This window comes from Heterodontus francisci, chromosome 2 (assembly GCF_036365525.1).
Source record: "Heterodontus francisci isolate sHetFra1 chromosome 2, sHetFra1.hap1, whole genome shotgun sequence".
NCBI lineage: Eukaryota > Metazoa > Chordata > Chondrichthyes > Heterodontiformes > Heterodontidae > Heterodontus > Heterodontus francisci.
The window spans coordinates 226893719-226965531 of record NC_090372.1 but is presented as its reverse complement, the minus strand read 5'-3'; the positions used below and the strand labels follow the sequence as shown (position 1 = coordinate 226965531).

Here is a 71813-nt window from a genome sequence, read left to right as displayed (position 1 = left end):
CCTTCCCTGCACAAAACCATGTTGCCTATCACTGATAAGCCCATTTTCTTCCAAATGGGAATAGATCCTATCCCTCAGTATCTTCTCCAGCAGCTTCCCTACCACTGACGTCAGGCTCACCGGTCTATAATTACCTGGATTATCCCTGCAACCCTTCTTAAACAAGGGGACAACATTAGCAATTCTCCAGTCCTCCGGGACCTCACCCGTGTTTAAGGATGCTGCAAAGATATCTGTTAAGGCCCCAGCTATTTCCTCTCTCGCTTCCCTCAGAAACCTGGGATAGATCCCATCCGGACCTGGGGACTTGTCCACCTTAATGCCCTTTAGAATACCCAACACTTCCTCCCTCCTTATGCCGACTTGACCTAGAGTAATCAAACATCTGTTCCTAACCTCAACATCCGTCATGTCCCTCTCCTCGGTGAATACCGATGCAAAGTACTAGTTTAGAATCTCACCCATTTTCTCTGAGTCCAAGCATAACATTCCTCCTTTGTCCTTGAGTGGGCCAATCCTTTCTCTAGTTACCGTCTTTTTCCTTATATATGAATAAAAGGCTTTGGGATTTTCCTTAACCCTGTTTGCTAAAGATATTTCATGACCCCTTTTAGCCCTCTTAATTCCTCGTTTCAGATTGGTCCTACATTCCCGATATTCTTTCAAAGCTTCGTCTTTCATCAGCCGCCAAGACCTTATGTATGCTTCCTTTTTCCTCTTAGCTAGTCTCACAATTTCACCTGTCATCCATGGTTCCCTAATCTTGCCATTTCTATCCCTCATTTTCACAGGAACATGTCTCTCCTGCACGCTAATCAACCTCTCTTTAAAAGCCTCCCACATATCACATGTGGATTTACCTTCAAACAGCTGCTCCCAATCTACATTTCCCAGCTCCTGCCGAATTTTGGTATAGTTGGCCTTCCCCCAGTGACAGGAAACAAAGAGAAGTAATCTGTGGCCGTTCCGCTCAATAATAAGTATACCGTGTTGGATACGGTTGGGGGGGACGACCGACCGGGGAAAGCCACAGTGGCCTGGTCTCTGGCACTGAGCCTGGCTCTGTGACTCAGAAGGGAAGGGGGGAGAATGGGAGAGCGATAGTGATAGGAGATTCAATGGTTAGAGGAACAGACAGGAGATTCTGTGGACGCGAACGAGACTCCCGGGTGGTATGTTGCCTCCCGGGTGCCAGGGTCAGGGATGTCTTGGATCGAGTCTATGGGATTCTTAAGGGGGAGGGGGAGCAGCCAGAAGTCGTGGTACACATCGGTACCAATGACATAGCTAGGAAAAGGGATGAGGACCTGAAAAGCGAATATAGGGAGTTAGGTTGGAAGCTAAAAGGCAGGACGAACAGGATAGTAATCTCAGGATTGATACCGGTGCCACGTGCTAGTGAGGCAAGAAACAGAGAGCGAGTGCAGTTGAACACGTGGCTACAGAGCTGGTGTAGGAGGGAGGACTTCAGATATGTGGATCATTGGGATACCTTCTGGGGAAGGTGGGACCTGTACAAGAAGGACGGATTGCATCTGAACTGGAGGGGCACAAATATCCTGGGCGGGAGGTTTGCTAGAGCTCTTCGGGAGGGTTTAAATTAGTTTGGCAGGGGGATGGGAACTGGAGCTACGGATAGTGGATGGGGTAGCTGTTGAACAGGCAGATACAGAGTGCAGAGAGTCTGTGAGGAAGGTTAGACAGTTGACAGGGCAATGTTGCAGCCAGTATGATGGGTTGAAGTGTTTCTATTTTAATGTAAGAAGTGTCAGGAATAAGGGTGATGAACTTAGAGCATGGATCAGTACTTGGAGCTACGATGTTGTGGCCATTACAGAGACGTAGATATCACAGGGACAGGAATGGATGTTGGATGTTCCGGGATTTAGATGTTTCAAAAAGAATAGGGAGGGAGGTAAAAGAGGTGGGGGAGTGGCATTGCTAATCAGGGATAGTATCACAGCTGCAGAAAGGGAGGTCGCCGAGGAGGGTTTGTCTATTGAGTCATTATGGGTGGAAGTCAGAAACAGGAAAGGAGCAGTCACTTTGTTGGGAGTTTTCTATAGACCCCCCAATAGCAACAGAGACACGGAAGAACAGATTGGGAGGCAGATTTTGGAAAGGTGCAGAAGTAACAGGGTTGTTGTCATGGGTGACTTCAACTTCCCTAATATTGATTGGAACCTCCTTAGTGCAAATAGTTTGGATGGAGCAGTTTTTGTCAGGTGTGACCAGGAAGGTTTCCTGACTCAATATGTAGATAGGCTGCCTAGAGGGGAGGCTATGTTGGACTTGGTGCTTGGCAACGAACCAGGCCAGGTGGCAGATCTCTCAGTGGGAGAGCATTTCGGTGATAGTGATCACAACTCCCTGACCTTTACTATAGTCATGGAGAGGGATCGGAGCAGACGGGATGGGAAAATATTTAATTGGGGGAGGGGGAATTACAATGCTATTAGGCAGGAACTGGGGAGCATAAATTGGGAACAGATGTTCTCAGGGAAATGCACGACAGAAATGTGGAGGTTGTTTCGGGAGCACTTGCTGCGACTGCTGGATAGGTTTGTCCCGATGAGGCAAGGAAGGGATGGTAGGGTGAAGGAACCTTGGATGACAAGAGATGTGGAACAGCTAGTCAAGAGGAAGAAGGAAGCTTACTTAAGGTTGAGGAAGCAAGGATCAGACAGGGCTCTAGAGGGTTACAAGGTAGCCAGGAAGGAACTGAAGAATGGACTTAGGAGAGCTAGAAGGGGACATGAAAAAGTCTTGGCGGGTAGGATTAAGGAAAATCCCAAGGCATTCTACACTTATGTGAGGAACAAGAGGATGGCCAGAGTGAGGGTAGGGCCGATCAGGGATAGTGGAGGGAACTTGTGCCTGGAGTCGGAGGAGGTAGGGGAGGTCCTAAATGAATACTTTGCTTCAGTATTCACTAGTGAGAGGGACCTGGTCGTTTGTGAGGACAACGTGGAACAGGCTGATATGCTCGAACAGGTTGATGTTAAGAGGGAGGATGTGCTGGAAATTTTGAATGATATGAGGACAGATAAGTCCCCGGGGCCAGACGGGATATACCCAAGGATATTACGGGAAGCGAGGGAAGAGATTGCTGCGCCTTTGGCGATGATCTTTGCGTCTTCACTGTCCACTGGAGTAGTACCGGATGATTGGAGGGTGGCAGATGTTATTCCCTTGTTCAAGAAAGGGAATAGGGATAACCCTGGGAATTATAGACCAGTCAGTCTGACGTCGGTAGTGGGCAAATTATTGGAGAGGATTCTGAGAGACAGGATTTATGGTTATTTGGAAAAGCATAGTTTGATTAGAGACAGTCAGCATGGCTTTGTGAGGGGCAGGTCATGCCTCACAAGCCTTATTGAATTGTCTGAAGATGTGACAAAACACATTGATGAAGGAAGAGCAGTGGATGTGGTGTATATGGATTTTAGCAAGGCGTTTGATAAGGTTCCCCATGGTAGGCTCATTCAGAAAGTAAGGAGGCATGGGATTCTGGGAAAGTTGGCTGTCTGGATACAGAATTGGCTGGCCCATAGGAGACAGAGGGTGGTAGTAGATGGAAAGTATTCAGCCTGGAGCTCGGTGACCAGTGGTGTTCCGCAGGGATCTGTTCTGGGACCTCTGCTCTTTGTGATTTTTATAAATGACTTGGATGAGGAAGTGGAAGGCTGGGTTAGCAAGTTTGCCGATGACACGAAGGTTGCTGGAGTTGTGGATAGTGTGGAAGGCTGTTGTAGGTTGCAACGGGACATTGACAAGATGCAGAGCTGGGCTGAGAAATGGCAGATGGAGTTCAACCTGGAAAAGCGTGAAGTGATTCATTTTGGAAGGTCGAATTTGAATGCAGAATACAGGCTTAAAGACAGGATTCTTGGTAGTTTCGAGTTTCGAGTTTCGAGATACAGCACTGAAACAGGCCCTTCGGCCAACCGAGTCTGTGCTGACCATCAACCACCCATTTAGTGTGGAGGAACAGAGGGATCTTGGGGTCCATGTCCATAGATCGCTCAAAGTTGGCACCCAAGTTGATAGGGTTGTTAAGAAGGCGTATGGTGTGTTGGCTTTCATTAACAGGGGGATTGAGTTTAAGAGCCGTGAGGTTATGCTGCAGCTCTATAAAGCCCTGGTTAGACCACACTTGGAATATTGTGTTCAGTTCTGGTCGCCTCATTATAGGAAGGATTTGGAAGCTTTAGAGAGGGTGCAGAGGAGATTTACCAGGATGCTGCCTGGACTGGAGGGCATGTCCTACGAAGAAAGATTGAGGGAGCTAGGGCTTCTCTCATTGGAACGAAGAAGGATGAGAAGTGACTTGATAGAGGGGTACAAGATGATGAGAGGCATAGATAGAGTAGATAGCCAGAGACTTTTTCCCAGGGTGGAAAGGGCTATCACCAGGGGGCATAATTTTAAGGTGATTGGAGGAAGGTTTCGGGGAGATGTCAGAGGTAGGTTCTTTACACAGAGAGTGGTGGGTGCGTGGAATGCGCTGCCAGCGGTGGTAGTAGAAGCAGATACATTAGGGACATTTAAGCGACTCTTGGATAGGTACATGGATGATAGTAGAATGAAGGGTAGGTAGTTAGTTTGATCTTAGAGTAGGTTAAAGGGTCGGCACAACATCGTGGGCCGAAGGGCCTGTACTGTGCTGTACTGTTCTATGTTCTATGTTAATTGACGGATGGTTTTATGAATGGAAAGCTGTTTCCAGTGGTGTTCCACAGGGCTCCGTGTTGGGTCCCTTGCTTTTTGTAGTGTATATTAATGATCTGGGCTTAAATGTGGGAGGCATGATTGGGAAATTTGCTGATGACACAAAAATTGACCGTGTAGTTGATAGTGAAGAGGATAGCTGTAGACTCCAGAATGATATCAATGGTTTGGTTGAGTGGGCAGAAAAGTGGCAAATGGAATTCAGTCCAGAGAACTGTGAGGTAATGCATTTGGGGAGGGCAAATAAAGCAAGGGAATACACAATAAACGGGAGGATATTGAGAGGGATAGAAGAAGTGAGAGACCTTGGATTGTATGTCCACAGGTCCCTGAAGGTGGCAGGACAGGTAGAGTAGTAAAGAAGGTAACATAGAAACATGGAAAATAGGAGCAGCTGTAGGCCATTTGGCTCTTCGAACCTGCTCCGTCGTTCAAAAAAGATCATGGCTAATCGTCTAATTCAGTACCCTGTTCCTGCTTTCTCCCCATATCCCTTTATCCCTTTGGCATTAATAAATATATCTATCTCCCTCTTGAATGAGTGAGACGAGCGGTGTTTAAAAAGAGCAGCGACAGCGGGAAAGAAGGAGACTGAGTGAGACCGGCGGTGTTTAAAAAGAGCTGCGACAGCGGGAAAGAAGGAGACTGAGTGAGACCGGAGGTGTTTAATAAGAGCAGCGACAGCAGGAAAGAGGGAGACTGACTGAGACCGGCGGTGTTTAAAAAGAGCGGCAACAGTGACAAAGAAGGAGACTGAGTGAGACCAGCGGTGTTTAAAAAGAGCAGGGACGGCAGGAAAGGAGGAGACAGAGTGAGACCGGTGGTGTTTAAAAAGTGCTACTTTAAAAAGGGAAACAGTGACGTCAGAGGAGAGCTGCAAGGTGATTGGTTAATGAGTTGCAGCTGTTCGAATACCTTTAAAAAATAAGGGGCAAGTTTTTTTTAGTTGGAAAAAAATCTCTGGTGATAAGGTGGGTACTACTAAAGTGTTTTTTTTAAGGACTTTGGATTGAAGTGGGTCGAACAAGGCCCCTAGTGTAATTAGTATTTTTTAATTAAGGGAGTAACTAATTAACCTAAGGGTAGGTCATGGCAGGAGAGCTCAGCCCTGTGATATACTCCTCCTGCGCTATGTGGGAAATCAGGGATGCTTCCAGTGTCCCTGACGACCATGTGTGCAGGAAGTGTATCCATCTGCAGCTACTGACTACCCACATTACAGAGCTGGAGCTGTGGGTGGATTCACTGTGGAGCATCAGTGATGCTGAGGATGTCGTGGATAGCATGTTTAGTGAGGTGGTCACACCACAGGTAATGGCTGCACAGACAGAAAAGAGATGGGTGACCACCAGATGGAGTAGTAGGCGCAGGCAGGTAGTACAGGAGTCCCCTGTGACCATCCCCCTTTCAAACAGATATATCACTTTGGATACTGTTGTGGGGGGGGGTGGGTGGGGGGGGCGGTGGCGGTGAAGAATGACATCCCAGGGGAAAGCAGCAACAGCCAAGTTCGTGGCACCGCTGAGGGCTCTGCTGCACAGCAGGGGAGGAAAAGGGGTGGAAGAGCTATAGTGATTGGGGATTCTATCGTAAGGGGTGCAGATAGGTGTTTCTGTGGCCACAAACAAGACTCCAGGACGGTATGTTGCCTCCCTGGTGCTAGGGTCAAGGATGTCTTGGAGCGGCTGCAGGACATTCTGAAAGGGGAGGGTGAGCAGCCAGAGGGCGTGGTCCATATTGGTACTAACGACATAGGCAGGAAGAGAGATGAGGTCCTGCAAAGTTCTTTGTTCTTTGAATATAGGGAGTTAGGCAGAAGGTTAAAAAGCAGGACCTCTGGGGTTGTAATCTCAGGATTACGTGCTAGTGAGGGTAGGAATAGGAGGATAAGGCAAATGAATGCGTGGCTGAAGAGCTGGTGTAGGCGGGAGGGCTTCAGCTACTTGGATCATTGGGATCTCTTCTGGTGCAGAGGTGACCTGTACAAGAAGGATGGGTTGCATCTAAACTGGAAGGGAACCAATATCCTTGTGGGGAGGTTTGCTAGTACTACTCGGGAGGGTTTAAACTAGTCTTGCAGGGGTGATGGGACCCAAAGTAGTAGTCTCTCCGATGAGATAGTTGAGGCAAATGTAGAGGTTAAAGCAAGCAAGTCCAGTTGGCAGGCCGTGCAGGGGCAGGACAGGGAGCGTGGAAGGTCTGGTAGGCTAAACTGCATTTCTTTAATGCAAGAAGCCGTACAGGTAAGGCAGATGAACTCAGAGCATGGATCGGTCCATGGGATTGTGATATTATAGTTATTACGGAAACGTGGTTGAGGGATGGGCAGGACTGGCAGCTCAATGTTCTGGGGTACCAATCCTTCCGGCATGACAGAGGTGGAGGTAAGAGAGGAGGGGGAGTTGCACTATTGATTAGGGAGGACATCATGGCAGTACTTAGAGAGGATATCCCGGGGGGGAATGTCCAGCGAGGCCATATGGGTAGAACTTAGAAATAAGAAAGGGGTGATCACTTTGATGGGATTATACTATAGGCCCCCCAATAGTCAGAGAGAAGTGGAGGAGCATATATGTAGGGAAATCACAGATAGGTGTATGAATTATAGGGTTGTAATAGTAGGTGATTTTAACTTCCCTAATATTGACTGGGACTGCTTTAGTGCTAAGGGATCAGATGGGGAAGAATTTGTTAAGTGTGTCCAGGATAGTTTTCTGAAGCAGTATGCGGATGGCCCTACTAGAAAAGGGGCTACACTCGACCTCCTCTTAGGAAATGAGGCTGGGCAGGTGGTTGATGTGTCAGTGGGGGAGCACTTTGGGACCAGTAACCATAACTCTATTAGCTTCAAGATAGTTATGGAAAAGGATAAGACTGGTTCTCAGGTTGAAGTCCTAAATTGGGGGAAGGCTAATTTCGATGGCATCAGACAGGAACTTTCAAAAGTTGAATGGGAGAGGCTGTTTACAGGTAAAGGGACGTCTGGCAAGTGGGAGGCTTTTAAAAGTGAGATAGGAAGAGTTCAGGGCCGGCATGTTCCTGTTAGATGGAAGGGCAAGGCTGGCAAGTTTAGGGAGCCTTGGTTGACGAGGGATATTGAGGGTCTGGTCAGGACAAAGAAGGAGGCATATGTCAGGTATAGGCAGCTGGGATCGAGCGAGTCCCTCGAGGAGTAAAGGGGATGTAGGAGTACACTTAAGAAGGAAATCAGGAGGGTGAAAAGGGGCCATGAGATTGCCCTGGCAGATAAGATAAAGGAGAATCCTAAAAGATTCTATAAGTATATTAAGAGTAAAAGGGTAGCTAGGGAGAGAGTAGGTCCCCTTAAGGATCAGTGTGGTAATCTATGTGTGGAGCCACGGGAAATGGGCGAAGTCTTAAATGAATATTTCTCGTCCGTATTTACCGTGGAGAAGGTCATGGAAGCAAGTGAGTTCAAGGGAGGGAACAGCAATATCCTGGAGCATATCAACATTACAAAGGAGGAGGTGTTGGACGTTTTGAAGCACATTAAGGTGGATAAATCTCCAGGGCCTGACCAGGTGTATCCTAGGATGTTATGGGAAGCAAGGGAGGTACAAATATGTAAACAGATTATGGAAAGATGTAGGAGCAACAGGGTGGTGGTGATAGGAAATTTTAATTTTCCCAACATTGACTGGAATTCACTTAGTGTTAGAGGTCTAAATGGAGCAGAATTTGTAAGGAGCATCCAGGAGGGTTTTCTAGAGCAGTATGTAAATAGTCCAACTCGGGAAGGGGCCATACTGGACCTGGTGTTGGGGAATGAGCCCGGCCAGGTGGTTGAAGTTTCAGTAGGGGACTACTTTGGGAATAGTGATCACAATTCCGTAAGCTTTAAAATACTCATGGACAAAGACGAGAGTGGTCCTCAAGGAAGAGTGCTAAATTGGGGGAAGGCCAACTGTACCAAAATTCGGCAGGAGCTGGGGAATGTAGATTGGGAGCAGCTGTTTGAAGGTAAATCCACATTTGATATGTGGGAGGCTTTTAAAGAGAGGTTGATTAGCGTGCAGGAAAGACATGTTCCTGTGAAAATGAGGGATAGAAATGGCAAGATTAGGGAACCATGGATGACAAGTGAAATTGTGAGACTAGCTAAGAGGAAAAAGGAAGCATACATAAGGTCTAGGCGGCTGATGAAAGACGAAGCTTTGAAAGAATATCGGGAATGTAGGACCAATCTGAAACGAGGAATTAAGAGGGCTAAAAGGGGTCATGAAATATCTTTAGCAAACAGGGTTAAAGAAAATCCCAAAGCCTTTTATTCATATATAAGGAGAAAGAGGGTAACTAGAGAAAGGATTGGCCCACTAAAGGACAAAGGAGGAATGTTATGCTTGGAGTCAGAGAAAATGGGTGAGATTCTAAACGAGTACTTTGCATCTGTATTCACCGAGGAGAGGGACATGACGGATGTTGAGGTTAGGAACAGATGTTTGATTACACTAGGTCAAGTCGGCATAAGGAGGGAGGAAGTGTTGGGTATTCTAAAAGGCATTAAGGTGGACAAGTCCCCAGGTCCGGATGGGATCTATCCCAGGTTACTGAGGGAAGCGAGAGAGGAAATAGCTGGGGCCTTAACAGATATCTTTGCAGCATCCTTAAACACGGGTGAGGTCCCGAAGGACTGGAGAATTGCTAATGTTGTCCCCTTGTTTAAGAAGGGTAGCAGGGATAATCCAGGTAATTATAGACCGGTGAGCCTGACGTCAGTGGTAGGGAAGCTGCTGGAGAAGGTACTGAGGGATAGGATCTATTCCCATTTGGAAGAAAATGGGCTTATCAGTGATAGGCAACATGGTTTTGTGCAGGGAAGGTCATGTCTTACCAACTTAATAGAATTCTTTGAGGAAGTGACAAAGTTGATTGATGAGGGAAGGGCTGTAGCTGTCATATACATGGACTTCAGTAAGGCGTTTGATAAGGTTCCCCATGGCAGGCTGATGGAGAAAGTGAAGGCGCATGGGGTCCAAGGTGTACTAGCTAGATGGATAAAGAACTGGCTGGGCAACAGGAGACAGAGAGTAGCAGTAGAAGGGAGTTTCTCAAAATGGAGACGTGTGACCAGTGGTGTTCCACAGGGATCCGTGCTGGGACCACTGTTGTTTGTGATATACATTAATGATTTGGAGGAAAGTATAGGTGGACTGATTAGCAAGTTTGCAGACGACACTAAGATTGGTGGAGTAGCAGATAGTGAAGGGGACTGTCAGAGAATACAGCAGAATATAGATAGATTGGAGAGTTGGGCAGAGAAATGGCAGATGGAGTTCAATCAGGGCAAATGCGAGGTGATGCATTTTGGAAGATCCAATTCAAGAGTGAACTATACAGTAAATGGAAAAGTCCTGGGGAAAATTGATGTCCAGAGAGATTTGGGTGTTCAAGTCCACTGTTCCCTGAAGGTGGCAACGCAGGTAAATAGAGTGGTCAAGAAGGCATACGGCATGCTTTCCTTCATCGGACGGGGTATTGAGTACAAGAGTTGGCAGGTCATGTTACAGTTGTATAGGACTTTGGTTCGGCCACATTTGGAATACTGCGTGCAGTTCTGGTCGCCACATTACCAAAAGGATGTGGATGCTTTGGAGAGGGTGCAGAGGAGGTTCACCAGGATGTTGCCTGGTATGGAGGGTGAGTAGATTAGGATTATTTTCATTAGAAAGACGGAGGTTGAGGGGGGACCTGATTGAGGTGTACAAAATCATGAGAGGTATAGACAGGGTGGATAGCAAGAGGCTTTTTCCCAGGGTGGGGGATTCAATTACTAGAGGACACGAGTTCAAAGTGAAAGGGGAAAAGTTTATGGGGGATATGCGTGGAAAGTTCTTTACGCAGAGGGTGGTGGGTGCCTGGAACGCGTTGCCAGCGGAGGTGGTAGATGCGGGCACGATGGCGTCTTTTAAGATGTATCTAGACAGATACATGAATGGGCAGGAAGAAAAGAGATACAGACCCTTAGAAAATAGGCGACATGTTTAGAGAGAGGATCTGGATCGGCGCAGGCTTGGAGGGCCGAAGGGCCTGTTCCTGTGCTGTAATTATCTTTGTTCTTTGTTCTTTGTTCTTTGTTCTTTGTTCTTTGAGATTGCTGGGGCCCTGGCAGAGATTTTTGTATCATCGTCAGCCACGGGTGAGGTACCGGAAGACTGGAGGATAGCTAATGTTGTGCCTTTATTTAAGAAGGGCAGCAGGGATAAGCCAGGGAACTACAGGCCTGTGAGCCTTACATCAGTGGTGGGAAAGTTATTGGAAGGGATTCTGAGAGACAGGATTTATATGCATCTGGGAAGGCAAGGTCTGATTAGAGATAGTCTGCATGGCTTTGTGCGTGGGAAATCATGTCTCACGAATTTGATTGAGTTTTTCGAGGAGGTGACCAAGAGGATTGATGAGGGCAGGGCGATGGACGTTGTCTGCATGGACTTTAGCAAGGCCTTTGACAAGGTCCCGCATGGTAGGCTAGTCCAGAAGGTTCAAACACACGGGATCCAGGGTGAGCTGGCAAATTGGATACACAATTGGCTTTGTGATCGGAGGCAGAGGGTGGTAGTGGAGGGTTGTTTTTCAGATTGGAGGCTGGTGACCAGTGGTGAGCCACAGGGATCGGTGCTGGGCCCTCTGTTGTTTGTCATATATATTAATGACTTGGATGTGAATGTAGGGGGCATGATTAGTAAGTTTGCAGATGACAGAAAAATTGGTGGTATAGTGGACAGTGAAGAAGGTTGTCTAAGGTTACAACAGGATATAGATCAACTGGGAAAGTGGGCAAGGGATTGGCAAATGGAATTTAACGCAGACAAGTGTGAAGTGATGCATTTTGGGAAGTTAAACCAGGGCAGGACATATACAGTGAATGGCAGGACCCTGGGGAGTGTTGTTGAGCAGAGAGACCTTGGGGTGCAAGTACAGAGTTCCCTGAAAGTGGCAACACAGGTAGACAGGGTGGTGAAGAAGGTGTATGGCATGCTTGCCTTCATCGGCCGAGGCATTGAGTACAAGAGTTGGGAAGTCATGTTACAGTTGTACATAACGTTGGTTAGGCCGCACTTGGAGTACTGTGTGCAGTTCTGGTCGCCGCACTGCAGGAACGTTGTGATAAAGCTAGAGAGGGTGCTGAAAAGATTCACAAGGATGTTGAATGAAAACAAGAAATGCTGGAGATTCTCAGCAGGTCTGGCAGCATCTGTGGAAAGAGAAGCAGAGTTAACGTTTCGTGTCAGTGACCGTTCTTCGGAACTGACCCAAAACGTTAACTCTGCTTCTCTTTCCACAGATGCTGCCAGACCTGCTGAGTATTTCCAGCATTTCTTGTTTTTATTTCAGATTTCCAGCATCCGCAGTATTTTGCTTTTATTCACAAGGATGTTGCCTGGTTTGGAGGACTTGATTTATAGAGAGATTGGATAGGCTGGGTCTGTTTTCCCTGGAGCGAAGGAGGCTGAGAGGGGACATGATAGAGGTATATAAAATTATGAGAGGCATAGATAGGGTAGATAGCCAGAGTCTGTTTCCCATGGTAGGGGTGACTAAAACTAGAGGGCATAGATTTAAGATGAGAGGGAGGAGGTTGAAAGGGGATCAAAGGGGTAAATGTTTCACACAAAGAATAGTGGGTATCTGGAATGAGCTGCCAGAGGAGGTGGTGGAGGGAGGAACAGTAACAACATTTAAGAGGCATCTGGACAGGTATTTGAATGAGCAAGGCATAGAGGGATATGGAATTAATGCAGGCAGGTGGGATTAGTATAGATAGGCATTATGGTCGGCATGGATGCAGTGGGCCGAAGGGCCTGTTTCTATGCTGTACGACTCTATGACTCTATCTTTAATGACTTGGCCTCCACTGCCTCCTGCGGTAGAGAATTCCACAGGTTCACCACCCTATGAGTGAAGAAATTTCTCCTCATCTCGGTTCTAAATGGCATACCCCGTATCCTTAGACTGTGGCCCCTGGTTCTGGACTCCCCAGACATCGGGAACATCTTCCCTGCATCTAGCCTGTCTAGTCCTCATAGAGTCATAGAGTTATACAGCACAGAAACAGGCCCTTTGGCCCATCGTGTCTGTGCCGGCCATACAGCACCCAACTATTCTAATCCCATATTCCTGCATTTGGCCCGTAGCCTTGTATGCTATGATGTTTAAAGTGCTCATCTAAATACTTCTTAAATGTTGTGAGGGTTCCTGCCTCTACCACCCCTTCAGGCAGTGCGTTCCAGATTCCAACAACCCTCTGGGTGAAAAAATGTTTCCTCAAATCTCCTCTAAACCTCCTGCCTCTTACCCGCAATCTATGCCCCCTGGTCTTGACCCCTCTGCTCAGGGAAAAAGTTTCTTCCTATCTAACCTATCAATGCCCCTCATAATTTTGTATACCTCAATCATGTCCCCCCTCATCCTTCTCTGCTCCAAAACAACCCTAGCCTATCCAATCTCTCTTCATAGCTGAAATGCTCCAGCCCAGGCAACATCCTGGTGAATCTCCTCTGCATCCTCTCCAGTGCAATCACATCCTTCCTATAGTGTGGTGCCCAGAACTGTACACAGTACTCCAGCTGTGACCTAACTAGTGTTTTATACAGCTCCATCATAACCTCCCTGCTCTTATATTCTATGCCTCGGCTAATGAAGGCAAGTATCCCATATGCCTCCCTAACCAACTTATCTACCTGCGCTGCTGCCTTCAGTGATCTATGGACAAGTACACCAAGGTCCCTCTGACCCTCTGTACTTCCTGATGTCCTACCATCTATTGTATATTCCCTTACCTTGTTAGTTCTCCCAAAATGCATTACCTCACACTTTTCAGGATTAAATTCCATTTGCCACTGCTCTGCCCATCTTACCAGCCCATCTATATCATCCTGTAATCTAAGGATTTCCTCCTCACTATTCACACCACCAATTTTTTGTGTCTACTGTGAACTTACTGATCATACCTCCTGAATCAAATCCTGTTAGAATTTTATAGGTTTCTATGAGATCCCCTCTCATTCTTCTAAACTCTAGTGAATATAGGCCTAGTCGATCCAATCTCTCCTCATACGTCAATCCTGCCATCCCAGGAATCAGCCTAGTAAATCTTCTTTGCATTCTCTCCATGGCAAGAACATCCTTCCTCAGATAAGGAGACCAAAACAGCGCACAATACTCCAGATGTGGTCTCACCAAGGCCCTGTATAACTGCAGTAAGACATCCTTGCTCCTGTACTCAAATCCTCTTGCAATGAAGGCCAACATACCATTCGCCTTCCTAATTGCTTGCTGCACCTGACTGCTTGCTTTCAGTGACTGGTGTACCAGGACACCCAGGTCTCGTTGCACCTCCCCCTTTCCCAATCTATCACCATTCAGATAATCTGCCTTTCTGTTTTTACAACCAAAGTGGATAACCTCACATTTATCCATGTTATACTGCATCTGCCATGCATTTGCCCACTCACCCAACTTGTCCAAATCACATTGGAGCCTCTTTGCATCTTCCTCACAGCTCACAGTCCCCCCAGCTTTGTGTTGTCTGCAAACTTGGAAATGTTACATTTAGTTCCCTCACTCAAGTCATTAATGTATATTGTGAATAACTGGGGTCCAAGCACTGCTCCCTGTGATACACCACTAGTCACTGCCTGCCACCCGGAAAAAGATCCGTTTATTCCTACTCTCTGGTTTCTGTCTGTCAACTAATTCTCAATCCATGCCAGTATATTACCCCCAATCCCATGTGCTTTAATTTTGCACACTAACCTCTAATGTGGGACCTTATCAAAAGCTTTCTGAAAATCCAAATACACCACATCCACTGGTTCTCCCTTATCTATTCTACTAGTTACATCCTCAAAAACTCCAGTAGATTTGTTAAGCATGATTTCCCTTTCGTAAACCCATACTGACTTTGTCCAGTCCCATTTATGCTTTCCAGGTGTTCTGCTATCACATCCTTTATAATAGACTCTAGCATTTTCCCCACTACTGATGTAAGGCTCACTGGTCTGTAATTCCCTGTTTTTTCTCTCCCTCCTTTTTTAAATAGTGGGGTTACATTTGCTACCCTCCAATCTGTAGGAACTGCTCCAGAGTCTATAGAATTTTGGAAGATGATCCACTATTTCCAGGGCCACTTCCTTTAGTACTCTGGGATGTAGATTATCAGGCCCTGGGGATTTGTCAGCTTTTAACCCCATTAATTTCCCTCACACTTTTTTTTTACTAATACTGATTTCCTTCAGTTCCTCCCTTTCATTAGACCCTTGGTTCCCTAACATTTCTGGGAGGTAATTTGTGTCCTCGTTTGTGAAGACAGAACAAAAGTATGTGTTTAATTGTTCTGTCATTTCTTTGTTCCCCATTATAATTCCCCCGCTTCTGACTGTAAGGGACCTACATTTGTCTTCACTAATCTTTTTCTCTTCACATATCAGTTGTATGTTCCCCGCAAGTTTACTCTTTTACTCTATTTTCCCCTGCTTAATCAACCGTTTTGTCCTCCTTTGCTGAATTCTAAACTGCTCCCAATCATCAGACTTGCTACTTTTTCTGGCAATTTTATATGCCTCCTCTTTGGATCTAATACTATCCCTAATTTCTTTTGTAAGCCATGGTTGAGCCACCTTTTTGGTTTTATTTTTGTGCCAGACAGGAATGAATAATTGTTGTAATTCATGCACACGTTCTTGAAATATTATCCATTGCCTATCCACCGTCAACCCTTTTAGTAAAGTTCCTCAATCTACCATAGCCAAATCGCGCCCCATACCTTCGTAGTTTCCTTTATTTAGATTCAGGTCCCTAGTTTCGGATTCAACTACTTCACTCTCCATCTTAATGAAGAATTTTATCATGTTATGGTCGCTTCTCCCCAAAGGACCCGCACAAGACAATTGTTAATTAATCCTTTCTCATTGCACAGTACCCAGTCTTGGATAGCCCGTTCTCTAGTTGGTTCCTCAACATATTGGTCTAAAAAACTGTCACGTACAAACTCCAGGAAATCCCCTTCCACAGTATTATTGCTAATTTGGTTTGACCAATCTATATGTAGATTAGAGTCACCCATGATTACAGTTGTACCCTTATTGCATGTGTCTCTAATTTCCGGTTTAATGCCATCCCTTACATCTCCACTACTGTTTGGGGGCCTATAGACAACCCCCACCGACATTTTCTGCCCCTTGGTGTTCCTCAACTCCACCCATATAGATTCCACATCATGAATTTCTGAGCCAAAATCCTTCCTCACTATTGCTTTGATTTCCTCCTTTACTAACAACACTACTCCACCTCCTTTCCCTTTTTGCCTGTCCTTCCTAAATACTGAATACCCCTGGATGTTCAGTTCCCATCCTTGGTCACCCTGCAGCCATGTCTCCGTAATCGCAACTATATCATAACCGTTTAGATCTATTTGCGCTGTTAATTCCTCTACCTTATTGTGAATGCTCCGCGCAATAAGACACAATGCCTTTCGACTTGTCTTTTTAACACAGTTAGTCATCTTGGCTTTATTTTGCACTATGGCCCCATTTGTTTCTCACCCTTGTTTTCTCTGCCTTCCACTTTTCTTTCTTACCTTTTCTGTCTTCATTTCTATCCTTGTTTCCCCCTCCACTGTCTTGCTGCTCAGATTCCAATCCCCCTGCCATTCTAGTTTAAACCCTCCCCGACAGCTCTAGCAAACATTCCCCCCACCCCCCACAGAGGAAATTGGAATGCTTTCCTTTATTGGCTGAGGTATAGAATACAAAAGCAGGGATGTGATGCTGGAACTGTATAAAACTCTGGTTAGGCCACAGCTGGAGTATTGTGTACAGTTCTGGTCACCACATTACAGGAAGGACATAGTTGCTCTGGAGAGAGTACAGAGGAGATTTACAAGAATGTTGCCAGGGCTTGAAAATTGCAGCTATGAGGAAAGATTGGATAGGCCAGTGTTGTTTTCCTTATAACAGAGGAGGCTGAGGGGTGACTTAATTGAGGTGTACAAAATTATGAGGGACATAGAGTAGACAGGAAGGACCTGTTTCCCCCAGTGGAGAGGTCACTTACCAGGGGGCACAGATTTAAGGTGATTGGTAGAAGGATTAGAGGGGACATGAGGAAAAACTTTTTCACCCAGAGGGTGGTGTGTGTCTGGAATTCACTGCCAGGATCGGTGGTGGAGGCAGAAACCCTCAATTCTTTTAAAAGGTACCTGGACATGCACCTGAAGTGCTGTAACCGGCAAGGCTGTGGGCTAGGTGCTGGAAGATGGGATTAGATTAGATAACTCGTTTATTTTTCGGCAAGCATGGATATGATGGGCTGAATGGCCTCCATCTGCAGCATACTTTTATTATGGTTCTATCGATCGTTGACCTAGGCCTTGGTGTACAGGGCACAATTTCAAAATTTGCTGATGATACGAAACCTGGAAGCATTGTGAACTGTGAGGAGGATAGTGTAGAACTTCAAAAGGACATAGACAAGTTGGTGGAATGGGCAGACAGGTGGCAGATGAAGTTCAATGCAGAGAAATGTGAAGTGATTCATTTTGTTTGGAAAAACATAGAGATACAATAAACAATAAATGGTACAATTCTAAAGTGGGTGCAGGAGCAGAGGGTCCTGGCTGTATCTGTGTCTAAGTCATTGATGGTTGCAGGACAGGTTGAGAGAGTGGTTGATAAAGCATACAGTATCCTGGGCTTTATTAATAGAGTACAAGAGCAAGGAAGTTACGTTAAACTTGTCCAGAACAATGGCTTGGCCTCAACTGGAATATTGTGTCCAGTTCTGGGTGCCACACTTTAGGAAAGATATGAAGGCATTAGACAGAGTGCAGGAAAGATTCACGAAAATGACTCCAGGGATGAGGAACTTCGGATAAGTAGATAGATTGGAGAAGTTGGAATCGTTTTCCTTGAAAAGAATGTTGAACAGAGAGGTCCGGACAGAACGGATGAAGGAAAACTACTCCCATTGGTGGAATGATCGAAAGCAAGAGGTCACAGATTTAAACTAATTGGCAAAAGAAATGGTAACATGAGTAAAAACATTTTCACACAGTGAGTGTTTAGGATCTGGAATGCACTGCCTGAGAGTGTGGTGGAGGCAGGTTCAGTGAGTGTTTAGGATCTGGAATGCACTGTCTGAGAGTGTGGTGGAGGCAGGTTCAGTGTGTGTTTAGGATCTGGAATGCACTGCCTGAGTGTGCGGTGGAGGCAGGTTCAGTGAGTGTTTAGGATCTGGAATGCACTGTCTGAGAGTGTGGTGGAGGCAGGTTCAGTGAGTGTTTAGGATCTGGAATGCACTGCCTGAGAGTGTGGTGGAGGCAGGTTCAGTGAGTGTTTAGGATCTGGAATGCACTGTCTGAGAGTGTGGTGGAGGCAGGTTCAGTGAGTGTTTAGGATCTGGAATGCACTGTCTGAGAGTGTGGTGGAGGCAGGTTCAGTGAGTGTTTAGGATCTGGAATGCACTGTCTGAGAGTGTGGTGGAGGCAGGTTCAGTGAGTGTTTAGGATCTGGAATGCACTGTCTGAGAGTGTGGTGGAGGCAGGTTCAGTGAGTGTTTAGGATCTGGAATGCACTGTCTGAGAGTGTGGTGGAGGCAGGTTCAGTGAGTGTTTAGGATCTGGAATGCACTGTCTGAGAGTGTGGTGGAGGCAGGTTCAGTGAGTGTTTAGGATCTGGAATGCACTGTCTGAGAGTGTGGTGGAGGCAGGTTCAGTGAGTGTTTAGGATCTGGAATGCACTGTCTGAGAGTGTGGCGGAGGCAGGTTCAGTGAGCGTTTAGGATCTGGAATGCACTGTCTGAGAGTGTGGTGGAGGCAGGTTCAGTGAGTGTTTAGGATCTGGAATGCACTGTCTGAGAGTGTGGTGGAGGCAGGTTCAGTGAGTGTTTATATCTGGAATGCACTGTCTGAGAGTGTGGTGGAGGCAGGTTCAGTGAGTGTTTAGGATCTGGAATGCACTGTCTGAGAGTGCAGAGGAGGCAGTTTCAGTGAGTGTTTAGGATCTGGAATGCACTGTCTGAGAGTGTGGTGGAGGCAGGTTCAGTGAGTGTTTATATCTGGAATGCACTGTCTGAGAGTGTGGTGGAGGCAGGTTCAGTGAGTGTTTAGGATCTGGAATGCACTGTCTGAGAGTGCAGAGGAGGCAGTTTCAGTGAGTGTTTAGGATCTGGAATGCACTGTCTGAGAGTGTGGTAGAGGTAGGTTCAGTGAGTGTTTAGGATCTGGAATGCACTGTCTGAGAGTGTGGTAGAGGCAGGTTCAGTGAGTGTTTAGGATCTGGAATGCACTGTCTGAGAGTGTGGTGGAGGCAGGTTCAGTGAGTGTTTAGGATCTGGAATGCACTGCCTGAGAGTGTGGTAGAGGCAGGTTCAGTGAGTGTTTAGGATCTGGAATGCACTGTCTGAGAGTGTGGTAGAGGCAGGTTCAGTGTGTGTTTAGGATCTGGAATGCACTGTCTGAGAGTGTGGTGGAGGCAGGTTCAGTGAGTGTTTAGGATCTGGAATGCACTGCCTGAGAGTGTGGTGCAGGCAGGTTCAGTGAGTGTTTAGGATCTGGAATGCACTGTCAGAGAGTGTGGTGGAGGCAGGTTCACTGAGTGTTTAGGATCTGGAATGCTCTGTCTGAGAGTGTGGTGGAGGCAGGTTCAGTGAGTGTTTAGGATCTGGAATGCACTGTCGGAGAGTGTGGTGGAGGCAGGTTCAGTGAGCGTTTAGAATCTGGAATGCACTGTCTGAGAGTGTGGTGGAGGCTGGTTCAGTGAGTGTTTAGGATCTGGAATGCACTGTCTGAGAGTGTGATGGAGGCAGGTTCAGTGAGTGTTTAGGATCTGGAATGCACTGTCTGAGAGTGTGGTGGAGGCAGGTTCAGTGAGTGTTTAGGATCTGGAATGCTCTGTGTGAGAGTGTGGTGGAGGCAGGTTCAGTGAGTGTTTAGGATCTGGAATGCACTGTCTGAGAGTGTGGTAGAGGCAGGTTCAGTGAGTGTTTAGGATCTGGAATGCACTGACTGACAGTGTGGTGGAGGCAGTTTCAGTGAGTGTTTAGGATCTGGAATGCACTGTCTGAGAGTGTGATGGAGGCAGGTTCAGTGAGTGTTTAGGATCTGGAATGCACTGTCTGAGAGTGTGGTGGAGGCAGGTTCCGTGAGTGTTTAGGATCTGGAATGCACTGTCTGAGAGTGTGGTGGAGGCAGGTTCAGTGAGTGTTTAGGATCTGGAATGCACTGTCTGAGAGTGTGGTGGAGGCAGGTTCAGTGAGTGTTTAGGATCTGGAATGCACTGTCTGAGAGTGTGGTGGAGGCAGGTTCAGTGAGTGTTTAGGATCTGGAATGCACTGTCTGAGAGTGTGGTGGAGGCAGGTTCAGTGAGTGTTTAGGATCTGGAATGCACTGTCTGAGAGTGTGGTGGAGGCAGGTTCAGTGAGTGTTTAGGATCTGGAATGCACTGTCTGAGAGTGTGGTAGAGGCAGGTTCAGTGAGTGTTTAGGATCTGGAATGCACTGTCTGAGAGTGTGGTGGAGGCAGGTTCAGTGAGTGTTTAGGATCTGGAATGCACTGCCTGAGAGTGTGGTGGAGGCAGGTTCAGTGAGTGTTTAGGATCTGGAATGCACTGTCTGAGAGTGTGGTGGAGGCAGGTTCAGTGAGTGTTTAGGATCTGGAATGCACTGTCTGAGAGTGTGGTAGAGGCAGGTTCAGTGAGTGTTTAGGATCTGGAATGCACTGTCTGAGAGTGCGGTGGAGGCAGGTTCAGTGAGTGTTTAGGATCTGGAATGCACTGTCTGTGAGTGTGGTGGAGGCAGGTTCAGTGAGTGTTTAGGATCTGGAATGCACTGTCTGAGAGTGTGGTGGAGGCAGGTTCAGTGAGTGTTTAGGATCTGGAATGCACTGTCTGAGAGTGTGGTGGAGGCAGGTTCAGTGAGTGTTTAGGATCTGGAATGCACTGTCTGAGAGTGTGGTAGAGGCAGGTTCAGTGAGTGTTTAGGATCTGGAATGCACTGTCTGAGAGTGTGGTGGAGGCAGGTTCAGTGAGTGTTTAGGATCTGGAATGCACTGCCTGAGAGTGTGGTGGAGATAGGTTCAGTGAGTGTTTAGGATCTGGAATGCACTGTCTGAGAGTGTGATGGAGGCAGGTTCACTGAGTGTTTAGGATCTGGAATGCTCTGTCTGAGAGTGTGGTGGAGGCAGGTTCAGTGAGTGTTTAGGATCTGGAATGCTCTGTCTGAGAGTGTGGTAGAGGCAGGTTCAGTGAGTGTTTAGGATCTGGAATGCACTGACTGACAGTGTGGTGGAGGCAGTTTCAGTGAGTGTTTAGGATCTGGAATGCACTGTCTGAGAGTGTGGTGGAGGCAGTTTCAGTGAGTGTTTAGGATCTGGAATGCACTGACTGACAGTGTGGTGGAGGCAGTTTCAGTGAGTGTTTAGGATCTGGAATGCACTGTCTGAGAGTGTGATGGAGGCAGGTTCAGTGAGTGTTTAGGATCTGGAATGCACTGTCTGAGAGTGTGATGGAGGCAGGTTCACTGAGTGTTTAGGATCTGGAATGCTCTGTCTGAGAGTGTGGTAGAGGCAGGTTCAGTGAGTGTTTAGGATCTGGAATGCACTGACTGACAGTGTGGTGGAGGCAGTTTCAGTGAGTGTTTAGGATCTGGAATGCACTGTCTGAGAGTGTGATGGAGGCAGGTTCAGTGAGTGTTTAGGATCTGGAATGCACTGTCTGAGAGTGTGGTGGAGGCAGGTTCAGTGAGTGTTTAGGATCTGGAATGCACTGTCTGAGAGTGTGGTGGAGGCAGGTTCAGTGAGTGTTTAGGATCTGGAATGCACTGTCTGAGAGTGTGGTGGAGGCAGGTTCAGTGAGTGTTTAGGATCTGGAATGCACTGTCTGAGAGTGTGGTAGAGGCAGGTTCAGTGAGTGTTTAGGATCTGGAATGCACTGTCTGAGAGTGTGGTGGAGGCAGGTTCAGTGAGTGTTTAGGATCTGGAATGCACTGCCTGAGAGTGTGGTGGAGGCAGGTTCAGTGAGTGTTTAGGATCTGGAATGCACTGTCTGAGAGTGTGGTGGAGGCAGGTTCAGTGAGTGTTTAGGATCTAGAATGCACTGTCTGAGAGTGTGGTGGAGGCAGGTTCAGTGAGTGTTTAGGATCTGGAATGCACTGTCTGAGAGTGTGGTGGAGGCAGGTTCAGTGAGTGTTTAGGATCTGGAATGCACTGTCTGAGAGTGTGGTGGAGGCAGGTTCAGTGATTGTTTAGGATCTGGAATGCACTGTCTGAGAGTGTGGTGGAGATAGGTTCAGTGAGTGTTTAGGATCTGGAATGCTCTGTCTGAGAGTGTGGTGGAGGCAGGTTCAGTGAGTGTTTAGGATCTGGAATGCACTGTCGGAGAGTGTGGTGGAGGCAGGTTCAGTGAGCGTTTAGAATCTGGAATGCACTGTCTGAGAGTGTGTTGGAGGCTGGTTCAGTGAGTGTTTAGGATCTGGAATGCACTGTCTGAGAGTGTGGTGGAGGCAGGTTCAGTGAGTGTTTAGGATCTGGAATGCTCTGTCTGAGAGTGTGGTGGAGGCAGGTACAGTGAGTGTTTAGGATCTGGAATGCACTGTCTGAGAGTGTGGTAGAGGCAGGTTCAGTGAGTGTTTAGGATCTGGAATGCACTGACTGACAGTGTGGTGGAGGCAGTTTCAGTGAGTGTTTAGGATCTGGAATGCACTGTCTGAGAGTGTGATGGAGGCAGGTTCAGTGAGTGTTTAGGATCTGGAATGCACTGTCTGAGAGTGTGGTGGAGGCAGGTTCAGTGAGTGTTTAGGATCTGGAATGCACTGTCTGAGAGTGTGGTGGAGGCAGGTTCAGTGAGTGTTTAGGATCTGGAATGCACTGTCTGAGAGTGTGGTGGAGGCAGGTTCAGTGAGTGTTTAGGATCTGGAATGCACTGTCTGAGAGTGTGGTAGAGGCAGGTTCAGTGAGTGTTTAGGATCTGGAATGCACTGTCTGAGAGTGTGGTGGAGGCAGGTTCAGTGAGTGTTTAGGATCTGGAATGCACTGTCTGAGAGTGTGGTGGAGGCAGGTTCAGTGAGGGTTTAGGATCTGGAATGCACTGCCTGAGAGTGTGGTGGAGGCAGGTTCAGTGAGTGTTTAGGATCTGGAATGCACTGTCTGAGAGTGTGGTGGAGGCAGGTTCAGTGAGTGTTTAGGATCTAGAATGCACTGTCTGAGAGTGTGGTGGAGGCAGGTTCAGTGAGTGTTTAGGATCTGGAATGCACTGTCTGAGAGTGTGGTGGAGGCAGGTTCAGTGATTGTTTAGGATCTGGAATGCACTGTCTGAGAGTGTGGTGGAGGCAGGTTCAGTGAGTGTTTAGGATCTGGAATGCACTGTCTGAGAGTGTGGTGGAGGCAGGTTCAGTGAGTGTTTAGGATCTGGAATGCACTGTCTGAGAGTGTGGTGGAGGCAGGTTCAGTGAGTGTTTAGGATCTAGAATGCACTGTCTGAGAGTGTGGTGGAGGCAGGTTCAGTGAGTGTTTAGGATCTGGAATGCACTGCCTGAGAGTGTGGTGGAGGCAGGTTCAGTGAGTGTTTAGGATCTGGAAAGCACTGTCTGAGAGTGTGGTGGGGGCAGGTTCAGTGAGTGTTTAGGATCTGGAATGCACTGCCTGAGAGTGTGGTGGAGGCAGGTTCAGTGAGTGTTTAGGATCTGGAATGCACTGTCTGAGAGTGTGGTGGAGGCAGGTTCAGTGAGTGTTTAGGATCTGGAATGCACTGTCTGAGAGTGTGGTGGAGGCAGGTTCAGTGAGTGTTTAGGATCTGGAATGCACTGTCTGAGAGTGTGGTGGAGGCAGGTTCAGTGAGTGTTTAGGATCTGGAATGCACTGTCTGAGAGTGTGGTGGAGGCAGTTTCAGTGAGTGTTTAGGATCTGGAATGCACTGTCTGAGAGTGCGGAGGAGGCAGATTCAGTGAGTGTTTAGGATCTGGAATGCACTGTCTGAGAGTGTGGTGGAGGCAGGTTCAGTGAGTGTTTAGGATCTGGAATGCACTGTCTGAGAGTGTGGTGGAGGCAGGTTCAGTGAGTGTTTAGGATCTGGAATGCACTGTCTGAGAGTGTGGTGGAGGCAGGTTCAGTGAGTGTTTAGGATCTGGAATGCACTGTCTGAGAGTGTGGTGGAGGCAGGTTCAGTGAGTGTTTAGGATCTGGAATGCACTGTCTGAGAGTGTGGTGGAGGCAGGTTCAGTGAGTGTTTAGGATCTGGAATGCACTGTCTGAGAGTGCGGAGGAGGCAGTTTCAGTGAGTGTTTAGGATCTGGAATGCACTGTCTGAGAGTGTGGTGGAGGCAGGTTCAGTGAGTGTTTAGGATCTGGAATGCACTGTCTGAGAGTGTGGTGGAGGCAGGTTCAGTGAGTGTTTAGGATCTGGAATGCACTGCCTGAGAGTGTGGTGGAGGCAGGTTCAGTGAGTGTTTAGGATCTGGAATGCACTGTCTGAGAGTGTGGTGGAGGCAGGTTCAGTGAGTGTTTCGGATCTGGAATGCACTGCCTGAGAGTGTGGTGGAGGCAGGTTCAGTGAGTGTTTAGGATCTGGAATGCACTGTCTGAGAGTGTGGTGGAGGCAGGTTCAGTGAGTGTTTAGGATCTGGAATGCACTGTCTGAGAGTGTGGTGGAGGCAGGTTCAGTGAGTGTTTAGGATCTGGAATGCACTGTCTGAGAGTGTGGTGGAGGCAGGTTCAGTGAGTGTTTAGGATCTGGAATGCACTGTCTGAGAGTGTGGTGGAGGCAGGTTCAGTGAGTGTTTAGGATCTGGAATGCACTGTCTGAGAGTGTGGTGGAGGCAGGTTCAGTGTGTGTTTAGGATCTGGAATGCACTGTCTGAGAGTGTGGTGGAGGCAGGTTCAGTGTGTGTTTAGGATCTGGAATGCACTGTCTGAGAGTGTGGTGGAGGCAGGTTCAGTGAGTGTTTAGGATCTGGAATGCACTGTCGGAGAGTGTGGTGGAGGCTGGTTCAGTGAGTGTTTAGGATCTGGAATGCACTGTCTGAGAGTGTGGTAAAGGCCATATTCAGTGAGTGTTCAGGATCTGGAATGCACTGTCTGAGAGTGTGGTGGAGGCAGGTTCAGTGAGTGTTTAGGATCTGGAATGCACTGTCTGAGAGTGTGGTAGAGGCCATATTCAGTGAGTGTTCAGGATCTGGAATGCATTGTCTGAGAGTGTGGTGGAGGCAGGTTCAGTGAGTGTTCAGGATCTGGAATGCACTGTCTGAGAGTGTGGTGGAGGCAGGTTCAGTGAGTGTTTAGGATCTGGAATGCATTGTCTGAGAGTGTGGTGGAGGCAGGTTCAGTGAGTGTTCAGGATCTGGAATGCACTGTCTGAGAGTGCGGAGGAGGCAGTTTCAGTGAGTGTTTAGGATCTGGAATGCACTGTCTGAGAGTGTGGTGGAGGCAGGTTCAGTGAGTGTTGAGGATCTGGAATGCACTGTCTGAGAGTGCGGTGGAGGCAGGTTCAGTGAGTGTTTAGGATCTGGAATGCACTGTCTGAGAGTGTGGTGGAGGCAGGTTCAGTGAGTGTTTAGGATCTGGAATGCACTGCCTGAGAGTGTGGTGGAGGCAGATTCAGTGAGTGTTTAGCATCTGGAATGCACTGTCTGAGAGTGTGGTGGAGGCAGGTTCAGTGAGTGTTTAGGATCTGGAATGCACTGTCTGAGAGTGTGGTGGAGGCAGGTTCAGTGAGTGTTTAGGATCTGGAATGCACTGCCTGAGAGTGTGGTGGAGGCAGATTCAGTGAGTGTTTAGGATCTGGAATGCACTGTCTGAGAGTGTGGTGGAGGCAGGTTCAGTGAGTGTTTAGGATCTGGAATGCAAAGTCTGAGAGTGTGGTGGGGGCAGGTTCAGTGAGTGTTTAGGATCTGGAATGCACTGCCTGAGAGTGTGGTGGAGGCAGGTTCAGTGAGTGTTTAGGATCTGGAATGCACTGTCTGAGAGTGTGGTGGAGGCCATATTCAGTGAGTGTTTAGGATCTGGAATGCACTGTCTGAGAGTGTGGTGGAGGCAGGTTCAGTGAGTGTTTAGGATCTGGAATGCACTGTCTGAGACTGTGGTGGGGGCAGGTTCAGTGAGTGTTTAGGATCTGGAATGCACTGCCTGAGAGTGTGGTGGAGGCAGGTTCAGTGAGTGTTTAGGATCTGGAATGCACTGTCTGAGAGTGTGGTGGAGGCAGGTTCAGTGAGTGTTTAGGATCTGGAATGCACTGTCTGAGAGTGTGGTGGAGGCAGGTTCAGTGAGTGTTTAGGATCTGGAATGCACTGTCTGAGAGTGCGGAGGAGGCAGTTTCAGTGAGTGTTTAGGATCTGGAATGCACTGTCTGAGAGTGTGGTGGAGGCAGGTTCAGTGAGTGTTTAGGATCTGGAATGCACTGTCTGAGAGTGTGGTGGAGGCAGGTTCAGTGAGTGTTTAGGATCTGGAATGCACTGCCTGAGAGTGTGGTGGAGGCAGGTTCAGTGAGTGTTTAGGATCTGGAATGCACTGTCTGAGAGTGTGGTGGAGGCAGGTTCAGTGAGTGTTTCGGATCTGGAATGCACTGCCTGAGAGTGTGGTGGAGGCAGGTTCAGTGAGTGTTTAGGATCTGGAATGCACTGTCTGAGAGTGTGGTGGAGGCAGGTTCAGTGAGTGTTTAGGATCTGGAATGCACTGTCTGAGAGTGTGGTGGAGGCAGGTTCAGTGAGTGTTTAGGATCTGGAATGCACTGTCTGAGAGTGTGGTGGTGGCAGGTTCAGTGATTGTTTAGGATCTGGAATGCACTGTCTGAGAGTGTGGTGGAGGCAGGTTCAGTGAGTGTTTAGGATCTGGAATGCACTGTCTGAGAGTGTGGTGGAGGCAGGTTCAGTGTGTGTTTAGGATCTGGAATGCACTGTCTGAGAGTGTGGTGGAGGCAGGTTCAGTGTGTGTTTAGGATCTGGAATGCACTGTCTGAGAGTGTGGTGGAGGCAGGTTCAGTGAGTGTTTAGGATCTGGAATGCACTGTCGGAGAGTGTGGTGGAGGCTGGTTCAGTGAGTGTTTAGGATCTGGAATGCACTGTCTGAGAGTGTGGTAAAGGCCATATTCAGTGAGTGTTCAGGATCTGGAATGCACTGTCTGAGAGTGTGGTGGAGGCAGGTTCAGTGAGTGTTTAGGATCTGGAATGCACTGTCTGAGAGTGTGGTAGAGGCCATATTCAGTGAGTGTTCAGGATCTGGAATGCATTGTCTGAGAGTGTGGTGGAGGCAGGTTCAGTGAGTGTTCAGGATCTGGAATGCACTGTCTGAGAGTGTGGTGGAGGCAGGTTCAGTGAGTGTTTAGGATCTGGAATGCATTGTCTGAGAGTGTGGTGGAGGCAGGTTCAGTGAGTGTTCAGGATCTGGAATGCACTGTCTGAGAGTGCGGAGGAGGCAGTTTCAGTGAGTGTTTAGGATCTGGAATGCACTGTCTGAGAGTGTGGTGGAGGCAGGTTCAGTGAGTGTTGAGGATCTGGAATGCACTGTCTGAGAGTGCGGTGGAGGCAGGTTCAGTGAGTGTTTAGGATCTGGAATGCACTGTCTGAGAGTGTGGTGGAGGCAGGTTCAGTGAGTGTTTAGGATCTGGAATGCACTGCCTGAGAGTGTGGTGGAGGCAGATTCAGTGAGTGTTTAGCATCTGGAATGCACTGTCTGAGAGTGTGGTGGAGGCAGGTTCAGTGAGTGTTTAGGATCTGGAATGCACTGTCTGAGAGTGTGGTGGAGGCAGGTTCAGTGAGTGTTTAGGATCTGGAATGCACTGCCTGAGAGTGTGGTGGAGGCAGATTCAGTGAGTGTTTAGGATCTGGAATGCACTGTCTGAGAGTGTGGTGGAGGCAGGTTCAGTGAGTGTTTAGGATCTGGAATGCAAAGTCTGAGAGTGTGGTGGGGGCAGGTTCAGTGAGTGTTTAGGATCTGGAATGCACTGCCTGAGAGTTTGGTGGAGGCAGGTTCAGTGAGTGTTTAGGATCTGGAATGCACTGTCTGAGAGTGTGGTGGAGGCCATATTCAGTGAGTGTTTAGGATCTGGAATGCACTGTCTGAGAGTGTGGTGGAGGCAGGTTCAGTGAGTGTTTAGGATCTGGAATGCACTGTCTTAGACTGTGGTGGGGGCAGGTTCAGTGAGTGTTTAGGATCTGGAATGCACTGCCTGAGAGTGTGGTGGAGGCAGGTTCAGTGAGTGTTTAGGATCTGGAATGCACTGTCTGAGAGTGTGGTGGAGGCAGGTTCAGTGAGTGTTTAGGATCTGGAATGCACTGTCTGAGACTGTGGTGGGGGCAGTTTCAGTGAGTGTTTAGGATCTGGAATGCACTGCCTGAGAGTGTGGTGGAGGCAGGTTCAGTGAGTGTTTAGGATCTGGAATGCACTGCCTGAGAGTGTGGTGGAGGCAGGTTCAGTGAGTGTTTAGGATCTGGAATGCACTGTCTGAGAGTGTGGTGGAGGCAGGATCAGTGAGTGTTTAGGATCTGGAATGCACTGTCTGAGAGTGTGGTGGAGGCAGGTTCAGTGAGTGTTTAGGATCTGGAATGCACTGTCTGAGAGTGTGGAGGAGGCAGGTTCAGTGTGTGTTTAGGATCTGGAATGCACTGTCTGAGAGTGTGATAGAGGCAGGTTCAGTGAGTGTTTAGGATCTGGAATGCACTGTCTGAGAGTGTGGAGGAGGCAGGTTCAGTGTGTGCTTAGGATCTGGAATGCATTGTCCGAGAATATGGTGGAGGCAGGTTCAGTGAGTGTTCAGGATCTGGAATGCACTGTCTGAGAGTGTGGTGGAGGCAGGTTCAGTGAGTGTTTAGGATCTGGAATGCATTGTCTGAGAGTGTGGTGGAGGCAGGTTCAGTGAGTGTTTAGGATCTGGAATGCATTGTCTTAGAGTGTGGTGGAGGCAGGTTCAGTGAGTGTTTAGGATCTGGAATGCACTGTCTGAGAGTGTGGAGGAGGCAGGTTCAGTGTGTGTTTAGGATCTGGAATGCACTGTCTGAGAGTGTGATGGAGGCAGGTTCAGTGAGTGTTTAGGATCTGGAATGCACTGTCTGAGAGTGTGGAGGAGGCAGGTTCAGTGTGTGTTTAGGATCTGGAATGCACTGTCTGAGAGTGTGGTGGAGGCAGGTTCAGTGAGTGTTTTGGATCTGGAATGCACTGTCTGAGAGTGTGGTGGAGGCAGGTTCAGTGAGTGTTGAGGATCTGGAATGTACTGTCTGAGAGTGTGGTGGAGGCAGGTTCAGTGAGTGTTTAGGATCTGGAATGCATTGTCTGAGAGTGTGGTGGAGGCATATTCAATTGAGCCATTCAAGAGAACATTTGATTGTTATCAAAAAAGGGAGATTGTGCAGGGCTACAGAGAGAATGTGGGGGAGTGGCACTAGGTAATTTGCTCTTTTGGAGAGACAGCGTAGTAATGATGGGTTAAATGGCCTCCTTCTGTGCTGCATCAATTCTGTGATTTGTTCTGTACCTTCTTGATCTCCTCCTTGAATGTTTCTGATTGATCTGACACTGATTTACCTTCAAGTAGCTGTTTTCAGTCCAAATCACATCTCAACTTAGTAAGATTAGCCTTTCCCAAATGTAGAACCTTTACTCTTTTTCTTTCTTTAGCCTTTTCCATAACTACTCAAAATTTTACTGAAGTATTATCACTTTACTAAAACGCTCTCCCAGTGATTGAAATGGGGAGTTGATTCCAATAATGCATCCAAGTCTTCCAGGGAATGAGGGAATTTGATAGATTAAAAGGGGACAATTGTTGCCTTCATTTCTGTCACCAATTAAAATGAGATTAATTTAGAGGATGACACATGGGATAAGAATCCCACACCACCTCGTCTCCGTCCCATGGCACCTTCCCCTGCAATCGCAGGAGGTGTAATACCTGCCCATTTACCTCCTCTCTCCTCACTATCCCAGGCCCCAAACACTCCTTTCAGGTGAAGCAGCGATTTACTTGTACTTCTTTCAATGTAGTATACTGTATTCGCTGCTCACAGTGTGGTCTCCTCTACACTGGGGAGACCAAGCGCAGACTGGGTGACCGCTTTGCGGAACATCTCCGCTCAGTCCGCAAGCAGGACCCTGAGCTTCCGGTTGCTTGCCATTTCAACACTCCCCCCTGCTCTCATGCTCACATCTCTGTCCTGGGATTGCTGCAGTGTTCCAGTGAACATCAACGCAAGCTCGAGAAACAGCATCTCATCTACCGATTAGGCACACTACAGCCTGCCGGACTGAACATTGAGTTCAATCATTTCAGAGCATGACAGCCCCCCATTTTACTTTCATTTTTAGTTATTTTTTTCTTCCTTTTTTTTTTACATTCTTTTTCATATTTTTTACAATCTTTTTTTTTGCATTTATTTCATTTCATCTTAGTTTGTTCAGTTTGCTTACCCATTGTTTTTTTTCAGGTTTGCACTTGCTGCTGTTCAATATTCAGTGTATTAACACCTAATCTGTACTAATGCTTTGTCTTTCAACACACCATTAACATATTGTTTGCCTTTGCTCCATGACCTTTTGGTCAGCTATGTGGCCTGGTCCAATCGAGACCTCCTTTGTTATCTCTTGCCCAACCCCCACCTCACTTGTTTATAATCTGTGACTTTTCTAATATTTGTCAGTTCCGATGAAGGGTCACTGACCCGAAACGTTAACTCTGCTTCTCTTTCCACAGATGCTGCCAGACCTGCTGAGTGATTCCAGCATTTCTTGTTTTTATTTCAGATTTCCAGCATCCGCAGTATTTTGCTTTTATTTTAGTGTTTAATTCACTGCCACTTCTCTTCCAGGAATGCCTACCTTGAAGAAGTTCTGCTCTTCTCTCCGACGGGATTTTCGTTTGTCTCTTTTACCTTGTTCACCTTCATTGCTTTCTATTTCCCTCCTGGTGTTTGATACGGTATCTACCAAAACACGTTTCCACAGCCACATCTCCTTCTTCAGTGACTGTCTCCGGCTCCGACTTATTCCACGTGGATTCCAACTGCAGTTTCACCCATCATGCTTTGAAACCACCCAGGATCACAGGTATCTCCGAGAAATACAACGTTCCTCGGACTGCTACTCTCGCCGCATCCTGAGATCCACACTCAGTGCTATGCGCCGCCATATGCACACACTGGACCTCTCTCTCCAGCAGCACCGTCTCACCTTATCTCAAAGCTGTTCTACTCCGCAGTTTCATCTCATCTTTCGTCTCATCCGACGCATTAACAAAAAACTGTTTTTCTTCCTTTCAGGTGTTAAGGAACGCAAGCTCCAGCAGCTGATGGGGTCTAATGCCCCTCCAGATCCTCCTTCCGCTTCACTTCCCTCTGACCCCACCCCTTCTGATCTGACCCCTTGCCGTGTATTCACTATACCCTCTGACCTCCCCCTCTCTGACGCTGAGCGTTCTGTACTCAGCAAAGGTCTCAGTTTTATCCCCTTACGCCCCCACCTCAATGAATTTCGCGCTCGGCATGACGTTGAGCTCTTCTTCCGTCGCCTCCGCCTCCGGGCTCACTTCTTTGACCAGGAGTCCTCCCCCCGACCAGCAGACCCATTCACCCGCCTCCAGCAGTCTCCCTCTACCTGGACCTCTCCCCCTGGCCCCTTACCCGCTCTTGATCTCTTCATTGAAAACTGTCGGCGAGACATTGGTCATCTCAATTTCTCTGCCCCCCTCACTCACTCTAACCTGTCCCCCTCTGAACTTGAGGCACTCCGTTCTCTCAGGTCTAACCCCAACATGGTCATCAAACCTGCAGACAAGGGTGGTGCTGTTGTCGTATGGCGTACCGACCTCTACCTTGCAGAAGCTCAACGCCAACTCTCAGACACTTCTTCCTAACTCCCTCTGGACCATGACCCCACCACCGAACATCAAGCCACCGTCCAAAGGACTGTCACTGACCTCATCTCTTCTGGAGATCTTCCCTCTACAGCTTCCAACCTCATAGTCCCACAACACCAGACAGCCTGCTTCTACATCCTTCCCAAAATCCACAAACAGGACTGTCCCGGCAGACCTATTGTGTCAGCCTGCTCCTGCCCCTGCCCCACTGAACTTATTTCTTCCTTTCGTGACTCTATCTTTTCTCCGCTGGTCCAGTCTCTTCCCACCTACATCCGTGACTCTTCTGATGCCCTACGTCATTTTGACAATTTCCAGTTTCCTGGTCCCAACCGCCTCCTCTTCACTATGGACGTCCAATCTCTCTACTCCTCCATCCCCCACCAGGACGGTTTGAGGGCTCTCCACTTCTTCCTGGAATAGAGGCCCAACCAGTCCCCATCCACCACCACCCTTCTCTGCCTGGCTGAACTTGTTCTTACATTGAACAACTTCTCCTTCAACTCCACGCACTTCCTTCAAGTAAAAGGTGTTGCTATGGGTACCCACATGGGTCCCAGTTATGCCTGACTTTTTGTGGGATATGTCGAACATTCCTTGTTCCAGTCCTACTCAGGCCCCCTCCCCCAACTCTTTTTCCAGTACATTGATGACTGTATCGATGCCGTTTCCTGCTCCCGCCCCGAACTGGAAAACTTTATCAACTTTGCTTCCAATTTCCACCCTTCTCTCACCTTTACATGGTCCATCTCTGACACTTCCCTTCCCTTCCTCGACTTCTCTGTCTCCATCTCTGGGGATAGGTTGTCTACTAATATCCATTATAAACCCACCGACTCCCACAGCTACCTTGACTACACTTCTTCACACCCTACCTCCTGTAAGGACTCCATTCCATTCTCCCAGTTTCTCCATCTCCGACGCATCTGCTCTGATGATGCTACCTTCCATGACGGTGCTTCTGATATGACCTTTTTCCTCAACCGAGGATTTCCCCCCACTGTGGTTGACAGGGCCCTCAACCGTGTCCGGCCCATTTCCCGCACCTCTACCCTCACCCCTTCCCCTCCCTCCCAGAACCGTGACAGGGTTCCCCTTGTCCTCACTTTTCACCCCACCAGCCTCCAAATCCAAAGGATCATCCTCCGCCATTTCCGCCACCTCCAGCGTGATGCCACTACCAGTCGCATCTTCCCCTCCCTTCCCCTGTCAGCATTCCGAAGAGATCGTTCCCTCCGCGATACCCTGATCCACTCCTCCATTACCCCCACCACCTCGTCCCCGTCCCATGGCACCTTCCCCTGCAATCGCAGGAGGTGTAATACCTGCCCATTTACCTCCTCTCTCCTCACTATCCAAGGTCCCAAACACTCCTTTCAGGTGAAGCAGTGATTTACTTGTACTTCTTTCAATGTAGTATACTGTATTTGCTGCTCACAGTGTGGTCTCCTCTACATTGGGGAGACCAAGCGCAGACTGGGTGACCGCTTTGCGGAACATCTCCGCTCAGTCCGCAAGCAGGACCCTGAGCTTCCGGTTGCTTGCCATTTCAACACTCCCCCCTGCTCTCATGCTCACATCTCTGTCCTGGGATTGCTGCAGTGTTCCAGTGAACATCAACGCAAGCTCGAGGAACAGTATCTCATTTACCGATTAGGCACACTACAGCCTGCCGGACTGAACATTGAGTTCAATCATTTCAGAGCATGACAGCCCGCCATTTTACTTTCATTTTTAGTTATTTTTTTCTTCCTTTTTTTTTTACATTCTTTTTCACAGTTTTTACAATCTTTTTTTTTTTTGCATTTAGTTCTCTGTTTGTTCAGTTTGCTTACCCACTGTTTTTTTTCAGGTTTGCACTTGCTGCTGTTCAATATTCAGTCCGTTAACACCTTGTCTGTACTAATGCTTTGTCTTTCAACACACCATTAACATATTGTTTGCCTTTGCTCCGTGACCTTTTGGTCAGCTATGTGGCCTGGTCCAATCTAGACCTCCTTTGTTATCTCTTGCCCCACCCCCACCTCACTTGCTTATAACCTGTGACTTTTCTAATATTTGTCAGTTCCAAAGAAGGGTCACTGACCCGAAACGTTAACTCTGCTTCTCTTTCCACAGATGCTGCCAGACCTGCTGAGTGGTTCCAGCATTTCTTGTTTTTATTTCAGATTTCCAGCATCCGCAGTATTTTGCTTTTATTATATAAGAATCTCTCTGCCCTGCTATTCTACTACAAGAGGCTAAATCTGAGATCTCAAAATTATCCCTTTGTGTGTGATGCTAACATACTGGATGTTCAGGAGCACAAATCAAAACAGTAAAAACAAATAACAGTTTATAGAAATTTAATCTTTATTCAATCCATTTACTTTTTCAGTAACAGGACACAGAGCCCAGTCACATGATCTTTAACACATCGCTCTTTCAGCTGCAGGTAGGTCAGATTCTCTTTGGTATTGGGGTCAAAGAACCCCTTGGTGTCATCACCAGCATCTGAGAGAATCTTGTTCATCTCTTCATCAAACATTCCTCGCTTGTAGGCCACATTAACCGGCAGACGATGACTGTGCACAGGGTCAATGATGCCTCCTGTGGCAATCTGTGCCTCCAGGAGACGGATCCCATGGTCCTTGACAATCAGATCCTTCTTCAGGGCCTGGAACAAGGAGATCTTATTACCTGTGTAGGGGTCTTTGTAACCAGTTACTGCTCTTTCTGCAGACAGCAGCTTCTGATGAACATCTGGACCAATGAGTTTTGCTTTAACTGCCTCATCGACAGTGACCCTCACATTCTTCACTGGGTCAATGAGAAACCCTGTCGCTGCCTGAGCCTCCAATAGAATCAAGGCTGTTCCTTGCATCAGTAGATTCTTCTTCATTGCCTGGTAGATACTCATCTTCTCATTGGTTGACTCCACAAGGACCCCAGCAATGCTGTCTGATCCTTTGAGATAGATCTTCACTGATTCCAACTCACTGACATCTTGCACAGTCTTCTTACCCTCCTGCAGATCTTGCGATGTTTTTTGGTCAATGATCTCAGAATCGACCAATTCTTGGAGTGAGATTTCAGATCGGAAACCTGAAAAGGTGATTGAAGTATTTTCCAGTGTTTGAGTTTGTTCGATGATTGTGGTGATGGTTGTGATGATTGTCTTTATGTCAATCTCCTTCCTTCTGTATTTCTCTATCAACTCGTTCCTCTTCTCTTCAGTGAAGAGTTTGGAATTAATGAAACACCAGATGGAGAAACAGACAATTTCCTTTCTAAATGCTTCTTCCACCTCTTCAGCAGAATACACCTGAGGTGCCGGAGAACAGGTAATAGTGGAAGAGCTTGAAGTGATTGTTATTGTTTGAGTTTGTTCGATGATTGTGGTGATGGTTGTGATGATGGTCTTTATGTCAATCTCCTTCCTTCTGTATTTCTCTATTAGCTCCTTCCTCTTCTCTTCAGTGAAATATTCCGAGTGAATGAGTTCCCAAACTGAGATAACCTTCCCCTTGAATTTGCCACATGTGACTGATATTGTCTCCCCTCTAAAAGCGCTCTCAGTTTCTACAATGCTGTAACTCCACTGATTCTTCACTTTCTTGTCAGTCATCACTAACAAATACAGCCCAGTCTCTGGGTCAGTCACACATCGTTCTTTCAGCTGCAGGTAGGTCAGATTCTCTTTGGTATTGGGGTCAAAGAACCCCTTGGTGTCATCACCAGCATCTGAGAGAATCTTGTTCATCTCTTCATCAAACATTCCTCGCTTGTAGGCCACATTAACCGGCAGACGATGACTGTGCACAGGGTCAATGATGCCTCCTGTGGCAATCTGTGCCTCCAGGAGACGGATCCCATGGTCCTTGACAATCAGATCCTTCTTCAGGGCCTGGAACAAGGAGATGATATCACCTGTGTAGGGGTCTTTGTAACCAGTTACTGCTCTTTCTGCAGACAGCAGCTTCTTTTGGAGCTCTGAGCCAATGAGATTTGCCTTAACTGCCTCATCGACAGTGAACTTCACATTCTTCACTGGGTCAATGAGAAACCCAGTCGCTGCCTGAGCCTCCAATAGAATCAAGGCTGTTCCTTGCATCAGTAGATTCTTCTTCATTGCCTGGTAGATACTCATCTTCTCATTGGAACATTCTCGAAGGACTCCAGCAATGCTGCTGTCCCCATGTAGAAATTTATTCATTGAGCCGATCTCTTCAACTGTCTTCTTGCCTTGCTGTATTTCTTCGAATGTGTTTCTGTCAATCACCTCAGCTTCCAGCAACTCCTGAAGAGAAACCTTCTTTCGAAAGCCCTCGACAGTAATATCTGTCTGAGTCTTGCATTCTTTCTCTTCAATGATAGAGGTGAAGACATTAATGACCTGTTGAATTGTTATTATTTTTGAAATGAACTCTCGTACAATATCTCTTCTCTTTGCATCTGTGACATAATCCGAGTTGAGAAATTCCCACGTTGAGATGCTCCTCCCTTGGAATTTTCCCTTTGAAATGGAGAATGTGGCCTGTTTGAATGCAACTGTTGTTTGGCGATCTAGATAACGCAGGTCCCTCAGACACAACAGGCAGAGCCCAGTTTCTGCCTCAGTCTTGCATCGTTCCATCAGCTGCAGGTAAGTCAAGTTCTCTTTCGTGTTGGGGTCAAAGAACCCCTTGGTGTCATCACTGGAGTCACAGAGAATCTTGTTCATCTCTTCATCAAACAGCTTCCTCTGAAAAGCCACATCGACCGGCAGACGAATACTGTACACAGGGTCAATGATGCCTCCTGTGGCAATCTGTGCCTCCAGGAGACGGATCCCATGGTCCTTGACAATCAGATCCTTCTTCAGGGCCTGGAACAAGGAGATGATATCACCTGTGTAGGGGTCTTTGTAACCAGTTACTGCTCTTTCTGCAGACAGCAGCTTCTTTTGGAGCTCTGAGCCAACGAGATTTGCCTTAACTGCCTCATCGACAGTGAACTTCACATTCTTCACTGGGTCAATGAGAAACCCAGTCGCTGCCTGAGCCTCCAATAGAATCAAGGCTGTTCCTTGCATCAGCAGATTCTTCTTCATTGCCTGGTAGATACTCATCTTCTCATTGGTTGACTCTACAACGACCCCAGCAATGCTACACGTGCCTGTCAGATACTGATCTACAGACTGAAGCTGTGAAACCTCTTTACTCGTGGTGAGACCTTTTTCTAGCTTGTGGTAAATTGTCTCGTCAATAATTTTGGAGTCCAATAACTGCAGTGCAGACACTTTGCGTCTCAGGCCCTGAAAAGTTGCTTCCTTTTTCTTTCTCTCTGATTGTTCAATGATTGTAGTGACATTGGTGACAATTATCTCAATCGTAATTTTCCCTGATTTGAAATCTTTGATAAACTCCCTGATTTGATCTTCGCTGAAGTATTCAGAATTCATGATTTCCCATACTGTCACTTTCCGGCCTGTGAACCTGCCACATTTTACTGTAACCAAAGTATTTTTAAAGATCTTCTTGAATTGTTCATCTACATGAATCTGGACTCCTTTCATCACCTTGTCTGTCAAAAGTAACAGGCAGAGACCTGTACTAGTATCAGTCACACATCGCTGCTTCAGTTCCAAGTAACTAAGGTTTTCCTGGGTGTTGGGATCAAAGAATGCTCTAGTGTCATCACTGGGGTCAGACAACATCCTGTTCATCTCCTCATCAAAGATGCCTTGCTGATAGGCAATTTCTATGGGAATGCGTTGACCAGAGAATGGGTCAATGATGCCACCGGTTGCCACCTGAGCTTCCAGGAGACGGATTCCGTGAGAATTTACAACCAGGTCTTTTTTCATAGCTTGGAAGAGGGAGAGCGTGTCTCCTGTGTAGGGGTCCTTATAGCCCAAAATTGCCTTTTCTGCAGACACCAGTTTATCATACACATCAGGCCCAATGATTCCTGTCTGCAAAGCCTCATCAACAGACAGCCTTTGGTCTGTCACAGGGTCAATGAGGAAGCCAGTGGCTGCTTGTGCCTCCAATAGCATCAGAGCTGTTCCTTGAGTCAGTAGCGCCTTCCTCATAGCTTGGTAGATGCTCATCTTCTCATTGGTTGAATAAACCAGGAGACCAGCTATGCTACCTTGACCCCTTTGGTACATTCTGCAGTCCTGTTGTTGGGGAAGCTTTTCCTTGGTGTCACCATCTGTGGGAGGCTTCTCCAGGGTTTGCTTGCTGACATTGTCATCTGTGGTCGCGAAGGAACAAACTTCTGTGGTGGTCCTCGCAAGCATACAACTCTGCACATCGTTTGAGCTCTCCATTGTTTCTGTGAGTCTGGATCTTGGTTTGGTGATCGGACTGTCACAGGTTGTTTTGTTGCTGTCTGTGATTCACCGATTCCACACGAGTATCAGGAACTGTTATTCAAAGACAGAAAAACATCGTTATTGGACACAGTTGAACTGTTGTTCCATCGCCTGAGCTGGGTTTATATGGAATTCTAAATAATGTGCAGCCAATTAACTGTTCTAGAGCAGTGGAACACCACATTTTATAATAGGACAGTTCTAGAGATGTGCAACACCACACATTATACAATAGTTAACATCACACATTATACAATAGTTAACATCACACATTATAATGGGGTTGCTCTAGATTAGAGCATTTCTAAATCATTATAGTATGATGGAAGTATTGTTGAGTAGAGGAATAACTTGCAATATGATGGGATATTTCGAGACTGGCACAGATATTAATCCGGGTAATTTCTGGGTACATTCCCTGCACCTGAATGTTGAGGTCCAAGTCTCTGCAGATACTGGGGTTTGAGCCTTGTTATAATAGTGTTGGTGCGGCCTCAAAGCTCCCAGCGAACAGTGCTGCAAGATTGGGCTACATCACATGGTGCAGCAGCTCTCAGCTAGCATGGGTGCAGAGGTCATATCGGAGCTCGGGATTAGGTTGGTGTTGGACTGGGAGGGTCAAATTAGGAAATGAAGCAGGGTAGGTGTAAGGAGTGGCAGTGGGAGAGCATTTTGGTAGTAGTGATCATAATTCAGTCAGTTTTAACATAATTATGTAAAAGGACAGAGATAGAACAGGAGTTAGAGTTCTCAATTGGGGAAAGGCCAATTTTACTAAACTGAGGAGTGATTTAGTGAAAGTGGACTGAAAACAGCTACTTGAAGGTAAATCAGTGTCAGAGCAGTGGGAGGTATTCAAAGGGGAGATTCAAGGGGTTCAGAGTAAACATGTTCCCACAAAGAAAAAGGGTGAGACGGCCAAATCTAGAGCCCCATGGATGTCAAGGAGCTTACAGGGTAAGATAAGGCAGAAAAGGAAAGCTTATATCCGACACCGAGAACTCAATGCTACAGAAAGCTGAGAGGAGTATAGAAAGTGGAGGGGTGAAATCAAAAAGGAAATTAGGAAAGCAAAGAGAGGGAATGAAAGAACATTAGCAAGCAAAATCAAGGTGAACCCAAAGATGTTTTATCAATACATTAAGAGTAAGAGGATAACAAAGGAGAGAGTAGGGCCTATAAAAGACCAGAAAGGTAACCTATGTTTAGGGGAAGAAGATGTTGGTATTGTTCTTAATGAATACTTTGCATCTGTCTTCTCAAAAGAGGAGGACGATGCAGATATTGTTGTTAAGGAGGAGTGTCATAGAGTCATAGAGTTATACAGCACAGAAACAGGCCCTTTGGCCCATCGTGTCTGTGCTGGCCATCAAGCACCTATCTATTCTAATCCCATTTTCCAGCACGTGGCCCGTAGCCTTGTATGCTATGGTGTTTCAAGTGCTCATCTAAATGCTACTTAAATGTTGTGAGGGTTCCTGCCTCTGCCACCCCTTCAGGCAGTGCGTTCCAGATTCCAACCACCCTCTGGGACAAAAAATGTTTCCTCAAATTCCCTCTAAACCTCCTGCCCCTTACCTTAAATCTATGCCCTCTGGTTATAGACCTCTCCGCTAAGGGAAAAAGTCTCTTCCTATCTATCCTATCAATGCCCCTCATAATTTTGTATACCTCAATCAGGTCCCTCCTCAGCCTTCTCTGCTCTAAGGAAAACAACCCCAGCCTATCCAGTCTCTCTTCATAGCTGAAATGCTCCAGCCCAGGCAACATCCTGGTGAATCTCCTCTGCACCCTCTCCAGTGCAATCACATCCTTTCTATAGTGTGGTGCCCAGAACTGTACACAGTACTCCAGCTGTGGCCTAACTAGCGTTTTATACAGCTCCATCATAACCTCCCTGCTCTTATATTCTATGCCTCGGCTAATAAAGGCAAGTGTCCCAGATGCCTTCCTAACCATCTTATCTACCTGTGCCGCTGCCTTCAGTGATCTATGGACAAGTACATCAAGGTCCCTCTGCCTTTCTGTACTTCCTAGGGTCCTACCATCCATTGTATATTCCCTTGCCTTGTTAGTCCTCCTAAAATGCATCACCTCACACTTCTCAGGATTAAATTCCATTTGCCACTGCTCCGTCCATCTTACCAGCCCATCTATATTGTCCTGTAATCTAAGGCTTTCCTCCTCACTATCTACAACACAACCAATTTTCATGTCATCTCCGAACTTACTTATCATACCTCTATAGAGTCATAAAGCACTGAAACAGGCCCTTCGGCCCACTGAGCCTGTGCCGATATCCTAATCCAACATTAATCCCTTATTCCCTACCACATCGCCACCTTCCCTCAATTCTCCTACCTATACTAGGGGCAATTTACCTATCAACCTGCAAGTCGTTGGGAGGAAACCAGAGCACCCGGCGGAAACCCACGTAGTCACAGGGAGAACTTGCAAACTCCGCACAGGCAGTACCCAGAACTGAACGCGGGTCGCTGAAGCTGTGAGGCTGCGGTGCTAACCACTGCGCCACTGTTTTTATTTCAGCTTTCCAGCATCTGCAGTATTTTGCTTTTAATGAAATGTACCCCAGGCTGTGAAAAGAAGCAAGAGAGGAATTAGCAGAAGGTCTGACCATTATTTTCCAGTCCTCACTGGATACAGGTGTGGTGCCGGAGGATTGGAGAACTGCTAATGTTGTACCTCTGTTTAAAAAGGGAGCGAGGGATAGACCGAATAATTACAGACCAGTCAGTCTAACCTCAGTAGTGGGCCAATTATTGGAATCTATTCTGAGAGACAGGATAAACTGTCACTTAGAAAGGCACAGGTTAGTCAAGGATAGTCAGCATGGATTTGTTAAGGGAAGATCTTGTTTGACCAATTTGATCGAATTTTTTGAAGAAGTAACAAGGAAGATAGATGAGGGTAGTGCAGTTGATGTGGTCTACATGGATTTTAGCAAGGCTTTTGACAAGATCCCACATGGCAGACTGGTAAAAAATAAAATCCCATGGGATCCAGGGAAATGCAGCAAGGTGGATACAAAATTGGCTCAGTGGCAGGAAACAAAGGGTAATTGTTGATGGGTGTTTTAGCAACTGGAGGGCTGTTTCCAGTGGCGTTCCGCAGGGCTCAGTACTGGGTCCCTGCTTTTTGTGGTATATATTAACGAATTGGATGTAAATTTAGGGGCATGATCAAGAAGTTTGCAGACAACACAAAGATTGCCCGTGTGGTAGATAGCGAGGAGGATAGCTGTAGGCTGCAGGAAGGTATTGATGGTCTGGTCAGATGGGCAGAAAAGTGACAAATGGAATTCAACCTGGAGAAGTGTGAGGTGATGTATTTGGGGAGGTCAAACAAGGCAAAGGAAGACACGATTAGTAGGAAAATACTCAAACGTGTAGAGGAAGTGAGGGATCTTGGAGTGAATGTCCACAGATCCCTGAAGGTAGCAGGACAGGTCGATATGGTGGGTAAGAAGGCATATGGAATCCTTTCCTTTGTTAGGCGAGGTATAGAATATAAGAGCAGGGGGGTTATGCTGGAACTGTATAACTCATTGGTTCGGCCACAACTTGAGTACTGTGTACAGTTCTGGTCACCTCATTACAGAAAGGATGTAATTACACTAGAGAGAGTACAGAGGAGATTTACGAGGATGTTGCCAGGACTGGAAAAATACAGCCATGAGGAAAGATTGGATTGGCTGGGGTTGTTCTCCTTGGAACAGAGAAGGCTGAGGGGAGATCTGATTGAAATGTACAAAATTTTGAGGGACCTGGATAGAGTGAAGGTGAAGGGTCTGTTCACCTTAGCAGAGAGGTCAGTGACGAGGGGGCATAGATTTAAAGTGTTTGGTAGAAAGATTAGAGGGGAGATGAGGAAAAACTTTTTCACCCAGAGGGTGGTGAGGGTCTGGAACCCACTGCCTGAAAGGGTAGTTGAGGCAGAAACCCTCCACTCATTCAGAAGGAGTCTGGATATGCACCTCAAGTGCCGCAATCTACAGGGCTACGGACCAAATGCTGGGAGGTGGGATTAGAATGGGTGGATTGTTTTTCGGCCAGCACAGACACGATGGGCCAAGTGGCCTCTTTCTGTGCCTTAAACTTTCTATGATTCTTAGTCAGGTCAGGATTCACTTGGACTGGGAACTGGGGCTCAGGGGTACACAAGAAATAAAAGCAGGAGAATGACATTCAACCCCTCGAGCGTGCTCTGCCATTCAATCAGATCAGAGCTGATCTGATTGTGGCCTCAACTCCACTTTCCTGTCAGCTCCCATAACCCTTAACTGCCTCATTGATCAGAAATCTGTCTATCTCAGCCTTGAATATATTCAATGACCCAGCCTCTACTGCTCTCTGGGGAAGAGAATTCCAAACACTAACAACCCTCTGAAAAAAATTTCTCCTCATCTCCGTCTAAAATGCACAACCCCTAATTTTTAAACTGTGCCCCCTAGTTTTCGACTCCTCCACAAGGGGAAACATTCTCTGAGTATTCACCCTGTCAAGTCCCCTCAGGATCTTATATGTTTCAATTAAATCACCCCTCATTCTTCTTAACTCCAATAGCTCCAGACCCAACTTGCTCAACCTTTCCTTATAAGGCAACCCTTCAGCCCAGGAATCAGCCTCGTTGAACCTTCTCTGAACAGCTTCTAATGCAATTAGATCCTTTCTTAGGTAAGGAGACCAAAACTGTAAACAGTACTCTCGATGTGGTCTAATTCAGGCCTTGTACAACTGTAGCAACACTTCCCTACTTTTATACTTAATTCCCCTTGCAATAAATGCGAATGGGAGATGGGGGGTCAGGGCCAGGAGTAGCAGGAGACCCCTTTAACATGGGGTCAGGAGGTGAATTCTTGCTCCTCCAGTTGTTGTGGTCCACGTGGGTAACTATGACACAGATAGGACTAGGAAAGAGGTTCTGCATAGAGAGTATGAGCAAATAGGGGCTAAATTATAAAGCAGAACCTCAAAGGTAATAATCGCTGGGTTATTACCTGAACCATGAACAAATTGGTGTCGGGTGAATGAGATTAGACAGTTCATGCATGGCTCAAAGATTGATGTGGGAGAAATGGGTTTTGAAAATTAGGAATAACAAGAATCAGAAAACACTGGTGGGAGTAGTTTATAGGCTCCTTAACAGTAGTTATGCCATTGGACAGAGCATTAAACAAGATATTATTGGAGCTTATAACAAAGGAAACATAAATAATTGTGGGGGACTTTAATCCTCATATAGACTGGAGCAATGAAATTGGCAAGAGTGGTCCAGAAGATGAGTTTGTAGAATGTTTTTGGGACAGTTTCCTGAAACAATATGTTGTGGAACCAAATAGGGATACAGCTATCCTAGACCTAGTATTGTGTAATGAAGCAGGGTTAATAATGTCATAGCAAAAGATCCACTGGGAAATAGTGATCAGAATACCACTGAATTTCATGTTAAGTTTGAAAGTGACAGAGTCCAACCACAAACACGAGTCTTAAACTTAAATAAAGCCAATTTTTTTAATTTATTCATTCATGGGATGTGGGCGTCACTGGCTAGGCCACCCTAATTGTCCTTGAACTGAGTGGCTTGCTAGGCCATTTAAGAGTCAACCACATGGCTATGGGTCTGAAGTGGTTGGTAAATTGTTAGAATCAATTCTGAGGGACAGGATAAACTGCCACTTAGAAAGGCACAGATTAATCAGGGATAGTCAGCATGGATTTGTTAAGGGAAGGTCATGTCTTACTAACTTAATTGAGATTTTTTGAAGAAGTAACAAGGAGGATTGATGAGGGTCGTGCAGTGGATGTGGTCTACATGGATTTTAGTAAGGCATTTGACAAGGTCCCTCATGGCAGACTGGTCAGAAAAGTAAAAGCCCATTGGATACAGGGGAATGTGGCAGGTTAGATCCAGAATTGGCTCAGGGACAGGAAACAAAGGGTAATGGGCGACAGATGTTTTTGTGAATGGAAATCCAGAGAAGTGTGAGGTAATGCATTTGGGGAGGGCAGATAAAGCGAGGGAATACTCAATAAACAGGAGGATATTGAGAGGGGTAGAAGAAGTGAGAGACCTTGGAGTGCATGTCCACAGGTCCCTGAAGGTGGCAGGACAAGTAGATAGAGTGGTGAAGAAAGCATATGGAATGCTTTCCTTTATTGGCTGAGGTATAGACTACAAAAGCAGGGATGTAATGCTGGAACTGTATAAAACACTGGTTAGGCCACAGCTGGAGTATTGTGTACAGTTCTGGTCACATTACAGGAAGGACACAATTGTTCTGGAGAGAGTACAGAGGAGATTTACAAGAATGTTGCCAGGGCTTGAAAGTTGCAGCTATGAGGAAAGATTGGAGAGGCCAGTGTTGTTTTCCTTATAACAGAGGAGGCTGAGGGGTGACTTAATCGAGGTGTACAAAATTATGAGGGGCCTAGATAGAGTAGACAGGAAGGACCTGTTTCCCCGAGCGGAGAGGTCAATTACCAGGGGGCACAGATTTAAGGTGATTGGTAGAAGGACTGGAGGGGACAAGAGGAAAACCTTTTCACCCAGAGGGTGGTGGGTGTCTGGAATTCACTGCCCGGATCGGTGGTTGAGGCAGAAACCCTCAATTCTTTTAAAAGGTACCTGGACATGCACCTGAAGTGCAGTAACTGGCAAGGCTGTGGGCTAGGTGCTGGAAGGTGGGATTATTTTGTTTGGCCAGCATGGACATGACTGGCTGAATGGCCTCCTTGTGAGCTGTAATTTTTCTATGGTTCTACATGCAGGCCAGACCAGGTAAGGACAGCAGATTTCCTTCCCTAAAGGACATTAGTGAACCAGATGGGTTTTCACAACAATTGACAATGATTTTTTTGGCCACTATTAGATGAATTCCAGATTTATTAATTGAATTCAAATTTTACCATCTGCTGTGGTGGGATTTGAACTCATGCCTCCAGAGGACTAGCCTGAGCATTGGGATTACTAGTCCAGTGACACTGCCACTACACCACCACCTCCCATATTACATAGATGTGAGGGAAAAACTGTCTCAGGTTAATTGGGTAAATAGACCAAAAGATATGACAGTAAATAAACAGTGGGAAACATTTAAAGATAAAATTCAAAATGTTCAACAAAAATGGATTCCATTGTAAAAGCAACTCAGAGGAAGATCCATCCTTTGCTTACTAAGGAGGTTAAGGTTAGTATTTAATTGAAAGAAGAAACTTATAACTGCAAAGAACAGTAGCAGGTCTGAGGATTGAGAGTGTTAGAAACCAGCAAAGGGCCACCAAAAAGTTGATTAAAAAAGGAAAAAAATAGAACGTGAGAGCAAACTAGCCAGAAACGCAAAAACAAATTATAAAAGATTTTATAGGTATATAAAAAGGAAGAGAGTAGCTAAAGTAAATGTTTGTCCCTTAGAAGCAGTGATGGAGAAATTATCAGGGGGAATAAAGAAATGGCAGAGGCATTAAACAAATATTTTGTGTCTGTCTTCACAAGTTTCATACCAGAAATAGACAGTAACCTAGGGATTAAAAAGAGTTAAGAAATTAATATTAGCAGAGAAAAATTATTGGAGAAACTTGAGACAAAAATCTGACAAGTCCCTGTGACCTGATGGCATACACCCTAGGGTTCGAAAAGAGAGCTGCAGTGGATGAGCTAGCTATGATTTTCCAAAATTCCTTAGATTCGGGAACAATCCCGTCAGATTGGAATTTGGCAAATGTTACACTGCTTTTCAAGAAGGGAGGGAGAGAGAAAATAGGGAACTACAGGCCAGTTAGCCTAACATCAGTCATTGGGAAAATGCTGGAATCTATTATTGAGGAAATCTTAACAATGCACTTAGAAAAGCACAGTAAGATTAGAATAAGTCAACATAGTTTTACTAAAGGGAAATCCTGTTTAGCAAAATTATTGGAGATTTTTGAGGATGTAACTAGTAGGGTAGACAATGGGGAACCAGTAGATGTAGTCTACCTAGATTTCCAAAGGCATTTGATAAGGTGACACACCAAAAGTGAACAGGCAAGATAAGGGCACATGGAGTTGGGGGTAATATATTAGCGTGGTTAGAGAATTAGTTAACAGACAGGAAGTAATGAGTGGGCATAAATGGGGCATTTTCAAGTTGGCAGACAGTAAATAGTGGAATGACGCAAGGATCAGTGCTGGGGTCTCAGCTATTTAAACTCTATATTAATGACTTGGATGAAGAGACAGAGAGTAATGCATCTAAGTTTGCTGATGATACAAAGCTTGGTGGAAAGGTAAGCTGTGGGGAGGATGTAGAGAGGCTGCAAAGAGATATAGACAGGTTAAGTGAGTGGGCAAGATGGCAGATGGAGTATAATGTGGAGAAGTGTGAAGTTATGCACTTTGGTTGTAAGAATAGAAAAGCAGAATATTTCTTCAAAGGTGTGAAACTTGTAAGTGTTGATGTTCAAAGAGACTTGGGTGTACTTGTACAAGGAACACAGAAAGTTAACATGCAGGTTGAGCAAGCAATGAGGAAAGCAAATGGCTTGTTGGTCTTTACTGCAGAGGGGATTTGAGTAAAGAATAAAGAAGTCTTGCTCCGATGGAACAGGGTTTTGGTGAGACCACACCTGGAATACTGTGGGCAGTTTTGGTCTCCACATTTAAGAAAGGATATACTTGCATTGGAGGCAGTACAGTGAAGGTTTACTAGATTGGTTCCTGGGATGGGAGGGTTGTCCAATGATGAGAGGCTGAGTAAATTGGGCCTGTATTCTCTGGAGTTTAGAAGAATGAGAGGCGATCCCATTGAAACATATAAGATTCGGAAGGGGCTGGATAGTGTAAAAACTGTTTCTGCAGGTCAGGAAATATAAAACATGGGGAGAAAGTCTCAAGATAAGGGGCCGATAATTTAGGGCTGAGATGAGGAGAAATTACTTCACTCAAAGGGATGTAAATCTTTGGAATTCTTTACCCCAGAGGGTTGTGGATGCTTGTTGAATACGTATAAGGCTGGGGTAGACAGATTTTTGATTTTTGATCACTTCGGGAATTAATGGATATGGGGAGAAGGCAGGAAAGTGGAATTGAAGCCCAAGATCTACCATGATTGTATTGAATCACAGAGCAAGCTCGATGGTCTACCCCTGCTCCTATTTCTTGTGTTCTTGTGTTTGTAGTTCGAGTAGTGCCCAGTAAATGAGCTCTGTGCAGACCAGTGGATCAGGACTGTAGTAATGTTGTTGGAGGGTAGTACCATACCACAGCTATGTGTAATCATTTCCTACATTCCTGAGATGTGGCCATCGCTAGCAAGGCCAGCATTTATTGCCCATCTCTAGTTGCCCTTGAGAAGGTAGCGTTAGGCCTTCTCTTTGAACTGCTGCTACTGTTTTGATACAAATTGAGTGACGTTTTTAGGCCTCTTCAGAGAGCAGTTAAGAGTCAATCACTAGCGTGGGGCTAAAGTCACCCTATAGAACCAGACTGGGTAAAGAAGGCAGGAAGGCAGTGAACCAGATGGATTTTTACAACAATCTGACAGCTTCATGCTTCACTTTTAATGATATTAGTTTTTTTATTTCAAAATTTTTACACTGAATTCAAAATCTCAAACTGCTTTGTGAGCAAATCTGTAGCTCATGGAATAAAAGGGACTGTCGTAACATAGACACAAAATTGGCTGAGTGACAGGAAACAAAGAGTAGTGGTTAATGGATGTTTTTCAGGCTGGAGGAAGGTTTGTAGTGGAGTTCCCCAGGGATCAGTGCTGGGACCCTTGTTTTTCCTGATATATATTAATAACCTAGACCTTGGTGTACAGGGCACAATTTCAAAGTTTGCAGATGATGCAAAACTTGGAAGCATTGTGAACTGTGAGGAGGATAGTGTAGAACTTCAAAACGACATAGACAAGTTGATGGAATGGGCAGACAGGTGGCAGATGAAGTTCAATGCAGAGAAATGTGAAGTGATTCATTTTAGTAGGAAGAACATGGAGACAATATAGAATAAAGGGTACAATTCTAAAGTGGGTGCAGGAGCAGAGGGATCTGGGTGTATCTGTGTTTAAATCATTGAAGGTGGCAGGACAGGTTGAGAGAGCGGTTAATAAAGTATACAGTATCCTGGGCTTTATTAATAGGGACATCGAGTACAAGAGCAAGGAAGTTATGTTGAACTTGTATAAGACACTAGTTCAGCCTCAGCTGGAGTATTGTGTCCAGTTCTGGGCACCGCACTTTAGGAAAGATGTGAGGGCATTGGAGAGATTACAGAAAAGATTCATGAGAATGGTTCCAGGGATGAGGAATTTCAGTTATGAAGATAGATTGGAGAAGTTAGGACTGTTTTCCTGGAGAAGAGAAGGCTGAGAGGTGATTTGATACAGGTATTCAAAATCATGAGGGGTCTGGACAGAGTAGATAGAGAGAAACTGTTCCCACTCGTGACAGGATCGAGAACGAGAGGGCACAGATTTAAAGTATTTGGTAAGAGAAGCAAAAGTGACATGAGGAAAAATTTTCACACAGCGAGTGGTTAAGGTCTGGAATGCACTGCCTGAGAACGTGGTGGAGACAGGTTCAATTGAAGCATTCAAAAGGGAATTAGACAGTTATATGAAAAGGAAGAATGTGCAAGGTTATGGGGAGAAGGCAGGGGAATGGAACTGAGGGAATTACACTTTCGGAGAGACAGTGTGGACACGATGGGCCGAATGGCCTCCTCTGTACTGTAACGATTCTGTGATTCTATGATTTGAATTCCTGTTCACTGGATTACTAGTGCAGTAACATAAACACTACATTACCATACTAAGGTAAATTATTATCTAAATGGAGAGAAACTTCAGAGTGCTTCGGTGCAGAGGGATCTGGGTGTCCTCGTGCATGAATCACAGAAAACTAGTTTGCAGGTGCAGCAGGTAATAAGGAAGGCAGATGGAATTTTGGCATTTATTGCTCAAGGAATAGAATATAAAAGTAGGGAAGTGTTGCTGTAACTGTACAAGGCATTGATGAGACCGCACCTGGAGTATTGTGTACAGTTTTGGTCCCCTTACTTGAGGAGGGATGTAGTTGCATTGGAGGCAGTTCAGAGGAGGTTCACTAGATTGATTCCAGAGATGAGGGGTTTGTCTTATGAAGAGAGATTGAACAGCTTAAGCCTTTACTCTCTAGAGTTTAGAAGAATGAGAGGAGATCTAATTGAGGTATATAAGATGTTTAAGGGGATTTACAAAGTCGACGTAGAGAGGATGTTTCGTCTTGTGGGGCAATCTAGAATGAGAGGTCATAGGTTAGGATAAGGGGTAGCAGATTTAAAACAGAGGTGAGGAGAAGTTACTTCGCTCGAAGGGTCGTGAGTCGGTAGAATTCACTACCCCAGAGTGCGGTGGATGTCGGGTAATTGAGTAAATTTAAGGAGGAGATAGACAGATTTTTAATTAGTAATGGGTTGAAGGGTTATGGAGAATGGGCAGGAAAGTGGAGTTGAGACCATGATGAGATCAGCCATGATCGTATTGAATGGCGGAGCAGGCTCGAGGGGCTGAATTGCCTACTCCTGCTCCTAGTTCTTATGTTCTGTTCTACTGTAGCACCCTACCATGCAATATAATGGATATTTTCCAGAGTATTATACCATGTAACAATATAATGTTGATCCAGGGCAGTTCATGCCATGCAATATGTGATGCTTCCAGTGTCAGAAACATAACATAACATAATCCAGCAGTTCTGTGAAACCAATGGATTGTTCATGAGGGATTCTAAGCCACACCAGTGTGTTGTGGAGGAGGACCTTTCTGAGCAGTGCTTTCTGTGCAAGCCTTGTGTTATATTATACAGTAGAATGCAGTGCTGTCATGCAGTGCTGTACGATCTACAATAATGAACTGTTCTAGAACTATCCCAGGCAACTAATCAGTGAGATTCCTTGCAATGTACAGTTGGGCTCCAAATCAATTCAGTGTCTTTATGTTCTAGATCAGTGCCATTGCTGCGTAACTCACAAGGAGTGGATTTTCTCTCTGAGTAGGCACCTGGACTCTGACTAGCTGAGAGTCCTGACGAAAATGATTTATTTCTCTGTCAGGTTAAATGGAATTAAATTAGTCTGTGAAGAGACTGGCAGTAGTGCAGGATGACCTGAGTGCGGAATAATATTTGCTGTACTATGCCCAACATGAAGGATGGGTGTATGACAGAACAATAAGCCACTTTGTAATTAATATGTATAGAGATGATAAGGGAATGAAGGCAAGTATGATGGAGAGTTTCCAGAGAACAGTGCTGTATCTCTAAATAAATAAATAAAACAATAAATAGATAGCAACATGAAAGAGTTCTAACCAGCACACTGACGTATCAGCCACATACACTAACCACACTCAGTGTGAACACATTTACACATTCACCTCACTCCCACATTTTATGGGATTAACTAGATAAAGGTGTTTTCAGAACTTTACCTTGTCTTGTATGGGGTAGTGTGAGTGGGCTGGAAAAAACAGCTTGCAAAACAACTGCTCCTCAGTGAAAAGCAGCCTCATGAACACTGCATGTAATGGGTTGTAATAGGATGGTTATTAATCAGGTCTCTCTCTATCTCCAGTCCACATGTCTGTATTATAAGGAAAGGATAGTGAGTTTCTGAAACCCTCAGACTGGGCACCACATCAGGACTTTTAGAGAAGTGAGCATTTGATTTGGGGACAGATCACCTCTAATCTGTGGCCTGATAGAGGATTAGGAAGGAGCTGATTGGCAGCATCTTGTCTGCATCTACTCCATTTATAAAGGAGACCAGAACTAGAAGGCCATCAATATAAGATAGTCACTAATAATCCAATGGGGAATTCAGGAAAACCTCTTGACCCAGAGAGTGAGATTGTGGAACTCACGACACAGGGAGTGGTTGAGGTGAATAGTATCGATACATTGAAGGGGAAGCTGGAGAAACACACGAGGGAGAAAGGAATAGAAGGATATGGTGATAGGGTGAGATGGAGAGGGTGTGGGAGGAGGCTCGTGTGGAGCAGAAACACCAGCACGGAGCGGATGGGCTGAATGGCCTGTTTCTGTGCTGTACGTTGCACATAATTTTAATCAAACAAAAATCCTAGACAGCAGATTGGAATTAAGTGTGGAGAAGCTGGGAGAACAGGTGGACAAGTAGATGGTGGGGCAAGGTAGGGGAGATCTGATGGTGATTCCTGAGCTGGCCTCCCTAATGAATCAGCCCAGATCCTCAAACAATTTCTGATGATAAAGGAAAGGAGACTGATGACAGTGCAATAGCAACTGCTTGCATTGGCTGGGAGATTGTCCCATAAACAAGGTGTCTCAGGAGAGAATGAGAGAGGTGAAAGGAGGAAATTGAGCAGGAGGAGAGAAACAAAGGGGAAGAAAGAGTTTGGTGAAGAAAAGGAGAAGCCAGTGAAAGGAGAGGTGTGGTTAGTATAAATCAGAATGGTATAACTTGTGTGGAGGAGTTGACTGAGAGACCGAGGATGGAGTGAGAGGAGGCTGCAGCTGAGGTACAGAGGAGTCCCAATGACCAAGAGTGCAATGAGCACACAGTCCAAACTCACTGCCTAAGAACATTCTCCTTTTATGAGTTATCTTCAATCTGTGTCCTCTGGTTACCGAACCCCCTGCTACTGGAAACTGTTCCACTCTAATTACTCTATCAAAATCCTTTCTGATTTTGAACACCTCTATTAAATCTCCCTTTAACCTTCTCTGCTCTAAAGAGAACAATCCCAGCTTCTCCAGTCTCTCCACATTAACTGAAATCCCTCATCCCTGGAATCATTCTAGTAAATCTCCTCTACACCCTCTCCAATGCCTTGTCATCCTTCCTAAAGTATGTGGCAACTAGAATTGGACACAATCCTCCAACTGGGACCTAACCAATGTTTTATAAAGGTTCAGAATAACTTCCTTGTTGTTGTATTTTATTCCAATATTAATAAAGCCAAAGATTCTGCATAAAAACAGAAAGTGCTGGAAATACTCAGCGAGGAGAAAGACATGGGGACCAGGAGGTTGAGTGTGAGTGTGAGTGTATGATTATGTGTGAGAGTGTTAGTGTGTGCGCGAGGTGGGAGACTGGTGATGTTTCAGAGTCAGCCTATTTATCAGCCTGATGTTCCCATGGGGAACAGTATACACAGTAGCCAGTACATGCACATACCGAACCCTCTACCTTTGTGCAGCCAGCTAATGCAAAGTGGAGACCAGATAGGAGGCTCCAGTGTGCAGGTAAAGGCTGCCAAAGGTACCCACAATGAAACCCATCAGGCTGTTTTTAACGCAGACAGTGTAAGGACTGTGGTGTAATGGTTATATTAATGGGCTTGTGAGCCAGAGAATAGGAATGAAAATCCCACACTGCTGCTTTAAGGATGTAGAGCCCTTGCACTGCATCTCAATCCCTCTCCTTAAACAATGCGGCTCTTTTTGTTGAATATAATTCATGTGTTGTTGGATTGAATGGCCTGCAAGGGGAATTTAACAGCAGCTGCCCTATTGGCTGGAGCTGAGGGATGAGGGGAGGGGCTGGGGATGAGGGATGAGGGGAGGAGCTGGGGATGAGGGATGAGGGGAGGGGCTGGGGATGAGGGATGAGGGGAGGGGCTGGGGATGAGGGATGAGGGGAGGGGCTGGGGATGAGGGATGAGGGGAGGTCTTCAGCTCATATTGCAGTTGCACTATCAGAAATATTGTCTTTCGGGTGAGACATTAAACTAGCATCCAGTCCGCCCTCTAAGGTGGATGTAAAAGATCCCATAGCCAATATTTATAAAGATTTATAAAATATTTATAAAAGATCCCATAGCCAATATTTATCACATTTCAGTTTGTGGGATCTTGCTGTGTCCAAATTGGCCGTGACATTTCCTACATCACAACAGTGACTACACTTCAAAAAGTACTTCATTGGCTATGAAGTGCTTAGAGACTTCCTGAGGTCATAAGAGGCACGATTGAAAAGAAAATCTGTCTTTGGCATTCAAACAAAACCTGAACATTGGGTACCCGACACAGGATAATTCAGTGCCTTATCCTTTCCCTCTGTTTGGTGCCTGAACAATACTAACTGCCGGCTCCACCCAACTCTTCCTGAAGAGGGACTCAATGAATATCAGTCCCCAATCTCCAGTCACAGCACTAAATATAAATCATGGACATAGTGGTCATTGTAACCCAGGTCCCACTGTTCCCAGAGCTACTGATTCTCAATCATTATCTGTACCTGTACCCAACCTGCCTTTATATCACTGGATTTCTATATCTGTACCTGTAAGAAGTTAGGAACAGTAGGACGCCATTTAGCCCCTTGACCCTGTTCCATCATTCAACAAGATCATGGCTGATCTGTATCCTAACTCACTTTGGCTCCACATCCATAATTCCTTTATACCCTTGGCTAACAAAAATCTAGCAATCTCTGATTTTAAATTATTTATTGGGCATCTGCTGCTTTTTGAGAGAGAGTTCTGCACTTCTACCACCCTTTGCATGAAGAAGTGTTCTTTAACATCTCTCCTGAATGGGCTGGCTCCCACTTTAAGATTCTAGACTGTCCTGTCAACAGGAAAAGATTTCTCTCTATCCAATCTATCAATTCCTTTCACAATCCTAAAACCCTCAACCAAATCACCCCTAAACCTTCTGTATTCCAGGAACACAAGCCTACTTTATGTAATCTCTACTCATAATCTAGCCCTTGGAGCCTTGGTAACATTCTGGTGAATCGACAATGCTCTCTTTCCAAGGCCAATTTATCCTTTCTAAGGTACAGTGGCCTGAACTGTACACAGTGCCCCAGCAAGTTTAACCAGGGCTTTGTATTGTGGGAGCAAACTTCCTCCTCTTTATGTCCTCGCTCTGTAGTTGTAAAGGCAAGCATTCCAGTAGTCTCTTTGTTCATTTTATGTACCTGTCCACTACATTTTACTGATCTGTGGACACGGACTCCGAAATCTCTTTGGACCTCCACTGTTCCTAGCTTTTCACCATTTAAATACACGGATTTATTCTTTTTTATTCCAAAATGGATGACCTCACACACAACCTGTGTTGAAATCCATCTGCCACAGTTTTGCTCACTCACCTAATCTATCAATGTCTTTGTAATTTGATGCTGCTGAAAACACTGCATATGATACCTTTAATCTTTGAGTTATTGGTAATCTTGGATACACGGCTCCCCAGTGTGTTGTCTAAACTATCAATAAATACTCTGTATAGTTGAGGTCCAAGCACCTTGTGAAACACCACGAGTCAATTCTTTCTAATTTGAGTACATACCCATTATTCCTACTGTCTAACCAATCAGTGAATCAGGTCAATAATTTGCCTTCAATTCCATGAGCTTTAATTTTAGCCAGTAGTCTCTTATGTGGAACTTTATCAAATGCCTTCTGGAAGTCCCGATAAACTATGTCCATAGACATTCCCCTGTCTATTACTTTAGTTACTCACTCAAAAATGTAATTAGTCTTATTTGACATGACCTCCCCTTTACAAATTCATGTTGGGTCTCTCTAATCCTTACAAATTTCTCCATGTGTTCAGTTACTCTATGATTCCAGTAACTTCCCCACAACAGATGTTAGACTAACAGATCTATAATTTCTTGCTCTCTCTCTGTCACCTTTCTTCAATAACGGAATTACATTTGCAATTTTCCAATTAAAAAGGCCATTCCTGAATCGGGAGAGCTTTAGAAAATTCTGGTGAAAGCATCAGCAATTTCCTCACCTAGTTCCTTTCAAAGTCTGGGGTGAAAGTATTTCATCTTTCAGGTGTATCCTTAACTCTGTCTCTGCACCCATTCATTTCTCTAGCTGTACCCTGAGACCTGTACCTCTGTGCCCCATGATCTGTGTAGCTGTATCCCACACATTGCTCTACCTCTACCTCTAAATTTCAATATCTCGAGCTCTAGACCTGTGTGTATATTCCCCAATGTCTGTATCTCAGGTTTGTATCAGTATCTGGAATGCTGATCATCCTGTTCATTGAGTCCACTCAGTCCCAGCAATATTCCAACCCCTGCTTCCCTTCCTCCCTATTTCTATCCAGTAAATTCAATCTAACCCTTCAGACACCAACCCCCCCACACACACTCTCCCCCACCCCTGGGGCAACAGACACCCCCCACACACACTCTCCCCCACCCCTGGGGCAACAGACACCCCCCACACACACTTTCCCCATCCCCTGGGGAAACAGACCCCCCCCCCCCAACACACATTCACACTCTCTCCCCATCCCCTGGGGAACAAATACCCCCACTCACTCTCATTTCTGTTCTCAGGTCTTTACAGTCATTGTGACTGTGTGTGAGGATTGTAGATCCTCACATCGCAGATGGTCTGCACTTTGTTCTGGGTGTGGTGAGTCTGCCCGCTGAGTTGATAGGAATTCAAAGAAGACTTATCTGATAGGACACACCTGGCAATCTGCAATTCCCAGCACCCTCACAGAACCATTTATTTTAAAGCGAGCTTTACCAGGGAGTGTTTGATAAGACAGTGTAGAGGGAGCTTTACTCTGTATCTAACCCCCGTGCTGTACCTGTCCTGGGAGTGTTTGATGGGGGACAGTGTAGAGGGAGCTTTACTCTGTATCTAACCCCGTGCTGTACCTGTCCTGGGAGTGTTTGATGGGGGACAGTGTAGAGGGAGCTTTACTCTGTATCTAACCCCCGTACTGTACCTGTCCTGGGAGTGTTTGATGGGGGACAGTGTAGAGGGAGCTTTACTCTGTATCTAACCCCCGTACTGTCCCTGTCCTGGGAGTGTTTGATGGGGGACAGTGTAGAGGGAGCTTTACTCTGTATCTAACCCCCGTGCTGTACCTGTCCTGGGGAGTGTTTGATAGGACAGTGCATCTAACCCCGTTTTTTTTTTCTTTTTTGCTTTACTCTGTATCTAACCCCATTTTTTTTTTGATGGGGGACAGTGTAGAGGGAGCTTTACTCTGTATCTAACCCCCCTTGCTCTGTGCTGTACCTGTCCTGGGGAGTGTTTGATGGGCACAGTGTAGAGGGTTCTATTTAACAAAGGGATGGATCTCTCAGCCACTTCCTGTTCCCCCACGAGAACCCAAGGGTGAAGTGTGTTGATGATGGTTATTGCAGTCCCATCGGTGTGGAGTGCACTTGGGGCGGGTTCTGGGTTACAGCAGGGTGAATTTTCCATCAGCCCTGAGACAGAAATGATTGTAGGAAAGTGGAAATAACTGACACAAGAGACCGACCCCCCACCTCCCCACATCAGTCCATGTAACCTGAATCTGTATACGGAAGTCATGGCTAAGAGAATACGACCCTTCCCCGAGTCAGATGATAATGTGTTCAAGTCCCATTGCAGAGACTGATCTGCAAAACCCAGATACACACTCAGGGCTGCAGCACTGTGGCTGCAAAACCCAGATACACACTCAGGGCTGCAGCACTGCGGGTGCAAAACCCAAACTCACACTCAGGGCTGCAGCACTGCGGGTGCAAAACCCAGATTCACACTGACGGCTGCAGCACTGCGGGTGCAAAACCCAGACTCACACTCAGGGCTGCAGCACTGCGGCTGCAAAACCCAGATTCACACTCAGGGCTGCAGCACTGCGGCTGCAAAACCCAGATACACACTCAGGGCTGCAGCACTGCGGGTGCAAAACCCAGATTCACACTGACGGCTGCAGCACTGCGGGTGCAAAACCCAGACTCACACTCAGGGCTGCAGCACTGCGGGTGCAAAACCCAGATACACACTCAGGGCTGCAGCACTGCGGGTGCAAAACCCAGACTCACACTCAGGGCTGCAGCACTGCGGCTGCAAAACCCAGATTCACACTCAGGGCTGCAGCACTGCGGCTGCAAAACCCAGATACACACTCAGGGCTGCAGCCCTGCGGCTGCAAAACCCAGATTCACACTCAGGGCTGCAGCACTGCGGCTGCAAAACCCAGATTCACACTCAGGGCTGCAGCACTGCGGGTGCAAAACCCAGACTCACACTCAGGGCTGCAGCCCTGTGGCTGCAAAACCCAGATACACACTCAGGGCTGCAGCACTGCGGGTGCAAAACCCAGACTCACACTCAGGGCTGCAGCACTGTGGCTGCAAAACCCAGATACACACTCAGGGCTGCAGCACTGCGGGTGCAAAACCCAAACTCACACTCAGGGCTGCAGCACTGCGGGTGCAAAACCCAGATTCACACTGACGGCTGCAGCACTGCGGGTGCAAAACCCAGACTCACACTCAGGGCTGCAGCCCTGCGGGTGCAAAACCCAGACTCACACTCAGGGCTGCAGCACTGCAGGTGCAAAACCCAGACTCACACTCAGGGCTGCAGCACTGCGGGTGCAAAACCCAGACTCACACTCAGGGCTGCAGCACTGCAGGTGCAAAACCCAGACTCACACTCAGGGCTGCAGCACTGCGGGTGCAAAACCCAGACTCACACTCAGGGCTGCAGCACTGCGGGTGCAAAACCCAGACTCACACTCAGGGCTGCAGCACTGCAGGTGCAAAACCCAGACTCACACTCAGGGCTGCAGCACTGCGGGTGCAAAACCCAGACTCACACTCAGGGCTGCAGCACTGCGGGTGCAAAACCCAGACTCACACTCAGGGCTGCAGCACTGCAGGTGCAAAACCCAGACTCACACTCAGGGCTGCAGCACTGCGGCTGCAAAACCCAGACTCACACTCAGGGCTGCAGCACTGCAGGTGCAAAACCCAGACTCACACTCAGGGCTGCAGCACTGCGGGTGCAAAACCCAGACTCACACTCAGGGCTGCAGCCCTGCGGCTGCAAAACCCAGACTCACACTCAGGGCTGCAGCACTGCAGGTGCAAAACCCAGACTCACACTCAGGGCTGCAGCACTGCGGCTGCAAAACCCAGATACACACTCAGGGCTGCAGCACTGCGGGTACAAAACCCAGACTCACACTCAGGGCTGCAGCACTGCGGGTGCAAAACCCAGATACACACTCAGGGCTGCAGCACTGCGGGTGCAAAACACAGATTCACACTCAGGGCTGCAGCACTGCGGGTGCAAAACCCAGATTCACACTCAGGACTGCAGCACTGCGGGTGCAAAACCCAGATTCACACTCAGGGCTGCAGCACTGCGGGTGCAAAACCCAGATTCACACTCAGGACTGCAGCACTGCGGGTGCAAAACCCAGATTCACACTCAGGGCTGCAGCACTGCGGGTGCAAAACCCAGATTCACACTCAGGGCTGCAGCACTGCGGGTGCAAAACCCAGATCCACACACTCAAGGCTGCAGCACTGTGGGTGCAAATCCCAGACTCACACTCAGGGCTGCAGCACTGCGGCTGCAAATCCCAGACTCACACTCAGGGCTGCAGCACTGCGGCTGCAAAATCCCAGACTCACACTCAGGGCTGCAGCACTGCGGGTACAAAACCCAGACTCACACTCAAGGCTGCAGCACTGTGGGTGCAAATCCCAGACTCACACTCAGGGCTGCAGCACTGCGGGTGCAAAACCCAGACTCACACTCAGGTTCTGCAGCACTGCGGGTGCAAAACCCAGACTCACACTCAGCTTCTGCAGCACTGCGGGAGCCCTCCCCGGTGTCCTGGTCAATATTTCTCCCTCAACCTACATTTAAAAAACAGATTATCTGGTTACCATTGCATTTCTCTGTGTGGGATCTTGCTGTATGTAAATTGTCTGCCATGGTTCCCACATTACAACAGTGACACTTGTCAGTAAATCACTTTGGGATGTCCCGTGATGGTGTAAGGAGTTATAAAAATACAAACCTCTCCTGTCTCAATGATGCCTATTCTCCCCCAGTCTCATTGTTTCAGGGTTCCCTGACACCTCAGCTAGTCTGAACCTATCTTGAGGTCAAAGGTGACAGCTACTGATTTAAAATTTGCCATTGGTTTTGAGGATGCTGTAGAATTATTGCAGGGGGTGCATTTAGGACTGTTTTCCTTGGAGAAGAGAAGGCTGAGAGGTGATTTGATAGAGGTATTCAAAATCATGAGGTGTCTGGACAGAGTAGATCGAGAGAAACTGTTCCCACTCGTGAAAGGATCGAGAACGAGAGGGCACAGATTTAAAGTATTTGGTAGGAAAAGCAAAAGTGACATGAGGAAAAACTTTTTCACACAGCCAGTGGTTAATGTTTGGAAAGGCCTTTTTCTGTGCTGTAAATTACCCTACGGATTGTGTCTAATCATTTGGCTGACTGTGTCAACAATATCCAGATACCCATGGCCCCGCCCCCCCCCATCTCCCACCCTTTACTATCCCAAAATACACAGGAATCTGATACACCGGAACAGCTCTCAGAGTAACTCGAGGGCATTTGTCCCAGCAACTCCATGCCAGGTCTCCACAGATCTATGCAGTCAGTCACACTCCCCCATTTAATCCCCGTGGCCCTGCAAGTCTCTTTCTCTCGAGCCCATCCAACTTCCTCTTGAATCACTGATTGTCTCCACTTCCACCACCCTTGTGGACAGTGAGTTCCGCACCTTTACCATCCACTGTGTAAACAGTGCTTCCTCACAACCCCCCTGCATCTCATGCCCAAAATCTTCAATCTGTGTACCTCATCTTTGTATCATTAGTTAATGGGAACAGTTTTTCCTTGTCTAACTTATCTAAGCCTGTCATAATCTTGTACACCTCTATCAAATCTCCCCTCAATCTCCTTTGCTCCATAGAGAACAACCCCAGCTTCTCCAACCTAACCTTGTAACTAAAATCCCTCATCCCTGGAACCATTCTGGTAAATCTCCTCTGCAGCCTCTCAAGGACCCTCACATTCTTCCTAAAGTGTGGTGACCAGAACTGGATGTAATACTGGACACTGACTCTTATATTCCACGAGCCTCAATTTTGTAAACCAGTCTTTTATGTGGTACTTTATCAAACACTTTCTTAAAATCCATATAAACAACATCCACTGCATTCCCTTCATCAACCTTCTCTGTTACTTCATCAAAGATTTCAATTCAATTAGTCAAGTATGATCTGCCTTTTACAAATCCCTGCTGGCTCTCCTTAATTAACTCAAATCTCTCCAAGTGTCTGTGGATTTTTTCCCTGATTATTATTTCTAAAACCTTACCCACCACTGGTGTTCCGAAGAAGGGTCACTGACCCGAAACGTTAACTCTGCTTCTCTTTCCACAGATGCTGCCAGACCTGCTGAGTGAATCCAGCATTTCTTGTTTTTGTTTCAGATTTCCAGCATCCGCAGTATTTTGCTTTTATATTATTATACTGATGTTAAACTAACTGGCCTATAGTTGCTAGGAATGTCCTTACACACTTTCTTGAATAAAGGTGTCACTCTCCAATCCTCTGACACCTTCCCTGTATCCAGGGAAGATTGGAAGATTACGGCAAACCCTTCCACTATCTCCATCCCCACTTCCTTTAGCAACCTGGGATGCAAACCATCTGGACCAGGTGACTTATCTACCCTAAGCATAGCCAGCTTTTTTAGTACCTCTCAATTTTTACCCTATCCATTGTCTTGACTCTCTCCACTTCTAATGATATTGTCAGAAGTCAAGGGCAATTAGGAATGGGTAATAAATGCTGGCCTAGCCAGCGACGCCCACATCCCACCAACAAATAATAAAAGTAATGTTCAGACACCAATACTGTACAAGACAGGAACATAGGAACATAAAAACAGGAGTAGGCCATTCAGTCTATCAAGCCTGCTCCACCATTCAATTACATCATGGCTGATCATTTACCTCAGTGCCACTTTCCCGCGCTATCCCTATATTCTTTGATGTCATTAATCTCTGGATATCTATTTCTGTCTTGAACATGCTCAATGATTGAGTTTCCACAGCCCTCTGGAGTAGAGAATTCCAAAGATTCACCACCCTCTGAGTAAAGAAATTTCTCCTCATCTCAGTCTTTAAATGACCTGCCCTTTATTCTGAGATTGTATCCCCTGGTTCGAGACTCACCAGCCAGAGGAAACATCCTATCCACATCTACCCTGTCACACCCTGTTGTCATGGTACAATTCTCAATACCTAACCAGGGAAAAGTTCAGAGTGATCGCTGCTGGATTCCAGCCAGTTCCAGACAGCATCTCAGTGTGAAAACCTGCTCTTTACAAACTCATGCTTATACCTAATATGTTGCAGCTTGTTACAGCATTAGCACAACAAAATACAAGTCAGGAGAAATAAACAGGTAGAGACAGAGACAAACAAGGACATAGACAACAACTTCTATATTTATATAGTACCTTCAATGTAATAAAATATCCTAAAGTGCTTCACAGGAACATTATAAAAGCAAATCTGACACAAAGCCACAGGAGATATTAGGTCAGGTGACCAAAAGCTTGGTCAAAGAGGTCGTTTTTAGGGAGAGTCTTCAAGGAGGAAAGCGAGGTGGAGAGGGGGAGAGGATTAGGGAGGGAATTCCAGAGTTTAGGACCCAGGCAGCTGAAGACACAGCCGCCAATGGTGGAGTGATTACAATCAGGCCAAAATTAGAGGAGTGTAGAGATCTTGGAGGGTTGTGTGGCTGGAGGAGATTACAGAGACAGGGAGGGTTGTGGGGCTGGAGGATATCACAGAGAGAGGGAGGGTTGTGTGGCTGGAGGAGATTACAGAGACAGGGAGGGTTGTGGGGCTGGAGGAGATTACAGAGACAGGGAGGGTTGTGGGGCTGGAGGATATCACAGAGAGAGGGAGGGTTGTGTGGCTGGAGGAGATTACAGAGACAGGGAGGGTTGAGGGGCTGGAGGAGATTACAGAGACAGGGAGGGTTGTGGGGCTGGAGGATATCACAGAGAGAGGGAGGGTTGTGTGGCTGGAGGAGATTACAGAGACAGGGAGGGTTGAGGGGCTGGAGGAGATTACGGAGACAGGGAGGGTTGTGGGGCTGGAGGAGATTACAGAGACAGGGAGGGTTGTGGGGCTGGAGGAGATTACAGAGACAGGGAGGGTTGTGGGGCTGGAGGATATCACAGAGAGAGGGAGGGTTGTGTGGCTGGAGGAGATTACAGAGACAGGGAGGGTTGAGGGGCTGGAGGAGATTACAGAGACAGGGAGGGTTGTGGGGCTGGAGGAGATTACAGAGACAGGGAGGGTTGAGGGGCTGGAGGAGATTACAGAGAGAGGGAGGGTGGTGGGACTTGAGGAGATTACAGAGACAGGGAGGGTTGAGGGGCTGGAGGAGATTACAGAGAGAGGGAGGGTGGTGGGGCTGGAGGAGATTACAGAGACAGGGAGGGTTGAGGGGCTGGAGGAGATCACAGAGAGAGGGAGGGTTGTGTGGCTGGAGGAGATTACAGAGACAGGGAGGGTTGTGGGGCTGGAGGAGATCACAGAGAGAGGGAGGGTTGTGTGGCTGGAGGAGATTACAGAGACAGGGAGGGTTGTGTGGCTGGAGGAGATTACAGAGACAGGGAGGGTTGCGGGGCTGGAGGAGATTACAGAGACAGGGAGGGTTGCGGGGCTGGAGGAGATTACAGAGAGAGGGAGGGTGGTGGGGCTGGAGGAGATTACAGAGACAGGGAGGGTTGCGGGGCTGGAGGAGATTACAGAGACAGGGAGGGTTGCGGGGCTGGAGGAGATTACAGAGAGAGGGAGGGTGGTGGGGCTGGAGGAGATTACAGAGACAGGGAGGGTTGTGGGGCTGGAGGAGATTACAGAGACAGGGAGGGTTGTGGGTCTGGAGGAGATCACAGAGAGAGGGAGGGTTGTGGGGCTGGAGGAGGTTACAGAGACAGGGAGGGTTGCGGGGCTGGAGGAGATTACAGAGACAGGGAGGGTTGTGGGGCTGGAGGAGATTACAGAGACAGGGAGGGCTGTGGGGCTGGAGGAGGTTACAGAGACAGGGAGGGTTGCGGGGCTGGAGGAGATTACAGAGAGAGGGAGGGTGGTGGGGCTGGAGGAGATTACAGAGACAGGGAGGGTTGTGGGGCTGGAGGAGATTACAGAGACAGGGAGGGTTGTGGGTCTGGAGGAGATCACAGAGAGAGGGAGGGTTGTGGGGCTGGAGGAGGTTACAGAGACAGGGAGGGTTGCGGGGCTGGAGGAGATTACAGAGACAGGGAGGGTTGTGGGGCTGGAGGAGATTACAGAGACAGGGAGGGCTGTGGGGCTGGAGGAGGTTACAGAGACAGGGAGGGTTGCGGGGCTGGAGGAGATTATAGAGACAGGGAGGGTTGCGGGGCTGGAGGAGATTACAGAGACAGGGAGGGCTGTGGGGCTGGAGGAGGTTACAGAGACAGGGAGGGTTGCGGGGCTGGAGGAGATTATAGAGACAGGGAGGGTTGCGGGGCTGGAGGAGATTACAGAGACAGGGAGGGCTGTGGGGCTGGAGGAGATTACAGAGACAGGGAGGGCTGTGGGGCTGGAGGAGGTTACAGAGACAGGGAGGGTTGCGGGGCTGGAGGAGATTATAGAGACAGGGAGGGTTGCGGGGCTGGAGGAGATTACAGAGACAGGGAGGGGTGAGGTCATGGAGGGATTTGAAAACAAGGATGAGAGTTTTTAAATCGAGTCATTGCTTAACCAATGGAGGTCAGTGTGTACAGGGGTGATAGGGGAACGGGACTTGGTGTGTGTTAATGTAGGTCAGTGGTTACAGGGGTGATAGGGGAACAGGACTTAGTGTGTGTTAATGTAGGTCAGTGAGTACAGGGGTGATAGGGGACCGGGACTTGGTGTGTGTTAATGTAGGTCAGTGAGTACAGGGGTGATAGGGGAACGGGACTTGGTGCGTGTTAATGTAGGTCAGTGAGTACAGGGGTGATAGAGGAATGGGACTTGGTTTGTGTTAATGCAGGTCAGTGAGTACAGGGGTGATAGGGGAACGGGACTTGGTGTGTGTTAATGTCGGTCAGTGAGTACAGGGGTGATAGGGGACCGGGACTTGGTGTGTGTTAATGTAGGTCAGTGAGTACAGGGGTGATAGGGGACCGGGACTTGGTGTGTGTTAATGTAGGTCAGTGAGTACAGGGGTGATAGGGGAACGGGACTTGGTGTGTGTTAATGTAGGTCAGTGAGTACAGGGGTGATAGGGGACCGGGACTTGGTGTGTGTTAATGTAGGTCAGTGAGTACAGGGGTGATAGGGGAACGGGACTTGGTGTGTGTTAATGTAGGTCAGTGAGTACAGGGGTGATAGGGGAACGGGACTTGGTGCGTGTTAATGTAGGTCAGTGAGTACAGGGGTGATAGAGGAATGGGACTTGGTTTGTGTTAATGCAGGTCAGTGAGTACAGGGGTGATAGGGGAACGGGACTTGGTGTGTGTTAATGTCGGTCAGTGAGTACAGGGGTGATAGGGGACCGGGACTTGGTGTGTGTTAATGTTGGTCAGTGAGTACAGGGGTGATAGGGGAACGGGACTTGGTGTGTGTTAATGTAGGTCAGTGAGTACAGGGGTGATAGGGGAACGGGACTTGGTGTGTGTTAATGTAGGTCAGTGAGTACAGGGGTGATAGGGGAACGGGACTCGGTGTGTGTTAATGTCGGTCAGTGAGTACAGGGGTGATAGAGGAACGGGACTTGGTGTGTGTTAATGTAGGTCAGTGAGTACAGGGGTGATAGGAGAATGGGACTTGGTGTGTGTTAATGTAGGTCAGTGAGTACAGGGGTGATAGGGAAACGGGACTTGGTGTGTGTTAATGTAGGTCAGTGAGTACAGGGGTGATAGGGGAACGGGACTTGGTGTGTGTTAATGTAGGTCAGTGAGTACAGGGGTGATAGGAGAATGGGACTTGGTGTGTGTTAATGTAGGTCAGTGAGTACAGGGGTGATAGGGAAACGGGACTTGGTGTGTGTTAATGTAGGTCAGTGAGTACAGGGGTGATAGGGGAACGGGACTCGGTGTGTGTTAATGTAGGTCAGTGAGTACAGGGGTGATAGGGGAACGGGACTTGGTGTGTGTTAATGTAGGTCAGTGAGTACAGGGGTGATGGGGAACGGGACTTGGTGTGTGTTAATGTAGGTCAGTGAGTACAGGGGTGATGGGGAACGGGACTTGGTGTGTGTTAATGTAGGTCAGTGAGTACAGGGGTGATGGGGAACGGGACTTGGTGTGTGTTAATGTAGGTCAGTGAGTACAGGGGTGATGGGGAACGGGACTCGGTGTGTGTTAATGTAGGTCAGTGAGTACAGGGGTGATAGGGGAACAGGACTTAGTGTGTGTTAATGTAGGTCAGTGAGTACAGGGGTGATAGGGGAACAGGACTTAGTGTGTGTTAATGTAGGTCAGTGAGTACAGGGGTGATAGAGGAACGGGACTTGGTGTGTGTTAATGTAGGTCAGTGAGTACAGGGGTGATAGGGGAATGGGACTTGGTGTGTGTTAATGTAGGTCAGTGAGTACAGGGGTGATAGGGGAACGGGACTTGGTGTGTGTTAATGTAGGTCAGTGAGTACAGGGGTGATAGGGGAACGGGACTCGGTGTGTGTTAATGTAGGTCAGTGAGTACAGGGGTGATAGGGGAACGGGACTTGGTGTGTGTTAATGTAGGTCAGTGAGTACAGGGGTGATAGGGAAACGGGACTCGGTGTGTGTTAATGTAGGTCAGTGAGTACAGGGGTGATAGGGGAACGGGACTTGGTGTGTGTTAATGTAGGTCAGTGAGTACAGGGGTGATAGAGGAACGGGACTTGGTGTGTGTTAAGACACGAGCAGCAGAGTTCAGACAGGAGTGCAGTGAAATAGTCAAGTCTAGAGGTTTCAGCAGCAGATGAGCTGAGACAGGGTGAAGTCAGGCGATGTTACTGAAGTGGAAATAGGTGTTTTTAAAAATTCTTTTATGGGATATGAGCATCATTGACAAGTCCAACATTAGTTGTCCAGCCCAAATTACCCTTCAGCAGCTTATTGGCAATACAGCTGTGGAGAAAGTTCATCTCAGTGTCAAATATAACACCAAGATTTACCAGACTGGTTTCATCTGAGACTGTTGCCAGGGAGAGAGATGGAGTCAGTAGTTAGGGAACAGAGTTTGAATTGGGGACTGAAAACAATGGGTTTGGTCTTCCCGATGTTTAATTGGAGGAAATGTCTGCTTTTTCTAGTACCAGATGTCAGATAATCAGTCTGATAATTTCGAGACAGTGAAGAGTGGAGAGAGCCTGTGATGTGGTAGAGCTGGGTGTTGGCAGCACGGGTGTGAAAGCTGATGTGTTTCTGGATGATATCACTGAGCGGCAGCAGATCACAGAATCACAGAATCGTTACAGTGCAGAAGGAGGCCATTCGGCCCATCGTGTCTGCACCAGCACCATCATGTAGATGAGAAATAGGAGGGGGCGAAGGATAGATCCTTGTGGGTCACCAGAGGTAACGGTGCAGGAGCAGGAAGAGAAAACATTGCGGGTGATTCTCTGGCTATGATTAGATAGGTAAGAATGGACCCAGGTGAGAGCAGTCCCACCCAGCTGGACAACAGTGGAGAGAGGTTGGAGGAGGATGGTGTGGTGAACCGAGTCAAAGGCTGCAGACAGGTCGAAAAGGATGAGGAGGGAAAGTTTACCTTTGTCACAGTCACTAGGATGTCATTGGTGTCTTCGATAAGAGCTGTTTAGATACTGTGACGGGGTGAAAACAGCAGGTTTCCTTCCCGAAAGGACTTGAGTGAACCAGGCGTGTTTTATGTCAATTGAACAGTTTCAGTGGCAGGGCAGACTGGCGGGTGGCAGGGCAGACTGGCCAGTGGCAGGGCAGACTGGCCAGTGGCAGGGCAGACTGGCGGGTGGCAGGGCAGACTGGCCAGTGGCAGGACAGACTGGCGGGTGGCAGGACAGACTGGCAGGTGGCAGGGCAGACTGGCGGGTGGCAGGGCAGACTGGCCAGTGGCAGGACAGACTGGCGGGTGGCAGGGCAGACTGGCGGGTGGCAGGGCAGACTGGCCAGTGGCAGGACAGACTGGCGGGTGGCAGGACAGACCGGCGGGTGGCAGGGCAGACTGGCGGGTGGCAGGGCAGACTGGCCAGTGGCAGGACAGACTGGCGGGTGGGAGGACAGACCGGCGGGTGGCAGGACAGACTGGCGGGTGGCAGGACAGACTGGCGGGTGGCAGGACAGACTGGCCAGTGGCAGGACAGACTGGCGGGTGGCAGGGCAGACTGGCCAGTGGCAGGACAGACTGGCGGGTGGCAGGACAGACCGGCGGGTGGCAGGGCAGACTGGCGGGTGGCAGGGCAGACTGGCCAGTGGCAGGACAGACCGGCGGGTGGCAGGGCAGACTGGCGGGTGGCAGGGCAGACTGGCCAGTGGCAGGACAGACTGGCGGGTGGCAGGACAGACCGGCGGGTGGCAGGACAGACTGGCGGGTGGCAGGACAGACTGGCCAGTGGCAGGACAGACTGGCGGGTGGCAGGACAGACTGGTGGGTGGCAGGACAGACTGGCCAGTGGCAGGACAGACTGGCGGGTGGCAGGACAGACTGGCGGGTGGCAGGACAGACTGGCCAGTGGCAGGACAGACTGGCGGGTGGCAGGACAGACTGGCGGGTGGCAGGACAGACTGGCGGGTGGCAGGGCAGACTGGCCGGTGGCAGGACAGACTGGCGGGTGGCAGGACAGACTGGCGGGTGGCAGGGCAGACTGGCCAGTGGCAGGACAGACTGGCGGGTGGCAGGGCAGACAGGCGGGTGGCAGGGCAGACTGGCGAGAACAATATAGGTATGATAACTCATTCTATCGAAAATCAATGATGTGGGATTGTGGAGTATTGAGTTCCAGATAAAGGAAGAGAATGGAAGCTTTAGAAAGGGAACAGCACAGTTTGATTGACTGCTGCCTGATCGGAGGAAATATAAATCTCAAAGAAAGCCATGGGTTTTGGGTCTGTTTTATGAAAACAATTTCGATTACAGAGTAATAAAAAAGAGTCAAAATGCTAACAGGATAGGACCGATCAGAGCCAACTGTACCCATAATCTGAGGACAATAGATACATAATAAAATGTTAAACATTGCCCCACACCCTTTAATATCCCACCCAGTCTAATCCCACTCTCCCCCTCAATACCCACACCCTTTAATATCCCACCCAGTCTAATCCCACTCTCCCCCTCAATACCCACACCCTTCAATACCCCACCCAGTCTAATCCCACTCTCTCCCCTCACTCCCCACACCCTTTAATATCCCACCCAGTCTAATCCCACTCTCTCCCCTCACTCCCCACACCCTTCAATACCCCACCCAGTCTAATCCCACTCTCTCCCCTCACTCCCCACACCCTTTAATATCCCACCCAGTCTAATCCCACTCTCTCCCCTCACTCCCCACACCCTTTAATATCCCACCCAATCTAATCCCACTCTCTCCCCTCACTCCCCACACCCTTTAATATCCCACCCAGTCTAATCCCACTCTCTCCCCTCACTCCCCACACCCTTTAATATCCCACCCAGTCTAATCCCACTCTCTCCCCTCACTCCCCACACCCTTTAATATCCCACCCAGTCTAATCCCACTTTCCCCCTCACTCCCCACACCCTTTAATATCCCACCCAGTCTAATCCCACTCTCCCCCCTCACTCCCCACACCCTTTAATATCCCACCCCAGTCTAATCCCACTCTCCCCCTCACTCCCCACACCCTTTAATATCCCACCCAGTCTAATCCCACTCTCTCCCCTCACTCCCCACACCCTTTAATATCCCACCCAGTCTAATCCCACTCTCCCCCTCACTCCCCAGGTCCTTTAATATCCCACCCAGTCTAATCCCACTCTCCCCCTCAATACCCACACCCTTTAATATCCCACCCAGTCTAATCCCACTCTCCCCCTCAATACCCACACCCTTTAATATCCCACCCAGTCTAATCCCACTCTCCCCCTCACTCCCCACACCCTTTAATATCCCACCCAGTCTAATCCCACTCTCCTTGCTGCGGTTCCTTTCTGTTCAATTTAACTCTGGTTGGGATGAGCTCTGTTCAGTTGCACCAATTGCTGAAGGTTTTGGGGAGTTTGATACTGCGAACTGTCTCAGATGTCTTGCCCCCAGCAAACTGACTTCATTGTGGAGTGGGACTGAGACTGACCCAGGACACTGACTGACCACCCAAAGGGAGGGTTGCAAGTGAACCAGGACAAACTGGAGCGATTGTAAAGAGTTGGATCTCACCTGTCCGGGCTTTGCTCTGTCCTAGGACAGTGGAGTCCGGGCTCTCTCTCTCGGTCCAGTCCGGGTCCGCTGGTGATTCTCTCAGACTGAGCTGAGCCTTTTGTAGCAGAATGTCCCCGCCCTGACATTTTAAAAATGTTTGTGTCAGCAGCTTTGGATTCCAGTGAATGAAGGCGGAACCAAGCCGGGCCAACCCAACCTTGCAAAGGTATGCAGAAAACAGGGCGAGGCCAGAGATACTATACTCACACCTAATACTAACTCAGACTTAACCCTAATAGTGGATGCATTGGTGTCATCTTCCAAAATTCGATAGACTCTGGAGTAGTTCCTATAGATTGGTGGGAGGCAAATGTGACTCCACTATTTAAAAAAGGAGGGAGAGAAAAAAACAGGGAATTACAGACCAGTGAGCCTTACATCAGTAGTGGGGAAAATGCTAGAGTCTATTATAAAGGATGTGATAGCAGAACACCTGGAAAGCATAAATGGGATTGGACAAAGTCAGTATGGGTTTACGAAAGGGAAATCATGCTTAACAAATCGACTGGAGTTTTTTGAGGATGTAACGAGTAGAATAGATAAGGGAGAACCAGTGGATGTGGTGTATTTGGATTTTCAGAAGGCTTTTGATAAGGTCCCACATAAGTGGTTAATGTGCAAAATTAAAGCACATGGGATTGGGGGTAATATACTGGCATGGATTGAGAATTGGTTGACAGACAGAAACCAGAGAGTAGGAATAAATGGGTCTTTTTCTGGGTGGCAGGCAGTGACTAGTGGTGTATCACAGGGAGCAGTGCTTGGGCCCCAGCTATTCACAATATATATTAATGACTTGAGTGAGGGAACTAAATGTAACATTTCCAAGTTTGCAGACAACACAAAGCTGGGGGGACTGTGAGCTGTGAGGAGGATGCAAAGAGGCTCCAATGTGATTTGGACAAGTTAGGTGAATGGGTAAATGCATGGCAGATGCAGTAAAACATGGATAAATGTGAGGTTATCCACTTTGGTTGTAAAAACAGAAAGGCAGATTATTATCTGAATGGTGATAGATTGGGAAATGGGGAGGTACAACGAGACCTGGGTGTCCTTGTACACCAGTCGCTGAAAGCAAGCATTCAGGTGCAGCAAGCAGTTAGGAAGGTGAATGGTATGTTGGCCTTCATTGCAAGAAGATTTGAGTACAGGAGCAAGGATGTCTTACTGCAGTTATACAGGGCCTTGGTGAGACCACATCTGGAGTATGTGTGCTGTTTTGGTCTCCTTATCTGAGGAAGGATGTTCTTGCCATGGAGAGAATGCAAAGAAGATTTACTAGGCTGATTCCTGGGATGGCAGGATTGACGCATGAGGAAAGATTGGGTCAACTAGGCCTATATTCACTCGAGTTTAGAAGAATGAGAGAGGATCTCATAGAAACCTATAAAATTCTAACAGGACTAGACAGGCTAGATGCAGGGAGGATGTTCCCGATGGCTGGGGAGTCCAGAACCAGGGGTCACAGTCTCAGGATAAAAGGTATGCCATTTAGAACTGAGATGAGGAGAAATTTCTTGACTCAGAGGGTGGTGAACCTGTGGAATTCTCTACCGCAGAAGGCAGTGGAGGCCAAGTTATTAAATATATTCAAGAAGGAGATAGATATATTTCTTAATGTCAAAGGGATCAAGGGATATTTGGGAAAAAGCGGGAACAGGGTACTGAATTAGACGATCAGCTATGATCTTTTTTGAATGGCGGAGCAGGCCCAAAGGGAAAAATGGCCTCCTCCTGCTCCTATTTTCTATGTTTCTGTGTTTCTAACCCTAACCTGAACTCAGACTTAACCCTAACCCTAACCCAGACTTAACCCTAACCCTAACCTGAACTCAGACTTAACCCTAACCCGAACCCAGACTTAACCCTAATCCTAACCCAGACTTAACCCTAACCCTAACCCAGATTTAACCCTAACCCTAACCCAGACTTAACCCTAACCCTAACCCTAACCCTAACCCAGACTTAACCCTAATCCTAACACAGATTCAACCCTAACCCTAACCCAGACTTAACCCTAACCCAGATTTAACCCTAACCCTAACCCTAACCCAGACTTAACCCTAACTCTAACCTGAACTCAGACTTAACCCTAATCCTAACCCAGATTTAACCCTAACCCTAACCCAGATTTAACCCTAACCCTAACCCAGACTTACCCTAACCCTAACTATACTCACACCTAAGCCTGACCCTAACCTAAGACTAACACAATCCTGATCATAATGCATTCTAACCCTAATCTAGACCTGATCATAACCCTAAACCCTAACTATAACCCTAAACCCTAACACTAACACTAAACGCTAAGCCTAACCATAACCCAAAACCCTAAATCTAATCGAGACCTAACCTTAAACATAATCCTAAACTCCAAACCTAACCATAACCGTAAACCCTAACTAAGACCTAAGCCTAACCTGGATGTGAAGTTCACCTGAACCTCATCCTAACTCGGACGTAAATTGAACCCTAAACCAGAGATAACCCGAAACCTAACTTGGACCTAATGTAACCCTTATCCACATTAAACCTAATTTACAGCTGTCCCTAACCCCTCCCCAAACCTGTCCCTCACCCCTTCCCCAAACCTGTTCCTAACCCCTTCCTCAAACCTGTCCCTAACCCCTTCCCCAAATCTGTCCCTAACCCCTCCCCAAACCTGTCCCTAACCCCTTCCCCAAATCTGTCCCTCACCCC

The 71813-nt window shown here is 47.3% G+C and overlaps 1 protein-coding gene across 1 annotated transcript; it reads right to left on the bottom strand.

Annotated features, from left to right (window-relative positions):
* Positions 1-33905: 33905 nt before the first annotated feature.
* Positions 33906-69156, bottom strand: LOC137380495 (plectin-like). The gene is made up of 2 exons (XM_068052398.1): positions 69072-69156; positions 33906-37968 (listed from the first exon to the last, which is right to left on the bottom strand). The coding sequence occupies exon 2, from the start codon at positions 37870-37872 to the stop codon at positions 33943-33945; it is 3930 nt and encodes a 1309-aa protein (XP_067908499.1). The 5' UTR covers positions 37873-37968; positions 69072-69156; the 3' UTR covers positions 33906-33942.
* Positions 69157-71813: the final 2657 nt, after the last annotated feature.

What these genes read in the sequence shown, in the direction of transcription:
- LOC137380495 (XM_068052398.1), bottom strand. Translation starts at nt 37,872, where the DNA reads ATGGAGAGCTCAAACGATGTGCAGAGTTGTATGCTTGCGAGGACCACC.